The following is a 72089-nucleotide window of genomic DNA, read 5'->3' on the forward strand; positions in this document are numbered from 1 at the left end:
ACACATGCATGGTTAGAACATACCATACGAAATACAGTCACGCGTATTACGAAGAATGTTTAAAATTTTCGCCTATTTCTTTCGTTCTCTCTTTCTAAAAATCACAGTTTGTATCCTTATTTGATACTCGATGCGGAAACGATAAAATTACTTACCCGTACACGGGTAGAAGAATGTCAGGAATGTTAGTCATAAGTTAATGGGTTGTTGCATAATGATGTTCGCATTCTGCAAGAGGAGTGTGCCTGCCACTGTGGCCGAGCGGTTCTAGGCGCTTTAGTCTGGACTCGCACGACCGCTACGGCCGCAGTTTCGAATCCTGCCTCGGGCATGGAAGTGTGTGATGTCCTTATGTTAGTTATGTTTAAGTAGTTCTAAGTTCTAGGGAACTGATGACCTCAGAAGTTAAATCCCATAGCGCTCAGAGCCATTTGAACTATTTTTTGTTAAGTGCCATAGTACGTGGAGCCATTTTTGATCTGATGACCTCAGATATTGAATCCCATAGTGCTCAGAGCCATTTGAATCTGGAGAAATGTGCTGTAACGCAACGTTCTGGCAGGTAACTGTTTGGCGGATCAGTACTCGTCTCAGATCGTGAGACAAACCACTAGAGCTCAGATGACAAGAGAATTAGCATCCATGGCAAGGGTCTGTCTGCAAGTTTGTATGTATTAGAGTGTGTCTCGTACTTTCCTACTTATCTGGCCAATAACTTGCAGTTTTTCACGTCCGTTTGAATAAGTCGCACTACATTGTTCCACTGGCGTGGGTGTCCAAAGGTTAGGCGCAGGTAATTGGTGGAGGCGCCTGCTCGTGGCCAGTGTCAGATGGTGGCCAGATAAGGACGTCAGGGCTGTTGTGCTGCGCCCGCCCGGCCCTGAGCTCTGTGACACTGGACTCCAGCCAGAGGTCGCGCACGTGAGCCGATGAGCAGCAGGCGGCACGGTTCCGTGATGGCTGCTTTGCATCATCTTCCCTGGGGATTTTCAGTCGCATGAGTGATGCATCCGGCTTTGAGGTGTCTGCTCGTGCTTGGAAAACGCCCCTAGCTTACACGGTTTCCTCTGTGGCGGGTATGCACAGGCTGTAGCAGCGGGGGCCGGGGGGGGGGGGGGGGGGGCGGGGGCATATATGCTGCTTATGAAACTTCCTGGCATAGTAAACTTGTGTGCCATATCGAGACTCAAAACTGGGACCTTTGCCTTTTGGGGGTACGTGCTCTACCGACTGAACTGAAGCTGAAGTTAGGAGAAGCGGTACTGTCGAAAGTAAAATTGTGAGGGCGGTCAGTGAATCTTGCTGGGATAGCCCAAGAGCTGTCCACGAAAAGCAAAGGCCCCAGGTCCAAGTACCTGCTCGACGCGTGATTATAATATGGCAGGAAGTTTCAAACCGAGGCGCACTCCACCACAAAGTGAAAATTCATTCAGGAATATAAGATGCCTTTCAAGATACGGTTTACACGTAAAACAGATACTTCTACACTAGTTCTCTTGTAACGGTGCCAAATAATTGAGATCTGTGATAAAAACTTCGAACTTGTATTCATAAGAAGAAAAATTAGAAGTTAGGGTTCAACGAACCGTTGTCGATGTGGTCATTAGGGACGGACTGCTGGCTCGGATTGGGGATGGATGGAGAGGGAAATCGACCGTGTCATATCGTTCAGTCTTATGACCTGTTGGCAAATCACCAAACTGCAGCGTAACCGATGATTACCTCGTTCACTCTACGGTAAGCTGGCGAGTGAAAAATTATATAAGCGCCTAAGACGTTGTAGGCCTATTGGCATACAATCTAGTTGCTCGCTCGCTCATTCTAGGAAAGGTCCATACCAAAACACTGGAAAGCTGTACAGGACTCAAAAAAGTAAATAGGGCTAATCAGCTGAATAGCAGACTTATGTCGAAGGGAACGGTCTATTGACACATAGTCAGCACGGATTCAGAAACTACCGTTCTTGCGAAACACAGGTAGCTTCGTACGAAATAATGAGAAGTATCGTTAGGGGTTGTAAAGTGATCCTACATTTCTAGACTTCCAGAAAGCTTTTGAAACCGTTTCTCAGTAGAAATTTCTAATCAAATCAAGACTCAGCGGAGCAGTGCCTCTGAGGAAGTCCAGCGCAGTCCTGGACGAAACGTAAGGAGCAGAAAAGTTCTTGGACCACGGCCTCACATCCCTAAAAGTATATCAACACCCACTTAAGAGTGAATTGCAGAATAGTGACGTAAATGTAGATCTAGAAGGAGCTGAACTGATCGTTCGTTGACTGTATGAAATGCTCAGTTGTAAACTGGCCAAAATTTCCTAGAGCCCCATCGAGGCTCCAGAGCGCCAACTGGCATATCAGCCAGCTAATCGTTCACTCGTTGACAGGATGGTATGGTGATGCGTAAACTGGCCAAAATATACAGGGCGGTCAATTGAAACTGACTTGGCCAAATATCTCACGAAATAAGCATCAAACGAAAAAACTGCAAAGAACGAAACTCGTCTAACTTGAAGGGGGAAACCAGATGGGGCTATGGGTGGCCCGCTAGATGGCGCTGCCATAGGTCAAACGGATGTCAACTGCGTTCTTTTGGATAGGAACCTCCATTTTTATTACATATTCGTGTAGTACGTAAAGAAATATGAATGTTTTAGTTGGACCACTTCTTTCGTTTTGTGATAGATGGCGCTGTAATAGTCACAAACGTGTAAGTACGTGGTATCGCGTAACATTCCGCCAGTGCGGACGGTATTTGCTTCATGATACATTACCTGTGTTAAAATGGACCGTTTACCAATTGCGGGAAATGTCGATATCGTGTTGATGTATGGCTATTGTGATCAAAATGCCCAACGGGCGTGTGCTATGTATGCTGCTCGGTATCCTGGACGACATCATCCAAGTGTCCGGACCGTTCGCCGGATAGTTACGTTATTTAAGGAAACAGGAAGTGTTCAGCCACATGTGAAACGTCAACGACGACCTGCAACAAATGATGTTGCCGAAGCAGGTGTTTTAGCTGCTGTCGAGGCTAATGCGAACTTCAGTAGCAGACAAATTATGCGAGAATCGGGAATCTCAAAAATGTCTGTGTTGAGAGTGCTGCATCAACATCGATTGCACCCGTACCATATTTCTATGCACCAGGAATTGCATGGCGACGACTTTGAATGTCGTGTACAGTTCTGCCAATGGGCACAAGAAAAATTACGTGGCGATGACAGATTTTTTTGCAAGCGTTCTATTTAGCAACGAAGCGTCATTCTCCAACAGGGGTAACGTAAACCGGCATAGTAAGCACTATTGGGCAACGGAAAATCTACGATGGCTGCGACAAGTGGAACATCAGCGACCTTGGCGGGTTAATGTATGGCGCTGCATTATGGGAGGAAGGATAATTGGCCCCCATTTTATCGATGGCAATCGAAATAGTGTGATATATGTTGATTTCCTATGTAATGTTCTACCGATGTTACTACAAGATGTTTCACTGCATGACAGAATGGCGATGTACTTCCAACATGATGGATGTCCGGCACATAGCTCGCGAGCGGTTGAAGCGGTATTGAATAGCATATTTCATGACAGATGGATTGGTCGTCGAAGCACCATACGATGGCCTGCACGTTCACCGGATCTGACGTCCCCGGATTTCTTCCCGTGGGGAAAATTGAATGATAATTGCTATCGTGATCCACCGACAACGCCTGACAACATGCGTCAGTGCATTGTCAATGCATGTGCGAACATTACGGAAGGCGAACTACTTGCTGTTGAGAGGAATGTCGTTACACGTATTGCCAAATGCATTGAGGTTGTCGGATATCATTGTGAGCATTTATTGCATTAATGTGGATTTTACAGATAATCACGCTGTAACAGCGTGCGTTCTCAGAAATGATAAGTTCACAAAGGTACATGTATCACATTGGAACAACCGAAATAGAATGTTCAAACGTACCTACGTTCTGTATTTTAATTTAAAAACCTACCTGTTACCAACTGTTCGTCTAAAATTGTGAGCCATATGTTTGTGACTACTACAGGGCCATCTATCACAAAGCGGAAAAAGTGGTCCAACTAAGACATTCATAATTCTTTACGCACTAGGCGAATATGTAATAAAAATAGGGGTTACTATTTTTTTTAAAAAAAAAGCAGTTGATATCCGTTTGACCTATGCCAGCGCCATCTGGCGGGCCAACCATAGCGCCACTGGTTCCCCCCTTCAAGCTAGACGAGTTTCGTTTTCTGTAGTATTTTCGTTTGACGCTTATTTCGTGAGATATTTGGCCCGGTTACGATCAATGAACCACCCTGTATAGACATCTTATCTGAGGCGATAAATGCCAATTGGCTTACTATTAGCTGCAACCGAGTAGGTCGTTCACTTGTTCGCTGGATGGTATTCTGACGTGTCAAGGGACCAGAACGCATGGAAACACCTCCTACAGCCCGTCTCACTCGGAGCAAGATTCGCTGTAAGTTTCCTCGCTGGCTCGCGCGACGGCTACCTTGCGGGCTCCGTCGTCTGCTAGCGAGCTGCCTTGCTGGGAACCTTGTAAGATTTCCAGGATAGGTCCGGTGCTATTTTTCTTGTAAGGTTCCCTGCGTGCTACCTGCGTTGGGCAATCATGAGACGTTTCGTTTGTGACATCAGATGCGGAAAGCTTGGGCGGGAACCATTTGTTGATAGTCGCTTTTCTGCTGTTGTGAGGTAAGGTAGGAAGTTCTTATAATTATTAAATAATGGCACTGCAGTGGTCCAAGGAAGCGATTGAAGCATTGATATGTACTTACAGGGAAGAGCAGTGTCTGTACGTCATGAAAAGCGCAAACTATTATAATAAACACTTGAGTGCAGAAGCACTCGAAAGAGTTGCAAGTGCCGTGTGTCTGGTTCGACCATTCGTATAAAATTTTCAAAGTATGTACTGCCTTATATCCTATAAAATAGTCGTATACAACTGTCATTATTGGTATATTTATGAAGTGAAACAGTAATGAAATGGTGATACTTTTCAAACAATAGTAGGTGTTCGCATAAGAACCTCAATTCTTTATGAAGCATGGAGAGCACAGCTTTTCCAGCTTTCCTCCTCTTAATCCAGTTTTTCGTCCATTCATTCTTTCTTCTTCTCTCATTAGCATGCATTTCTGCGTCGTTTAGCACAAAAATAGCAAAATAATGCCAGTTTTCTCTGAACATCTGTACATGAAGCAGCCATCTTCATTCGATACAATATGCAGCCGATCACAACACAACTAGCTGCTGATCTTGCACCGTGGGAGAGCTTCGGCATGGAAGATAGCCGGCTCCTTTCCGTGCAAGCCGGCAGGCATGCACGCCATCTCGCAAACTTGCGGCGAACCTTGCTCCGCGTGAGACGGGCTTGAGAGTACGCTGGTATACCACTCAGCCGCGGCCAGACCGACCGTTCAGTTGACTATTCGTCGCGCAAACTGCCAGTGGGACGCGGCGCGGAGCCGCCCGCAGTGGCGGGTGACACTTGGCGATCCGGCCGCGAGGCGGCGCGCTCTCCCGGCCATGGCGTGGGCGGTGGCTCTCGCGAATTTCGCGTCCGGCCGCGGCGGCGCTCGGAGGACGGGGCCGGTGCAGGCCGCAGCGCGGTGCAGCGCGACGTCACGCGTGACTCAGGGGCTGGCGGCGGCGGCGGCGGCTGCAGCGCCAGCGGCAGCCACCAGTCTGTCGCCAGCGCCGCTCCGGTCTGCACGCAGCCGCCAGCCGCCAGCCACCAGCCAGCAGCAGCCGCAGCGCACCGCACGGCCATGGCGGCGCCACATGTCTCGCACGGTACGCCAGCGCAGCCGCCGCTGCACTGCCGGCTCTGTGCGCGACCTGCTCGTGACGGTAACCAAGTCGAGCTCCGTATCAGGTAGGGACGTCCGCGGACATCCTGTCAACTGTGCCAGTCGGCGCCTCAAGACGCCTCGTGTGTACAGCGAAATGTGTTCCCCTAACGTCGTCTTAAATCTTACGTTGAGTCCGTGAAATGACTGTATGCCAATAGGCAACTCCTGCGAACAGTACCGTGACAGACACGGCCTTTGCAAGGGCTTTTTATATCCACCTGTAGACCTTTTCTTTGTATACTTGCTTAACACAGAAGTAGTATCACAATGTATGTAATAACACATAATTATATCTCTACTAATGTGTCTCAATATTGGAGACAATACAGCAAACAATCAATTACTAAAACATTTAAGGTATTCCTTCGTTGAGCCATTGATATCGTCCAGGGCGTTCGTTCGTCTGCCGGGGAAGAGAATGACATCCTTAATAGATACGAGACATTAGATCCACAGTGAAATCGAGCGGCCAGCTCGGAACTCTTAATAGCGTCTTAAAATATACGTGACGTTGCAGTTATGAAAATTCTTCGAAGAGAAATACATTGATAAATTAACTTCGAAGACTGTGAGGATTTTTTTTTTTTTTTTTTTTTTTTTACGTGAGCAGCTTTTTCCTTTTGTAATGTTCTTGTGTTGCGCGTTTATTCAAAAGCACCGTATCCATGATTTACCATCCATTCAGGGTCATTTTTTATTGCATACAAATAATAAGGGGCCATTTTGTTTAATTAATGTCTGACATTGCGTACTTCACGTATGCCACGTCGAAAGGATACCCTCTTGTTTAGCGCAATTTTTCGTGGATCTACCCGAATATAACAGATTGGAATTTGAGAACTGGTATGGGGCACGAATGGTACACAATAGCATTTGAGAACCGGTGTGGGGCTACGCGAGCTTTCAATACTAAGCGAAAATTACACTCGTTCGGGGAATATTTCTGTAATTTGTAATTATGACAACTCCTTTTATTTTTAATCCTTTGTTCCCCAACAGCACAACCTTAATGCCTCTTACAGTATAAAAGTAATTTCACCTTCGTATGACTAATTATATCGTTGTAACGGAAAACGGTTTTCGAGGATTGCTGTTATGTCACAGCACAGTGATAGTATAGACAGAAGAATTGCCATATACATTCGAATAATAAGTTTCCTTCAAATAATACACGAATTGTGTTAAAAACTCAGCGCACCAAGTCTGGAGTTAGTATCATTTCAAATGGATTTATGACTTTCATTCCAGTCGTACTTTTTGTTTTCATGATTTTTCGACGTTTCATGAGAAAAAACATCTTCCCGTTTCAAAGTTGTCAGGTAGCTGGCGGCCAACTAGGTGAGACTCGTGGAGAAAGCTTCTACCTGAGATTCAAGTAACCAAACTAACACAAGATATGAAATAATACATAGACGTGGCCGACTCTAGATCGGCATCTTGTATTCTCTTGTCTCTGATTTAATGACGTCATCTCACAGAGATTCAAAAGCGACTATTCTCAAAGTATTAAATCTATTTTCAATTATCCTTACGGTACAAGTACTGAACTGGGCAAATATAGTGTTTCTGCACCATTAACGGTTCTGTCTTGGTGGTTACTTTACTTCATTGTTGTGTTTGCCGTCAAATATCTCTTCATTTCATTCATCCTCTGACTGCCCAGCAAATACCTGTTTGAGTATTCATACGTGACTTTATGAAAGTCTAATAAGGATGGGAGGTGGTCCAGTTGAATCCCGCTGCTCTCGACTACGAGGTAAGTGTCGAAATCGCTACGTCATATCGCTCAGTGCGATTCCCACTGTAGACGAGGAACAGCTCAGTTCTCGGCAGGTGATCTGCTCGACAGATCCTCCACTAAGTTCTTAGAAATAACATTGCGGAGACAAACCTAAGTAATGATTTGTGACTTGTGTTTGATAATAGCTCCTGCAGTGCTTAACTACCCAGCTATCACTCTCTCTGACACAACTGCATTTTGAGTCATTTGAAGAGTTGAGTTTTTCATAGTTACTTCGGTGCTTTAATAAACTTATTCGCAGTTGAAAATATGAACCACCTTGGGGTGTGTGTCAGAGTGACGGCAGTGAAAATTGGTGCAGGAGCGCGACTCGAACGCGTATTTCCCACTTTACGCGAGGGATCGCCCTAATCGCTTCGGCTACCCGTGCACGAATCACAGCCAGACCCAAAATTCCGTCATCCTTATGTCACAACCTCCACTCGCACGTTACGAATATTCCCATCCGAGAATGACATATCTATCGAAGAGTACAGCCCCAGGTATTAGCGAATAAATACGAAACAGCAGTGCTACTGTTAAAAAGTGAATACGTATTTGAAAATGGAAATTACGCTCTCACTTGGAAGTGATATTCACACGTCATGTTTCGTCTTCTGAACAACTTTTCTCTCTCCTACAGCAGAAGGAAGCAGGTTTGTTGCAAGTGGTTTAATATTCTCAAAGCCAAAGTGCTATGCTTTAGTTTCTCCTACAGGGATGGTATATCTCCATTTCTCTCCGAGTCCTTGAGCAGCACCCTCATTCATGAGCGTTAAAGGCACCGTCGGTGGTACGAAGAGGTAAGAGGCGTTCTCGATTTCTATTTGCACTACGAGAAGCGACAGGGTGAAAATGTGTCGAGTAAATTGCTCCTTCGGCTCCACAGCGATGGTTTTGCAGCGCGGCGCAAACCTGTCTTCATTCTAGACGCCATAGGTCCGCCTGTGGGCACTCGCGTTACGGTGCGGCCGAGGAAGACACACACTGTTGCGCTACCGGTCTTCGCCGGCTGCGCCGCGCCGCGCCGATGTCTGGGGGGCCCGTTATCGAGCAGGCTCGTGTGACCCCGCGTAGCAGTAAACACCGCAGCGTCTCCAGCCAGGTGTCTGCGTTGTCTCCTTTTATGTTGCGAAATACCGGGAAAGGGGAGTCATACAGCTGCGGGAAGCTGTGCAATAAACGCGGCGTGCCGATCTTCCCCAACCGCAGACGCAGACAGCAACGCTAGTGGAGAGCCGCTACGCATGCGTTGCGAAGTTTCATCGTTACTATCTGCTGTTCTACACGACGTTTTTTTTTTGCATTTCATTCCTCGGCCTTGCAGGTACTGTTGTACAAGCTATGAATGTTTTCCAGTCAGATGCCAACCAGCTGGGACGGTGCCAAGAGGAGTCCCATTCGACAATGTGTAAATGTGTAGGTGGGGCTTTCCATTTCCATTGTTCGGCTTTCAATCAAGAGAAACCTATTTCGAGGACTTGCAGACTACTGACGTACAAGTCTACTGTGTGTGCCTGTGAACCTTTTGGCGGGTATGAATGCAGTCAAATAGATAACTCTTTCGAACTTTACTTCAGTCTGCCAGATAACATCTTTTGTATCTCTCAAACAGAGAGTTCGAAACGAACTCGACTTATTACGAAATTCATATTTATGTCAAACCAAGACTTTTATAAATTTGAGCTGCATATCATACAGTTTTGTTCATCTCTAGACAATTAATTGTTACGTACCGTTATTGTTATAAGTCCTCTGCGTTACGGCAAGCCAAATAATAGGATCTTTTATTTTCCAAGCCGGCCGTGGTGGCCGAGCAGTTCTAGGCGCTTCAGTCTGGAACCGCGCGACCGCTACCAAAAAAATGGTTCAAATGGTTCTGAGCACTATGGGACTTAACATCTGTGGTCATCAGTCTCCTAGAACTTAGAACTACTTAAACCTAACTAACCTAACGACATCACACATCTGTGCCCGAGGCAGGATTCGAACCTGCGACCGTAGCGGTCACGCGATTCCAGACTGAAGCGCCTAGAACGGCACGGTCACACCGGCCGGCACGACCGCTACTGTCGCAGGTTCGAATCCTGCCTCGGGCATAGATGTGTGTGATGTCCTTAGGTTAGTTACGTTTAAGTAGTTCTAAGTTCTAGGGGACTGATGACCTCAGATGTTAAGTCCCATAGTGCTCAGAGCCATTTGAACCATTTTATTTTCCCCCTCTAAGTCTCCCAATACCCTCAGTTCTTCTGCATCAAGAGCGCTGACTTCTTTATTGTAAATCATACGCTAATTAGATTAATTGCTTCAATTCCTTTGCAGTAACTACATATGACAACATTTACTTCTTGAGATGAGCCATGTTACCATAGTCGCACCTATCTTCCTTCCCCGACCTTGCTGTGCATACCTTCATTAAAAACCTTATCCCTTCAGTTTAGTAATTTCATAATTTTCTACCCCCCGTCTTAGAACTCCGTCCGGTCACCCTGTTGCAGGTTTCTTCAAAGCCACGGCTACATCTGCTCCATATCCCTCTTCAGCTGAGCCCCTACGTCTCAAATTCATCGTGTCTAATTTCTATTTGTATTTTAAAACTCACTTAAGGTTTGTAACTAGTTTTAATTCAAACATAGGTATTCGAGCAATTCGAGTTCTTAAATTGAACTCTCTTCTTTTCATCCTTGAGTGAATGATTAGGCTGAGACATAAACTGTATTACCAGTTACAGGCTTAAAGGGCCAAGATAATCTGTTGTCCAGTGACGTAGCAAGCCTATACCGTTAGATTAGAGCGCAAAATTTCGGTTGCTACTTGCTTGATTCTGGGTAACAAGAAATGTTTCTCTTTCAGATTTCATTTAGCAGATGGCGCGCTCCAGTTTTCCAAAGGTACCCATAAAAAATGCAGCCTCCTTCAAATTCGGTTCCATTGCATAAAACCGCAGGTGTTCACCTCATCGGGGTGGTCGGTTAGGGTAGGCTGGAGGCAGGGTTGTAGGCACCCACCCCCCCTCCCCCCTGCCTTGCGAGGTTGACGTGTCTGGGACGAGACCCCCTCAGCATGATAAGACCGGCTAAGGAATTACTCGGCTCAAGAAGCAGCCTCACCATGACTCAACTTCTCGCCGTAAAGCTCGAAGTGACGTGGCCGATCACGTGACTCCCTTGAACGGGCCAATCGCGACAATTCACGGCTGTGATTCGTGGAATGAAGAACGTACCTCTTCCTCGATTCACTCCTGACTCCCGTGTGAAATTAACGGAGAGAGGTATTGTCTTCATCAGTATCAAGACTGCTGCCGGCGCCAATATGCCTTTGCTATGAGAGAACAGGTACGACTTTTGAGAACTGCTCTTTAATATGGATAATACTGTGTCAGGAGAGAAACAAGTTAACACTTATCCCTTCCATAAACTCGCTTTAGAGATTCAGCAATTTCCTCTGCCTCTCTCAGTACATTTGTGCATGTTGTATCGCAGTAACTGTCCATGAGCCTTAATTACGCTCGCATTCGGGAGGACGATGGTTGTGTCCCGCGTCCGGCTATCCTGATTTAGGTTTTCCGTGATTTCTCTAAATCACTCCAGGCAAATGATGGGATGGTTCCTTTGAAAGGGTACGGCCGACTTCCTTCCCCGTCCCCGTCCGAGACAGATGACCTCGCTGTCTGGTCTCCTCCCCCAAACCACCCCACCCCTTAATTACGATTTCTATCAACAGAGTAGTTCATAGGGTTCTAGTGTCTGCGACTGACTAATAACACGAATAAATAATACCAAAATGATGACACAGACATTTTTAATTATATTGTTCGGATTTTCGTTTTTTACTATATCTTCACAATATTTACACTTAATTGCAGGAGCTATGCTCTATTATGGACTGCTGAAGTCTGAATTAAATTAGAGACATGAATTTATAAGAATGAGAGCTTTGCCTGCACCGTATGTTGACCCAGTCAAACCTATAGACAGATTGTTGCAGAGTGGTTGAGGCACTGGTATTTAAGGAGAGCTGCTTGCTTTGAAAGGCGTTTAAACGGGGCAGCTGGCACGACGTCATTTCTAAAAGCGACAAGAGAGCTTCAGTAAAGTGTTACCGAAGTTTCACACCGACTTAGACTTTCTCACTAGTATAGACAACGGCAGAGCTGTGTCAACTGACTACACTTTTTATCGTCTTGAACTTGGTATTAGCAAAAGACAACTCCCATAGGACGATAATATAGCAGTTAAATACCTACTCTGTTAGCAGCTGAAGAACCTGCTTGACGTTAGTTTTACTTCCGTTGTCCAATGATTGAAGTTCTTTCTGATGCACAGCAGTTTTCTCAGATATCTGATTCCACCTCTCCCTCGGTCGCTCAAGCTGTTGTTTTACAAGCTCTTTTATTCTATCCATACAAGTTTCGGAAGTTGAAGACGTTACCAGAATCCAAATGTTCCTGTATGCATCCGCGCAAGTAGAGCGGAATTACATGCTCTCTAAGGCATGTAGCTGAAACGGTGCAATACAAGTGCAGACTGAAGCACAGAAGTATACTATGCATGCAGTCTGACATGTTCGTTCTAGTGTGCCGTCTGCATTCATATTAAAGCTTTTATAATATTTACGCTAACGGTTTGGTTATAATGCGCTTTATTCATCCAACCTCAGGCATTTGTTGTTGCACACAATAAAAAACAATGTAATATGCATTGCTTCCAGAATGCATATCTATTATGTACTATGTAATAAGCTTCCCTGCTGAAGCATTGCAGACAGCATTAAATACATACTTATTTTACTGGTTAGAATGTGCAAGATTTGTGTAGAGTAAAATGTTAATTACAGTGTGCAGGTCGTATACATATTGAAGTCATTTCTGTAACTTGTAATACGTGTACAAGTCGAAATGTTGATGACAGTATGCAACATGCGTTCAGGATGTGTTGTTCATGATGTTCTATATGGATGCAAGTCGAAGTGCTCACTGAAACTTACAATTTGGGTGCTTGAATGTATGTCCCGTGACAATATAAACCAGTAAAATATCCATAAGCTTTCGGACGAGAGCTTCTCGCTCTTTGTCACTACTTGACAAAGGTGGAGCTGTACATGTCCGAAAGCTTGTGGATATTTAACCGCTTGACAAGATTGGAAGTTTGAAAAATCTTATTGTTATATGGCCACACTGAAATATTTACACCAAGGCAAAACTTGAACCGCAGCCGACGACATCGTGTTCCCGCCTGACAGCCCCCCTCTGTCTTTTTGTTGCAGATGCCCAAACAGCGAACGCACGCGCTCTGATACACGGCCGCGGCAATGTTCGCCATAATGCCCATTGAGACGGACGAGCGGCGAGAGTTCCGACGCAAGATGCGCGCCAAGTGCGAATTCGTGTGCAAGTACTGCCAGCGCCGCTTCACCAAGCCGTACAACCTGATGATCCACGAGCGCACGCACAAGGACGACGTCACCTTCACCTGCGAGACCTGCGGCAAGACCTTCAAGCGGCAGGACAACCTCAAACAGCACAGGTGGGCCACCAGCCGATCAGCCGCGATACGGCGAGCAGGCGCGCTCCGCACGTGATGCTGCGATTTATGCGCTGGCAGTGCCTTAACGCGCCCACCGCTTTCTTCACCCAGCCTGTGAAACCTGTTCTCACATCGTAACACAGTCTATTTGCGCTGGAGTGTGCTCCGATCGCTGTCCCCGTGTGGTTGCAAGGCCGCAGCACCTTGGCGTTTGGGCCACTGAGCTCCTTACTACTGAAACTTCCCCTTAGCAAAATTCATGAATTACTATGCTGATAAACCTCTTACATTATTTGATTTTTAAACAGTTGAGCAGAACTGAACGTACTCACACATTTCGCTCTTCACCTATTCTGATCAACACTAAACTGACACACAATATTTTTAGCGCAACGCAATCTGACTTTCAATAATCCCTACAAAAAATGGCCATGACTAACAATAACATTTACCTTTTATGAATCACTTACCTCACAAAAATCTTCGTTACTCTAACTACTGCAATACAGCGAGCGCCACTGCTGCCACTTCAATAAATGATTCAAACTACTGAAGGCACTAACTACTGATAGGCATAGTTAGCAAATGAAAGATTTTGATAGACAACAAACAATGTATTTACCTTAATAGTGTTCAAAAGTCATCCAGTCTTACAAATTTACCGTCTATGATGGACACACGTCCAGATCATCCGCTCTCAAAACTCCCCCACCTCTCTCCCCACATCCACCACTGCTGGCGGCTCACTTCCAACTGCGCAACGCTACGCGCTGTTAACAGCCAACTGCCCAACACTACAATAGCAAACAACAATGAAAACCAGCCACAGACTGCACACAGCACCATCAGTGATTTTCATATAGAGCGCTACGTGGCGTTATCAATATAAAAACCTAAACAGCCTATTTACACCCTAAATCCCCCGTGTACGATGGTCACCGACTCGACACAAAATGGACAAAAATTTTCAGTACAAAACCGTGACCATCGGAAATATGCCTGTTAAATAAATATAGTTGGACGACACTTTTACGCGGCTCACACCGCCGGAGGTTCGAGTCCTGCCTCGGGCATGGGTGTCTGTATTGCCCTTAGCCTGAGTTATTTTAAGTTAGATTAAGTTGCATACAAGCCTAGGGACCGATGAACTCCGCAGTTTGGTCCCACAGGAACTTACTTCAAATTTCCAATGACAGTCTTACCGTTAAGTGCTTCACACTGATGTCGCAAATGTCGTGAGATACCTCGTAATAGTTTAATACGTAACTTAAAGTCAAAACCCCATTGATTGATTGACGATAGAAGACATCGAAATAAGGTAGTGCAAGGCGCAATCTTTTTACTTTGAGGTGACATCATGTCAGACCTCCTTTTGCCAGTTTAGTGCAGCAACTCAAATGACATGGGCTCAGCAAGTAGCTGCAAGTACCCTGTAGAAACACTGAGCTATGCTGACTTTTGCGAAAGTGTTGCCAATCCAGGATTTTCTACACGGACTGACTTGCCGATTATGTCCCGCAAATAATGGATGGGATTCATGTTGGGCTATCAGGGTGGGCAAATGGTCCTCTCGAATTGCCAAGAATGTTCTTTACATCAATCGCAGAAAATCGTGTCCCGGTGACTCGGCATAGTTAGTAACACCAAGTCCATTGGCTGCAAATCGTATCCTGTTAATTATCTGTATATTTGGACCAGAGGACCCAGTCCACTCCATGTAAACTTTGCCAACACCATTACGGAGCCACAACCAACTTGCACAGTGTCTTGTTGACAAACTGGATCCATGGTTTCGTGGGGCCTGCGCCACACTCGAACGTTACCATCAGCTCTTACCAACTGAAATCGGACTGGTCTGACCAGGCCATGTTTTCCAGTCGCCTGGGGTCCAATAGAGATGGTCAAGAGTCCAGAAGAGACTCTGCAGGCGATATAGTGCTGTTAGCAAAGGCACTCGTTTTGTCCGTGTGCTGACACAGACCACCAACGCCAAATTTCGCAGCACTAACGGATACGTTCGTTGTGCGTCTCTCATTGATTTTTCCGATTACTCAACCAGTATCCCATGCATCTAATTCCAAACACCATTTTGCGTTCAAAGTTTAGTAATTCCCGTTGTGCTTTCATAACCTTTTCACATGAATCATATGTGTACAAATGACGGCACCGTCAATGCACTGCCCTTTTATACTTCGTGTACGCGATACTTCCGCCATCTGTATATATGCAAATAGGTGTGCCTTGCCTTTTGTCACCGCAGAGTATTTGACTTATTACTACACAAAACTGTAGCCATTCGGTCATGAAAGAAACTAACTCAGAAATGTCATTTATCAAATTCACACTAATGTCGACATTAGTGTTGAAAATTACGTGTTTGTTTCTATGTTTGTCTTGGCAAAAGATCTGCCGTGAAAATTAACTGATTAGTTCCTGGTAAGGGTTTTGCAATGAAAAATTTAGCGCTTGTCACAGTGTAAAACAAGTTACACCCGATTGCCACCAATAAAACAAAACAAATAATTAGCTCTGATTATGGTCGTGTAGAAATGAAACGAAAAGTATTCAAATGTCCCGTTACACATTGCATTCATACATAGCTACACTCCACAAAATACTTTCAATACAGACGTCCTAAAACTTAAATACATATTCGGCGTAAACAAATTTCTCATCTTCAGAAGCGCTTTCTTGCCATTGCCACTCAACATTTTGTGTACTGTGTATTTCGGCTTTAATCAGTTATTTTACTGTTCAAATAGCAAAATTCATTTACTGCTATATGTGGTTTGTTTCCTAATCTAATTCCCTCCAATCACCTGACTTAATTATACTACATTCAATTATCCTTTTTTGCTTTTGTTCATGTTCATCTTATATCCGCCTTTCAACACACTGTCCATTCAACTCAACTGCTCTTCCAAGTCCTTTGCTATCACTGACAGAATTACAATTTCAAAGTTTTTATTCCTTCTCTATGAACTTTAATTCCTTCTCCAATTTGTTTGTTTGTTTTCTTTACTGCTTTATCAGTGCACAGACTGAATAACATCGGGGATAGACTACTGCTCTGTCTCACTCCCTTTTCAACCACTGCTTCCCTTTCATGCCCCTCGACTCATCATAACTGCTGTCCGGTTGCTGTACAAGTTGTAAATAGCTTTTCGCTCCCTGTATTTTACCCCTGACACCTTCAGCATTTGCCCGTCGGAGGTTCGAGTCCTCCCTCGGGCATGGGTCTGTGTGTTGTCCTTAGAGTAAGTTAGTTTACGTTTGATTAAGCAGTGTGTAAGCTTAGGGACCGATCACCCCAGTAGTTTGGTCCCATAAGACCTTACCACAAATTTGCTTTCCTTCAGAATTTCAAAGAGTGTATTTCCGTCAACATTGTCAGAATCTTTGCTTAAGTCCTCAAACCCTAGAAACATACGTTTGCCTTTCCTTAACCAGCTTTGTAAACAAGTCGCAGGATAAGTAATGCCTCGCGTGTTCCAACATTTCTGTGGAATGCAAACTGGTCTTCTCCCTTGCCGTTTTTTATCAGTTTTTCCATTCTTTTGTATAGAATTCGTGTTACTATTTTACGACTATAACTTACCAAACTGATAGCTTGGTAATATTCACACCCGTCAGCACCTTTCAGTGGATTTGAAGTCTGAGGGTATTTCGCCTATCTCATATGTCTTGCACACCAGGTGGAAGAGTATTGTCATAGCTGGCTCTCCCAAGGCTATCACTAGGTCTGACGGAACGTCGTATTGTTTCGACTCAGGTCTTTTAAGCGCTCAGTCAAATTCTTCTCCCAGTATCATGTCTCCCATTTCCTCTACATCAATATCCACTTCCATTTCTGTAATACTGCCTGCAAGTTCTCTCCCTTGTATAGACCCTCTCTATATTCCTTCCATCTTTGAGCTTTTCCTCCTTTGCTTGGAACTGGTTTCCCATCTGAACTCTTGATTTTCATACATCTGTTTCTCTAAAGCAGTCTTTAATTGTCCTGTAGGCAGTATCTATCTTCGCCGTAGTCATATACACTTCTAAATCCTTACATTTGTCCTCTAGCCGATCCTGCTTAGCCATTTACACCTCCTGCCAGTTTCATTTTTAGGTGTTTGTTGTCCCTTTCACCTACTTCATTTGCTGTATTTTTTAATTTTTTTATTTCATCAATTAAATTCAATATGTTCTGCATTATCCATGGATTTCTATTAAGCCTTGTCTTTTTTATCTTATTGATCCTCAGCAGCCTTCACTATTTCATCTCTCAAATCTACCCATACGTTTTCTATTGTAATCCCTTCCACTGCTCTAGTCAATCGTTATCTAATGCCCGCTCTGAAACACGCAACAACCTCTGGTCTTTTCAACTTTTACAGGTTCCATCTACCTAATTTCCTACCTTTTCGCAGTTTTTTTGGCTTTAATGTACTATTCATAACCAATAAATTTTGGCCAGAGTCTGCATGAGCCTCTGGTAATTTCTTACAAGTTAAAATCTGATTCGAAAATCTCTGTCTTACTATTATGTAATCAATCTGTAACATTCCACGTAGATAGGCTTCTTTCATGATTCTTAAATGAAGTGTTAGCGGTGATTAAAATACACTCTGAGCAAAATTCTACCATGCCGTTTCCTCTTTTACTTCTTTCCCCCAATCCCTGTTCACCTACAATTTTTCCTAACCTTCCTTTTTATACTATCGAATTTCAATCCCTCATAACAATTCAATTTTATTCTCCCTTATCTAGCTGAATAATTTCTTTTATCTCATCATACATATTTCTTCGATCTCTTTATCATCTGCAGAGGTAATTGGCGTAGAAACCTGTACTACCGTGGTAGGCGTGGGCTTCGTGCCTGCCTGTATTTTGGCCACGATAATGCCTTCACTATGCTGTTCGTTGTAGCTTGCACGCATTTCTGTTTCCTTATTCATTATTAAACCTACTCCTGCATTACCCCTATTTGATTTTGTATTTGTAATCCTGTATTCACCAGACCGAAAGTATGGTTCTGCTGCCATCGAACTTCACTAATTGACACTATATTTAACTCCAACCAATCCATTTCCCTTTTTAAACTGTCTAACCTACCTGCCCGATTAAGGGATCTAACATTCCACGCTCCGATCTGCAGAACAGCAATTTCGTGTCTCCTAATGACGATATCCTCTTGAGTAGCCCCCCGTCCAGAGATACGAATGGGGAACTATTTTACCTCCGGAACATTTTACCCAAGAGGATGCCATCATCATTTAACCATACAGCAGAGCTGTATGCTCTCGGAAAGAATTACGTCTGTAGTTTCCTCTTGCTTTCACCTGTTCGCCATACCAGCACAGCAAGGCCGTTTTGGTTGATGTTACAAGGCCAAATCAATCATCCGAACTGTTGCTCCTGCAACGCTGAAAAGGCTGCTGCTCCTCGTCAGGAACCATATGTTGTTCTGGCCTCTCAACAGACACCCCTCCGAAGTTGTTGTACCAACGGTGGGGCTGTCTGTATGGCTGAGGCACGCAAGCTACCCTAGCAACGGCGATGTCCATTCTTCACGTCAAATTAGCGGAAGGCAACAGAAAAGTCCCGCTCAAGCTATAGAGAAATGCATGTTACGGTTCGTTAGATTGGTAGTGGTACCGAAGTGTTGGACAGCATCTTTTGCTCGATGTCTGGTGGTGGAACGATACTTGAGTAGACGGTATGTAAACTGGAGGGAAAGCAGTGAACTTTCTTACGTGGCTAGGGTGGCGCCGGTAGGCAGTTCTTTTTGATGTGCAAACAGCAAGCGAAATTTCATGCTTAAATAATCACATGGAAATGCTGTGTAGACCGGTGGTGCTGTGCCAGCTGCAGTGGATTATCGCCGGAACTGACCACGATAACATTTTGGAAAACAGGTCCTTTCTGCGAAAACTGGGCGCATACGCACTATTGAGAACCAGTTCATCCCTTCCCCGGACTCAGTCCTTTCCTGTGAGAAGTCGAATAACTCCTAACCCCCCCCCCCCCCACCCCCCATCCGCTCCCACTGTTTGTCTCTGTTGTGAGGAAAATATGGGGAACATATACAATAAATAATATTAATGTCATTGATGTTAGTGAGTGTTTCCTAGATCAACTCACGAACTTACTTCCCGAAAGACACTAACAGCTGCAAAATGTGGTTCCTAGAGAAACTGGAAGAATGCTGAATACGATCTCTGCGAATGGGAAGATAATAGAAACAAACTGGAGACTGCAAAAAGCCACGAGGAAGTATATTATGATCCAGAAGACAAAACATCCCCAAAAATGCTGACAAATTTTTAACTGAACACCATCGCCAGAAAGGGTATACATATAAAAAAATGCAAATAAGTATCAGAAGCATCATTTTATAAACTCACAAGCAGCTGAATGGGCTGACAGGCATTCGCTTTTCAGGGATTTTTGAGTATTAATGGAAGAGAGATGCTGGAAATTACTATCAGTGGAAATTCAGATACATATAGTAAAAGTTGAGCATAGTGAATGCGTCATCAGCCACTCGATGAACCTGAAATATAGCAACTTACAACCTCATGCTGTTTCTGTTGTTAGGAGGTACCATTACAGGCTCATAAAACAGAGATTAGTGATGATTAGAGTCTTTAGTTGTAAGTAAAAATGGATTTTAAATGTACAGTTACCATGTGCATCCATGAAATAATTCATACAAGACCTCAGATTCAGGGTTTACATACTGTATCGCTTAAAGATATAAGGAAGTAATTCACAGAACACTCTGAATTCTAACTTCAGTTCTTAAAGGCTGGTTGAATGATGTCCAGAGGCTAAATAAAAATAGATAAGTAAATAAAAAGTGAACAAGTATTTTCTGTTTTATCTCGCTAGAGGGAGACTCGTATTTGGTGAGCAATATATTCAGATTCTGATCTATAGTAGTTGCATGCAGGGGTAGATACCAAGTCACAACCAGTTCATTCTAATCCTCATCCAAATCAAATAGTATTCCCTCAGTTATGAACCTAATGTCAACGAGACGTTAAAAGGTAGAAAAGTAAACTACGGTAGTTCAGTGTTAATCAGTTACGCTAGTCGTTTCTTCACAATTTTCTCTACTTATTCTTGTTTGTACTACATGTTATTTCGTTTGACAGATGATGACTTTAGTGGCTTAGGTTACCAAGTAAAGCTCCGCGCATTAATTAATTACAAACAGCATTTCACATGTCCATTTGCTTATAGCAGTCCGTCGGTTCCCTCTATGGAGATCACGTACTCACGGAATGTCGTACAAGGCTAACTGTGAGGTTCATTGAGTCCGCTGCTTGTATTTCCACTGTAACTCTTACCTATTCGTCACTTTACTCGTGGTGTAGAAGTAAAGCGAACACTCTCTTTTCTAAATGTTCGAGAACACTAATGATTTTTAGTGAGTTAATATTGATCATTGTATTATTTTAGTTTAGGTATTTGGCAATTTGTCACGGGAATTGCTCTGGCGGGATGTAAGCAGACAACGTTAGTGCGTACATTCGCGACTAAAGACGCAAAATAGAAGTAGCGTCGTAACACTGGGCTCGGGTTCTATGATATGGTAGAAATTTCAACTAATGTTAAGGGATGACACTCTGTGTTATACATTCCTCGTCATCACGCTGTACGTCAGTGTTCTCCATTATTCCATACAGTATTTCGCCGCAAGAACATGGAATATGGCTGATGGTAAACTTTCCGTAGTAAGAGCAGGCGACAGCTTATCGATTTTCGAGAACAGATGGCGTGTCATTCTGTCCTAATCCATACTCATCCTTTACGTGACGCAAGAAACGCTATTACCAGGAAACCAATCGTTAATTGTCAACCATAGGATACAGTTACAGACTTTAAGCATCATTCACTGCTAGGGAAAGAAAATCCGTAATTCAGGTGTAACTAAGATGTTACGATAAACCGTTAGTGTTATCGGGGCTTTCATTTCAGATAAGTATAATAATGATCAACTGTTATACGTATAACTTTTATAAAAGACAATTATGATCGTTTGCCATGGAGTCTATTTCAGAAACGATCAAGTGTTCAGTAGACACTTCATGCTTGTGGATAATACTTTAGGTCAAGTAGTGTGTAAGCTTAGGGACTTATGACCTTAGCAGTTAAGTCCCATTAGATATATATAAAAAACAGATAATACTTTTTGGAGCATTACGTTGGATATCAACACTATATGTCACCGAACTGAAGAATAATTGTAACACAGTGATATAGTCTTGGAAACAGCGAACAAGAATTCGCACTACAACAGTTGGAAAAACGATCTGTTTTTATAGATATCATCTGCACCCAAGAACGTATCATGTAGAGAAGGGGGCGGAGGATACAGACGTCGAAACGCTCTTGGAAGTATCACCAATCTTTAATTAGGTATTGTAATTTCACTGCTAGCTGCTGCATACCATAGCTCTGTCAGTACTTGCCACTACTGCTGATTTTTTATGTCGGAAAGAAATTGTCGTTACAATCGAATTTCGGTGTTCGAAGACGTCAGTGGCTAATTACTAGAATTAGAGTCTGAAGAGATTAACAAGCGTTGGACAGTCACTAACAACAATGGATCTATACTGCAGTCTAAGAGAAACGTATTATATGTTGTTTAATCGTCTTCACATATATGCCAATATAAAGTAAAGTTTTTGCTGTTTCAATTCCTGGTTGAATGAAGTTCGTCTGATTGTGAGTGCGTCACCTTAACGTTGTTCTAAACATTATTTCTCCGTTCAGAAAATAACCCGTTCTAATTTCTTACCCTCGTACTCGATTTGTACTCTTAGATTGTTCATGTGCTTCAGATGGGTGTCATGTAAAAATAAAAATACTAACGTCAGAGAAATTAATTTTCTACGGTACATTGCTGTGGCTTATGGAGTGCTGGATACGAACACCAATAAGTAAGTAAAGCGATAGTCCGTTTGTTACTGGTATAGGGTGTTTGAAACCTACCTTTGCTCTTCGATGCGGCGTCATGTGGAAGTACAGTTCCACGTAAGCCCGCCCGGCTAGTCGCGCGGTCTTAAGCGCTACTTCCCTTGCGGGAAGGCGTGCCATTCTCCGGCACGAATCCGCCCGGTGGATTAGTCTCGTGGTCCGGTGTGCCGGCCAGTCTGTGAATGGTTTTTAAGGCGGTTCCCCTTATTCCGCCTCAGTTACACTATGTCGACGATTGCTGCACAGTCTCCATGTACGCGTACACCATAATTACACTACCACGTAACAATTTAGGGCTACACTCGTCTGGTATGACACGTTCCGTGGGGAGGGGGGGGGGGGGAGGGGGAGGGTCCACTGGGGGCCGAACCGCGCGATAACCCTGGGTTCGGTTTGTTTGGGGCGGCGGTGGGGTGGGTGGACTGCTGTGGCCTGTTGTTGGGTTCTGAACCACTGAGGGATACAGCGAGACGAAGCCTCTCTGTCATTTCTAGGTCCCCGGCTTAATACACAATATATACACTGTTGCACAATATGGTGAAAGTGTTTGAGATGCAGCATAGACTCAGTACAGCACAAAGGTGCTATATAAATTGTCCGTTCGGTGTGTTTAGGAGGAATAAACGTAATGCATTTAAGTTGCTCGCCCACGAAAAAGAGTATCGACCATTGCACTCCCATGACCACTATCAGAAACACGACATCTTCAATCAAACATTCCTAGGGGAGTGATCACGCAAGTAGAGCAAGTTGCCATCATCATCATCATGACAGTGATAGAAAATTTAGTTTATAACCTACTAGGTAACCATGTCAACGAGATACGGGCAAAACCATATGCATAGTTCTATGATGACGAGAAGACGTCATCTCACCTGGTTGGACACAGGCCAGTGGTCACGTATCTGGAAACCTGTTTTAATGAAGATAACAACCAACCTCAGTGGAAGCCTGCTTTTGGTCAAAACCGACAACCTACATCACATAATCGCACATCAGAGAAAGCAAGAAAGGTGCTCAACGGCTACGAGTAAAGAAAACTCTTCTAATTCGGGTGACTGGACCCCTATGGGGTATTCCAGACGATAATTCGATAAATTTATATTGCTCATGTGCTACTATAAAGGTTACGCAAAATACTAAAGTGGCTCTTATGTGGCGAGAAAACATTTCCGACGAAAGATTCGGCGCTTTCTTTTGAAGAAATTCAGAAAATAGATATTTACATAATCCAGGTCGCTTTGAAGAAGGTGCAATCGAATCAAGCATGTATGGTAATAACTGCTCACATTTTCACGCTGAAATACACACATAAAAAAAAGATTTGAGTCACCTCGGTTCCGAGAGTTCCGGAACCTTTACAGATAATTGGAATAGAGATCAACATAAACATAATTTCCGCTCTTTTTATTGCCCATGAAAACCACACATTGCATGTTGTACCACCATACATCGAGACCTTCAGAGGTGGTTGTGCACACCGTCCTCTTGCATTGATGTGCCAACCAGGGTGGCCGTGCGGTTCTAGGCCCTGCAGTCTGGAGCCGCCCGACCGCTACGGTCGCAGATTCGAATGCTGCCTCGGGCATGGATGTGTGTGATGTCCCCTATGTTAGTTAGGTTTAAGTAGTTCTAAGTTCTAGGAGATTGATGAACTCGAAGTTAAGTCCCATAGTGCTCAGAGCCATTTTCTTGCATTGCATTCGGCGTAGATCACTCAGAGTGGTTTGTGGGTCACGTCGGCCATAAACAGCCCTTTTCCATCTATCCTTGGCATGTTCGACAGGGTTCATGTCTGGAGAACATGCTGGCCACTCTAGTCAGCAATGTCGCTATCCTGAAAGGAGTCATTCACAAGACGTGCACGATAGGGGTGCGAACTGTCGTCCATGAAGACGAATGCCTCACCAATGTGGTTGCACTATCGGTCGGAGTACGGCATTCACGTATCGTACAGCCGTTACGGCGCCTACCCACCAGCGGCGTACGTCGGCCCCACACAACGCCGCACCAAAACATCACACCTTGCTGCATTTGCTGGGCAGTGTGTCTAAGGTGTTCAACCTGATCGGGTTGCCACCAAACACGTCTATGACGATTGGCTGGTTGAAGGCATATGTGACACTCATCGGTGAAGAGATCGTAATGCAATTACGAGCGGTCCATTCGGCATGTTACTGGGCCTATCTGTACTGCGCTACTCTGTGTCGTCGCTGCAAAGATGGATCTAGCGATACACGTCGGGAGTGAAGTTGCGCATCATGCAGCCTATTGCTCACAGTTTGACTCATAACATGACGTACTGTGGCTGCACGAAAAGAATTATTCAACAGGGTGGCGTTGTTGTCCGAGTTCCTCCGAGCCATAATCCGTTGGTAGCAGTCATCCACTGCAGTAGTAGCCCTTGCGCGGCCTGAGCGAGTCATGTCATCGACAGCTCCTTTCTCCCGGCATCTCCTCCACGTCCGAACAACATCGCTTGGTTCACACCGAGACGAATGGACACTTCCCTTGTTGAGAGCACCTCCTGGCACAAAGTAACAATGTGGACGCTATCGAACCGCGGTATTGACCGTCTAGGCATGGTTGAACTATAGACAACACGAGTCGTGTACCTCCTTCCTGGTGGAATGACTGGAACTGATCGCCTGCCGGACCTCTCGCCTGTCGGACCTCTCCGTGGACGCTTCTCATGCATGGTGGTTTACATCTTTGCACGAGTTTAGTGACATTTCTGAACAGTCACAGGGACTGTGTCTGTGATGCAATATCCACAGTCAACGTCTATTTTCAGGAGTTCTGGGAACCGGGATAATGCTAAACTTTTTTGATGTATGTATTTTGTTACTTGTAGTAAGACTGCAGTCTTGTGTTCCTTCGTTACAACGATGACTGCTATGATAGTGATTATCAAATGTGTCTTTAGACAGTACATGTAAGGGAATGTTATGGCTACTTGGTTAAATTGTCTAACACTAGTTAAACGACGACATCTGTTGAAGATATTCACGGAGAGGAATCCACCCACCTACGTAGGAAGGTGTGCAGGAAGAGCTCCGTTCCACCGCACTCACTGTATCTGAATATTTACAACAGTGATTACGCTCCAGACACGACATAGTAAAGAGACTGTTGTCAGCAGTAGCGCCTCAGAGAAATCTCTTACCTCCTCGCAGTGAATACCGATTTGCTTCGGTGCAGTAGAGGTGAAAGTAAGTACAGGCGGAGGTATCGTTAGCGTAGAATGAGATATGCGCGCCAGTGAATCAGACGGCGGCTACCGGCCGTGACCTTGATGAGACAGCAGCGCCTGCTCTGACTCAGGAAGGAATGCAAAGAGAAGCCGAAGCGAGCCGGGGCTCGATCCCGCGACCAGCTGAGCGGCTCTCTGGGTCACTGGGTGCGCTTTAAAAGCTCCTCTCCTCACCTAGCTAACCTCCGCTCTCTCGCTGAGCAACACGCGCCGGCGGCGCCTTTAAAACAGGTAACGCGGTGCACGGAGGGGGATAACCGTGCAGCGTTGCGTGCAGCGGCAGGAACAGGTAGGAAAACACTATAAATACCTTCCCACTGCGAGCGGACAGGTTGCGATCAAGTAAACATTACTGCAACGATTCTGAAAATATCTGCTATGTACGACTCATCTCGCTCTTTCTTAGGTGACATCCTGAAACGCAAGGGATCGTGGCAGTCGGGTAGATGCACTATTTCTTGTCTTCCGAAAACAGTTTGATACAAAACCATATCAACACTTACTAACGAAATAAAGATCTGACTGGACTGGGGATTATCTTGTTTCCTGGTAGGCAGAAGTTGACTTCAGGCGTACCTCAGGGAACTGTGTTCGGACCGTTGTTATTCATGTTGTATGTCAATAACTTGGCACACAATATTAATAGTAGCTTCCGACTTTCCCCAAATTACGCATTTATTCATAATAATGTACTACCTGAAAAAGTTACGCAATTAAGCTAATCAGTCAGGTATTGATCAAATTTCAAAGTTCTGTAAATGTTCAGTAATATTAAATTTGGCGCGTACAAATGTCCTCGAATTGCACTTTGTACGGATATGGAATTGATCGACGCAGAAGCTCTGTTGTAGATAAAGTGCCTGGCAGACTTGCGTTCACTGGTAGCATATTGGAAAAATGGAATCAGTTTACTAAGATAACAAATACGACTAACAGGAAAACTAGATGTGTGTGGTATGTGTTATAACGCCCCCCCCCCCCCTCCCCGCGCCCCCTCGCTCGTACCCCTCTGCGCATTGCTTGGGGACACCAAGAAAAAATTAGATTCGTTGTTGCGGGGGCAGAAACGTTTATGCAATAATTCCTCTGGAGCACCATACGCGAGAGGAACGGGAGGTAGGCGCTTATGTCAGTGGATTTTCCCATTCACTGCTCGTTGTCGCTATAATCATTCCGCATCCGTCTGCTTGCTACATTTTCCTTAGAGCGTCATGAGCAAGGCCAGCAGACGGGATTCAGCCTCGCAAAGGACAGAGCTCATAATATTTCGTCTTACGATGAAATATTAGAAATATACAACGGTGTTTTCCATTGACTTTGACCATCTTCCGGAGACTGGCAGCAATAATACCGTCCAGTATGTTTTGTATTTGTTCAACCCATCACATATGACGCCGCGCCAGATTAGGAGTCAGAGGCTTTATATATACAGGGTATCCCAGAAAGGATGCTAGAAACTTCCAAGGGACGTAGGGCAGTTAATGACTGAGAATTACACAGGAATCTGTGAGCACAAACTCAACGGTGAGGGGTAGCAGAGCCCGAAAATTGGATAACTAGCTAGAGAGTGATTCATTCGAAACATTAATGAGACATAATTAGTACACATGGCTTCTGACATGAATACAGCTATAATGTTACAACAGATGCTCGAAGCTTGCATCATCGTACGCCACGCACGCCTGATACCGACGCAGTATAGACCGCCGGACACGGACACGCTCGAGTACACCGGGAATTTCTTTAATTGTAGCAGCTGCGCAGACGATTCTTGCGACGAGATCCATTTGAAACTTCGCGAGATCGCGATACATGAGATATTTCGTGGCTCCCACAGAAATAAATCAAGGCTCGATAAATCGGGTGAGCGTGGAAGCCAGGGGACGAGTCCACCAAGCCCAATCCATCGAAAAAAGAATGACCTGTTCAAATGCCTATGAACAGGCAGTCCAAAGTCAGGACATGCCCAGTCATGTTGAACTACAATCTGCTCCTCGCATTTGCTGCAACATCTTTAAGCAAGCCAGGAAACATCTGATAGAGTGCGGCGGTCAAGCGGGTTGGTAAGAGGTACAGCGCGACTAAGCAGTCGCTGACCAAACTCGCCCACACATTAACTTTGAAGTGATGCTGTGCCGCATGGTGCTGCAAGTCGTGGGGATTTTCTGCTGGCCACAAATGCTCGTTCTGGTGATTGAATGCACTATCCTTCGTGAATGTGGCCTCTTCAGTGAACAACACATAAGCTGGGAAATGCACATCTAGGCCACTTTGTTGCAAGCCACTGTGAGAAACGCACACGAGCAGGATCGGGGTTCAATAATTGCACCATTTGGAAACGACACTCGGCGTTGAAAAATCACTGGACACTGCTACGAGACATTATGAACTCCGAGGTAACGATATGTATGCTGGTGCCTGGATTAGTCTCCACGGCATCCAACACATTTTCTTTCCCAGCGACCGAAAGCGACGATCGCGGCTTGCCCTCACTAGACCTGCCAGTTCATAACGACCTGTACTCGTACAGGTTTTGGTACAGACGTGCTAGAAAACTGTGGTACCGTTGTTGTCTGTCTGGGAAGCGTTCTCGATAAATGTGTCCAGCAGCTCGTTCGTTGCAATCAGCTATTCCATGTATTAAGTGCATGCCTGAAACCTCGCCCCTCGTATGCGCCTCATATGCTGACCCGCACTCGCTTGAGCAAATCCTCACACTCCCTTCCAGTACTTCCGTGTACAGCTCCACCTAGTGGCGTTCCTCTCTAATTCTCTCGTGTAGTCTACAGCACCTCCTAGAGGCATACGACGACATTTGTGGCCATGGTTTCCTATGCAATTCTCACTCCTTACGATGTGCCTCACATCCCTTAGACGTTAGTCGCTGCATTTCTGGGACACTTTGCGTAGTGGAACTCTTTGCAGTCTCGAAACGGTTCTATGGAAAACAGTGTGCTTCAAGTGCTTTCGATGAGTGTGTCTCATAATATGTACCATAGATGGCAGTACCTTTTGCTTTCATTGTCTTAGAACCTCAATATTTTTACATCGCCAATGGACTGTAGACTTAGTTCAAATGTGTGTGAAATCTTATGGGACTTAACTGCTAAGGTCATCAGTCCCCAAGTTTACACACTACTTAACCTAAAGTATCCTAAGGACATAAACACACGCCCGAGGGAGGACTCGAGCCTCTTCCGAGACGAGCCGCACAGTCCATGACTGCAGCGCCCTTAGACCGCTCGGCTAATCCCACGCTGCTGTAGGCTTAATATTTGACATAAATTTCAATTTGATACCTCTACAAGTTCCTGAGATAAGGCACCTTAACTAAAGGAGAGGCACACGGACGGACAACACAGTAATCCAATAACGGTTCCATCATGACCAATTGAGGCATGGAACCCTAAAGAGAAATCATTCGTAAGTTTTCTCCTCACTGACCAACTCATAAAACCCGCCGGCGGTGGTGGTCTAGCGGTTAAGGCACTCAGTCCGTCACCGTGCGACTGCTACGGTCGCAGGTTCGAATCCTGCCTCGGGCATGGATGTGTGTTATGTCCTTAGGTTAGCTACGTTTAAGTAGTTCCAAGTTCTAGGGGACTGATGACCTCAGATGTTAAGTCCCATAGTGCTCAGAGCCATCATAAAACCCATAGCAGAGAAAATAGTATTAGTCACTGGATACCTCCCAATATTTCCCTCGAAGAACCAAGTAGCTTCACATGGCATGGACTCAAATGGTCGTTCGAAGTCCCATGCAGAAAAATTGAGCCTTGTTGCCTCTATAGCCGTCCATAATTGCGAATGTGTTGCCGGTGCAGGGTTTTGTGGGCGAACTGACCTATCGATTATGTATCATACATGTTCGACGGGATTCGTCACGGGCAATCTGGTGGCCAAACCATTCACTCAAACTGGCTAGAATGTTCTTCAAACAAATCGCGAGTAAGTGTGGCCCAACCGGCAGCTTAAGGAGGTACGCCTATACCAGTCTCTCCTGAACCCTGAGTACGCCCTCACGCGATAACGGCAGGTCGAAAGGAGGGATGACGTGAGTTCGACAGTCACCTTGTAGTTTGTGATCTCCAGCTCCAGAATGAAACTTTGTTTCAACTCGCCAGAACTTCACCAGGATTGACAGGTTTAGATGGGATTTGCCCCTCCGCTGACCTGTAAATTGACTCATACTGCCAGTTAATAGCAGAGTTTGCCCACGACTCAAGTTTTCCGCATTCAGCAACCATTGCCAGAGTGGAAGGCGACAATAGAACCCAGGCTTTTTCGTACTGTAATCTGATATTTATCCTCTGAGCCACGAAATTAAACACGTACCTAGTAGCCTTAGGCTATTGAGCACAGTTGACGTCGGCCTTCACTTGAGATGCGAGAGAGTGCACGCAGCCGGCTTGTCTCGCGTGCAGGCAGCGGCTGGTCTAATTAAGCACTCGACAGAGCCTCAGCGGCTGTAGAATGCCAAGCGAGCTGAGCTGGCCCGATCTGAGCGGAGGTGCAACGGGCTGGCGTGAGGCGCTGTGAAAGCTGACAGCCGCGTCGGCCGACCCCGAGGTCGCATCGGCCGCAGTGCCAGCAGCCGCGGTCACTCTCACACGGGACGCCGGGGGCAGGACAAGGGAGGGCCAGGCCAGGCCTCCTAATTGGGAGACGAGACGAGACGAGACTAGGCCAGACAAGATCGGCGTCGCCGCCTCCACGGAAAATTTCCAAATCACTGCGAGGACAGTGTTCCCATTCGCTCCTCGGACGTGCGTACATAACGTCAGCACTTACCTTACCGAAGTTCCACCTGTGAACGCTCCAACAGTAATCAATCCGAGTTGACATCCGAGTGTGCCTCTTTTCTCTTTGAGACGCCATAACCACTAGAGTCTAAGCTGTTACAGGGAGTGCAAAGAGTCACATGTGACTTAGTAAGAACATCGGCGCCACTCGCGGATACGAGGCTAATCTGGAAATTAAGGTTACGTCTATTGTAGTATAGGGCAACGGCCTTGCCACAGTGGGTACACCGGTTCCCATGAGATTACCGAATTTAAGCGCTGTCGGGCGTGGCCGGCACTTGGATGGGTGACCATCCAGCCGCCATGTGCTGATGCCATTTTTCGGGGTGCACTCAGCCTCGTGATGCCAATTGAGGAGCTACTCGACCGTATAGTAGTGGCTCCGGTAAAAGAAAACCATCATAGCGACCGGGAGAGCGGTGTGCTGACCACACGCCCCTCCTATCCGCATTCTCATATGAGAATGACACGGCGGTCGGATGGTCCCGATGGGCCACTTGTGGCCTGAAGACGGAGTGCTTTATTGTAGTATAGAGCTTGCATTATTTTTCTGCATAATTACCATTTACCTCGATAATTTTTTTCGCCCTTGGGACGAGTTTTTTGATTCCTGTTTCGTAGATGTCTTCCATTCCTTTTTCAGCTAGTTCTTCACTTTGAATTTCACCTCGTCGTCGTCGAAAAAGTGTTTCCCCCAATGTGTTTTTCTTCAATTTAGTGAGCAGATGCTACTCACTAGGTGCGCGATCGGGGCTGTGAGAGGGGTGGCTTAAAATAACCCAACCAAACGAAGTCAACAACTGTTGTGTTGCATGAGCGGTGCCAGGACGCAAATTATCATGAAGGAGACAGACTCCAGTTGTCTGCATCCCACTACGTTTGTTCTGCATAGCTCTGCGAAGGTTCTTCGTGACCTCACAATATCTTGCAACATTTATTATTTCACATCTTTCCGAAAAATCAGTGAGCAGAACCCCATTTGTCCGAAAACACTGACACCATGATTTTCCTCGTAGTTTACTGAGTTTTGAATTTTTTGGCTGAAGTAGCATGGGTATGGCTTCATTGATTGTCGTTTGCTCTCTAGAGTATGGTGATAAGCCCGAGATTCATCTCCTGTCGCAATTGAGAAAAGCCTCGCCTTCAGTCTGAAAACTGTCAACTGTCACTGACGCTGTTGATTTTTTGTGTTTCGGTAAGCATCTTGGGCACTATCGCGCATGCATATTGTGATAATTTAGTCAACCAGTTACGATTTCTAAATGAGATGTCGTACCTTACCGAGTACATCCGAGAAGGACCGAGCACCGGCCGGTGTGGCCGAGAGGTTCTAGACGCTACAGTCTGGAACCGCGCGATCGCTACGGTCGCAGGTTCGAATCCTGCCTCGGCCATGGATGTGTGTGATGTTCTTAGGCTAGTTAGGTTTACTTAGTTCTAAGTCTATGGGACTGATGACCTGAGATGTTAAGTCCCAGAGTTCTTAGAGTCATTTGAACCATTTTACTTCATGGATGATTTACATTTCCTTAAGAATGTCAGTATGGCATCTGCTTCTCCTACTATTTTTTCTATGTGACTATTCAACTTCAGGTCGCTCTGGATAGTTACTCCTAGATATTTTACGGTAGATACTGTGTCCTGCAGTTTGTCATCAATAGTGTAGTTGTATAGTAATCGATTACTTTTCCTATTTATGGGCAATACATTGCATTTATTTACGTTCAGAGTTAACTGCCAGAGCCTGCACTATCCATCAACCCTCTGAGGGTCATTCAGTAATTCGATACCCGCGAAGAGACTTACAGAGCTTCTGATGATCTCTACTAGATCATTTATATTACTTGTGAACAGTAACGGACCTTACACACTTTTTTGGGGTATTTCGGAACTTACCTTTACATCTGTCGATTTTGTTCCGTCACGAGCGATTTTCTGAATTCTGTCTGCAAGGAAGTTTGAATCCAGTAGCAAATGTAGCGAAATTCGAGTAGCCGGATAAATGGAGACGCACAATGAGGCTCCACTCAGCCTCTGCACATTCACACTGGTATGTTGCATCTCCGTATTCTTTGTACTGGTCACTTAACATCTTACGTAATTCTCGACCTCATGTACACCACCAGGCCTGGAAACAACACTAAATACGATCAACAATAATGCACCGTGTGTGCAGCTCTACTTGTCAGAGAATTGCAACTCTAACTATTTACATGCCCACCGATGGTGTGTAGGTGTAAGAAATTACATTGACATCCGACCATATCTTCTGGAGTTCCAAATATTTTATGAGGCAGTGTACCCTGGGCTTCATGGATTGGGCTCAGACAGTATCATCAGTTGAGGAGGAGAAGTTATGGAAATAAGGTAATTCAGTTTAGCTACCAAGGATCTCTGCCAGTCGTTGCCACAAGTAGACGTTATGTCAGATCTTTAGTTAGCTCCTTCTAGCGGAGTCTTCACAAGAGTGGCATTACGCTGTTGGAAAGGTCTGAGGTAATCTGACGTGGTTGGGCACGTCTTGTCGCTGGCGACACTGCAGGGATTTTCCGCCGCGGACAGTGGCTGAGCGACCGCAGAAACACGTTCTGCTGCCGGAGAAGCGCGAGGAGCGGTCGCCGGGCCGCTCATTTGAATAGAAATCCCGCGACGCTCCCGTGACGGTCGGCGCACTAATCCCCACACCTACAGCGACGCGGCTTCTGCAGGCTGCGTTCTCAGCCAGCGCTCCGCCGCGCGGACGCGCCCTCTGAGATCCGGCCAGCAGGTGGTTCACCCTCACTCTCTAATCGCTGGGAAACGTGCTTCGCCACCACAGTTACCCACATCATCCACAATAATGTCTCTATATTGGGAATCAATATGTCTAGACATTGGTAGCTTACTCTAGTATGACTCGTGTTTGACACGGGTAGATGTCAGGAGCTTACACATCTCCCCTGCTTGCAACCGCAGCTCAGAACGAGTTGCCACTACTTAAATTTTGATTTCTTCTTTCTTGTGACAATTAGTCTAATATGAGATTGTCGTATTACATATGCTCCTCTATTTCATTATGGGTTGATAAAAGATACACCAGATGAAATATCATCTTAATTAGTGTAATTGTCACATTATATTTCTATAACTGTTTGTACCTAGCATAAACCTTTCATCTGTATCTGTCTTGGTCGGAACAAGTTCATTATACCTTCGATACATGCATAATAATTAAAAACTATTCATACTGCCCTTATATTCTCTCATCCCCTTAATTACACAAGCTACTGCAATATTGCTATTTCAATATTTTTTCTACATACACTACCACAGTAACAAATGTATCTTACTGGTGTTCGAAACACCGAATGCATGTTCCTTTTGGTACATTTCATTCATTTAATCTTTCACCATTTCATTCCTATATCCTCTTTTGATAGTTTTAAGTCTGTTATATTATATACTCCATATTTTTTGTTTGATTTAGGAAAATAATAAGTAATACGTATTGGGATGAGGTATGTCAGCCATCTCAAAGGGACCTTTGTATGTATCAAAAAAAAAACTTAGAAATTACTGTAGTAGTTTGGTTTGATTTTTCGTGGATCCCCTTTCTCTACTTTAGTTAATTTCCTTTCTCATCATGTCTTTTCTTACGCTTCAACATCTTCTTTTCAATATGCTCTTTTACTAACTCTTTCTTTCCTACCAATGTTATATCCCTTCTGTAGTGTTAGCTTCTTTTTCTCCCATTATTATTGCATTGGTTTTAAATCCTGTGCTTTCGTGTCTCAGATTATCCAATATATTTCCTATGTCAGATATATATTTTGCCTAACTGCTACGCCTGTCATGACAAAATGTCCCACAAAGCCTCCCTATCTCCCTCACATAGAGCGCTGCTGGGTTGCCTGTGGTATGATATGCTGCTTTATACCTTAACTGCTTGTTCCTGCATATTGCATTTTCATTTCGTGGAAGTAAATTCAGACCCACTGTATGATAGTATGCCACCTGGTTTACCTACTTTTACAAAATAGTCTTCACCAATCTTGTCAAAGACTGCTTTCCCTGTGGCATTTCTCAGAGGGTATAACTTTATAAACTTAGAAAATATACCAACTGCTACTTGAATATAACAAAAACCTCCTGCCGTCATTGGTAGTGGACCATAGAAATCCAAAGCCACGATTTCTAACACTTCTTCGGGTGGCATAGATTGCAACAGACCCCTACACTTTTGATTACTTACTTTGATTTTCTCGCATAGGTCATACGTTTTCTCCTAGACATATTCTTGAGGTACACTGACGCCACAATGTCCATAACTGAAATAGATACAATCAGTTAACGTTACTACATCTTCCTCTGGCCATCATGCTCTCCAAATATCAAATATTTTCTCTTTCCTTCTAAGCAATAGTCCATTAAAAAAACAGCAATATTTATGTATCTTGACATTACTTTTTTCCTAAGTTCTGTCTCAACTAGTACCGAAAATGGGTCCTCATTTTGTTCTTTTCTTAAATTTTTACAAACGTGTTTCATTTCTTTACAGTGTTTAAACTTTTTTGTATAATAGATTCTCTTATAGCCCTCTTCTCCTAATACTCCATCCTCTGGTCTTATTTCTGAGGGTAACCTGAACAAAGCATCTGATAAAATGTTTTGTTCACCTTTCATATAGTTTATTTCAATGTCAACTTGCTATAAGTATAACAAATATCATGTCAGTCTAGTATGTACTAGCTAACATTTGTTAAAAATTGATAGTGCTTGAGGGTCTATATACACTATCACTTTGTGTCCCCACGAAAAGTTGTAAAATTTTTTAAATGTCCAAATGATTACTTGAGCTGCCTTTTCTGAAATGGTGTAGTTCCTTTATCACTTGTTCAAAGTTATGCTTGCAAATGCTACGGATTTTCTTTCTTCATGCCCGTCTTGATTAACTATTTGCAATAAGTGTACCCCTTATTCGTATGCACAGTGTTGGTCTCTAAGCAAAATGGAAATCTTGAGTCTTGATGGTTCAAAATCCGTCTTCACTGAGATTTTGTTTCAACTGTTAAAATCCTGTCACTCTTTTGTCCAAATAAAGCCTTTACTTTTCTTTTCTAATTAATTTAGTGCTGGACTATTAAAAGTCTGATATCACACAAATTTTTGATAGATTCTGCATAATCCTAGAAATGTCTTCTACATTTGGGAACCTGGAATTCTTTAACTGCTCTAATTTTCTCATGGTCTTCAGTGATTCATTGACTACTTATTAGATATCCTACAAACATAATTTCACTTTTCACGAATCCAGATTTCCTTAATTGTAAAGTCATTCCTGTTTTATGCAAGGCCTGAAACACTTATCTTAACAAATTAGTGTTCCTCCCAACTCTTCGTCGTTCTCAGTATATCATTCATGTATACAGTAATTTTGCTTCTCAGCTCATTGCCTAATACTTTATCGAAAGCCTGTAGAAATATGGATACTGATATGTTTTAGTCAAATGGCACTACACAATATTAGTACCATTTCGTTCCAAATAAAAAAGCTGCACATTCCCTATATTCTTTAGCCAAGTGCATCTACCAGTGTTCCACTATTAAATTGATGCTGCTCAGATACTTAATTACATAAAAATTTTGTATTATGTCATCTAAAATATCCAGTTTGTTGCACTCTCTTTCAGTTATTGAATTCACTTTTGTGGCATGTAGTACCACTCTGTTTCCACTATCCTTTTTTTGTACACACATTATGTGGTTATTATACTTGCTTTTACTTCTTTCTATAACTTCTAACTTTTCTTCTTTCTGCCATTCAGTTACTTCATGCACCTCTTGTTGAAATAATTTCTCTTTGTCTAGCCTGAGCCTATAATAATGTTTATGATTAAATTAACAACTACCAAAATCACATTTTCCATCGAACAGTTACCAGTTTTAAAAGACTTGTTTCCTCACAAGATTACATAATTTTCCTGTGTCACTCAAATTCTTAAGTCCAGATACAGACATTACTGGAATTTCATATTTACCAGTTACTGGTTTCCACACAGATTCAGAAATACATGCTGTTTCAATTCCAGTATCTATTTAATGCATATTCACTCACACCATATAACTGTACACTTATTAAAGATCAAGCTATTTGAGTATCCATCTTCCTCTTCGATCGTGTGGGCCAGGGTGGCAAGGGCTATAGCACGATTGTTTCCTTATTGATTTTTTCCCTTCCGACCCAACACTTTCATTATTCATTTTATCATTCTCGTACTGGTATTCACTTGAATCACACCCATTGGATTACTCCTCTTGCATTTCCTGTCTATTGTGTGCACTATCACCACACACTCTGTTCTATTACCGCCTCATCACTCTCGCCGCTACTAGTTTCATTATTATCACTTTGATCATAGGAATTACCTACTGATTCCTCCTCCTCACCAAAAGCTTGGAGAATATCCTCAATACTTTCCTCTAATTCATTATTACACCTTTCTTCAATTTTCTCATTTCTACTTAGCATGTATTCTCCTTTGCCCCCCCCCCCCCCCTATAGTCAGTTACACCTGTACACATTAGTTTCTTACCCACTGATCATATGCTTCCTTTTCACTAGTATTTTTATGGCAATTATTCTCTATAACCTCCTCTCCTACTACTTTTTCTGTGCTACTAATAGTTACTGTCCCTATTAATTTACAAGTCTCAGATTTCTGCTTTTTGGGGATTCCATCTTTATTATTGGTGACGTTACTTTGTTCCTTCCATTCATAAAATGGCAAGATATCATTTACATTCACGTTACATACACTTCTTAACTTATAATACCTCTTCAGCTCCTTTTATGTACAAAATTCCGGTAAACCTCATACCCACTTTAATTTAGAGTCCCTTTCTCTTTTTCTCCACTGATTTATATCTTTCTCGTACCAAACGTGGTATTCATTATTCCTACTTTTATTGTAATAATTTACTCTCTACTTACTGCATTACATATTATTATTAAAATTATTATTCTAGTGATAATGTTGGTTCTCCTATTGCTGCTTTTGGGGCCTACCCCTATGTTCCACTCCAGCTCAACTCTTTACTGTGGCGGACCCTCGTTTTCTGACTGGTGTTGGGCTCTGCAATTGTGACTACAACTATTTCCATAACCTCTTTAGCCCCTCCTGTCTCTGTTGGTTCTCTGATCACGCTCCATATTCTTGTTTGTTGCCATTTATACTGTTGTTGTTGTTGCTACTATTATAATTCTATCTATTCTGGTTATGGTTGTGGGGGTTGTGGGGCCTATTTTCATTGACCCTATTCCACACATGGAGTTCACCTACTGGCCTCAAGAAATCTTTCCTACGAGAATTTCCCAAACTAATGTAACCTTCACGGTTCAGTGACGCCAGAGGAAAAATTCGTAAACAATTCTGTAAATGGTGCGTTCTATACGTATTTAAGGCCTTTTAAGAAGTACCAAGGCAAACTCCGAAACTGTTCGTCACCCAGTCTCACCTGGTTGGTTGATCTTTTACGTGTCTCTAAAGACGATGCGAGATTTATTCAACTTACAAAGTACAGGGCAAGCTTATCCCTAAATAACATCCCATCGCTAACAAGTTTCCAGTATCGATACTGACGAACATCCTCAAGTCTTCTTCGACGGTACGTAGTGGCTACCCTGGCGGCGGGTACTACTGTGAAGTTATTTTTTCAACATGGGTGCCTGAAAATCTTTGCCGGCTATGTGTGGTAGAACTCGAGATGTATTTGCATGGCAACTTTACCGATTCATTGAATTATAACTCCAAGAACTTTTAACTCAAATTTCGAGGTTTGTCGAATACTGATGTGGTAGGTTGTAGGAACGTACGCCGAGTCACGCTGAATCGACATTAGGCGACTAAGCGTTTGACTTCCACGATACAACGTGAACAATGGAAGTGTGTCGGCTACGTGAAAGAGAGTAAATCGATCGTGTATAATGAGAAACACTCGTGTATATTGAGTATACTGCTTGCTTTGCTTTGGAACGTTTGCTTTGCAGCAGAAGATTGGCGGGTGATTGCCACTATTGGGGTACCACAGAAGACGACTCATATTTGTGCCAATGTTGACATAACGCCGTAGTCAGGGGACGTGCGGCTAACGTTTTGAACCTTAGTCAACGGGAGAGGATTTCCTGACTGCATGAATCATAGTTCCTTCTGCCTCAAATCAGAGGTTCCAGTAAGGTGGAGAGGAAGGAAGTGCTAGAGTTTAACATCCCGTATACAGCTTCATCAACATGTGCATTCCACAAACTACTGTACAGTGCATGGCTGAGGACAGGCCGTACCAATGTAATCGATTTCTTTCTATTTCATTCGATTTCTGAGAACGTCAGTCTGTAAGCTGTCGCCTTGTTTTCGTGACGGCTACCCGATATACACGATAGTGGCAGCAAAATAGTCACACAGTCTTCTCCAAGTGAAGTTTCCCTAAACTTATTCAACAGGGTTTGGTGAAAACTATGTCGTCTTTCCTGCAAGGATTCCCATTTAATTTTCTCAAGTATTTTTGTTAGACTTTCGTATGGATTACAGTGCTATACCGACCCATTAGGAGCCTAGCAGCGCATCACTGAATTCGTTCAATGTTATTTGCCATGGCTGCTTGATGATGACTCTAATCTTCAAACAGTATTGTAGAATTGGTCGCAGTAACGTCATATATGTCAGTTTCCTTCGCAGAAACCTTACATTTTCCCACAACTCTGATGAAAAATCAAAGTCTCTCTTTCATGTTCCGTAATACTGACTTGGCAAGATCGTTTCTTTAATATTGCTTGTCAGTGTTGCCCCTAGATACTTACACGATTTAAGATGCTTAAGATATCCACCACTAATCTTGTACCCAGTACAGGGTTCTTTCTCTGTTTTACGCATCATTCAATATTCGCCTACATTTGAAGGGAACCATTCAGTACGTAACTGTGAATTTCGTCGAAGCCTTTCTCCAATCCCTTAGGATCACATCGTCAACGAATTAGTGTGATGTATCGTATACGTACACTGAAAAGCGCTTCAGTCCGGAACCACGTGGCTGCTACGGTCGCATGTTCGAATCCTACCTCGGGCATGAATGTGTGTGATGTCCTTAGGTTTGCTAGGTTTAAGTAGTTCTAAGTCCAGGGGACTGATAACCTCAGATGTTAACTCCCATAGTGCTTAGAGCCATTCGAACCATTTTTTTACACTGAAAACATGAGATCTGCACTTATTCTTCCAGTGAAACATATTCCGTGCGGTATAAGACACTGAGTTCTATTAGTCAAATATTCCTCTAGCCAATCCTACACTCTCTGTGAGAATATATTGATTAGTAACCGATTATGTGATGTACTCTATCTGATCAGGGGATCCATACCGAAACCAGAGAAGGTAGTAATGTTGGACGCTGTGGTCTCGAGCAGAGCCGACTATCTAAGTCATCGCAAAAGTGTTCCATTGGGTCCAGATCGATTCTCTGGGCAGGCCAGTCCACCTGACTTTTTGTCCATCCTCATGGATGCTTTTCTATGGCAGGGTGCATTGTCAGACCCTTGCAACCAGTTATCGTCTCCGAACCCTTCCTCTGCTATGCAAAACATACAGTGCTGTAAAGTGTATATACATCCTTCCGCATTTGGCGTCTTCTTCAGCACATTGGGGGACCACTTCCTAAACACGAAGAATACCCCCATACTGTAACACGGCCTCCTTCGTACTACATGGTTGGCACTACTCGCGATGGCAGGTGAGGTTCTCCAGGCATTCGCCAAAACCAAACCTTTCCTTCAGATTGCCACAGGGTATATCATGATTCATCGCACCAAGTTACTCGTTACCAGTCATACACTGTCCAGCATCATCACCCTTTACTCCATCACAAGCATCGCTTAGCACTAACAACTGAAATGTATTTCTTCCGAAGACCTGCTTGGTCTTTGTGCCCCATTGTTTCTAACTCCTTAGCTATGCTGCTGCTAGCACTTCTGAATGCACGACTGATTCCATCCGCTGATTTCATACGACTTTTTACAACCACTGTCAGCAATTTTCAGTGGTCGCCGTCGGACAGTACATCAGGCAAACTTGGTTTAGCTGTGGTTCTTCCTTCCCGTTTATGCTTCACAATCCCACCAATAGTCGACTTGGGCTGCTTTAAGATGGTTGAAATGTCTGTGCTTGATTTGTTTATCAGGGGACATCCAAAGACCAGTCTACGCTCGATGTCACTGAGTTATCCTGCTGTTACTGTTTCAATACTGACAACAGAATGTTGTTCGATAGAGTTCCGCACTGTCGCCTGATAAACAAAGTAAGAGCCTACGGAATATCAGACCAGCTGTGTGGCTGGATTGAAGAGTTTTTAGCAAACAGAACACAGCATGTTGTTCTCAATGGAGAGACCTCTACAGACGTTAAAGTAACCTCTGGCGTGCCACAGGGGAGTGTTATGAGACCATTGCTTTTCACAATATATATAAATGACCTAGTATTGTCGGAAGTTCCATGCGGCTTTTCGCGGATGATGCTGTAGTATACAGAGAAATTGCAGTATTATAAAATTGTAGCGAATTGCAGGAAGATCTGCAGCGGATAGGCACTTGGTGCAGGGAGTGGCAACTGACCCTTAACATTGACAAATGTAATGTACTGCGAATACATAGAAAGAAGGATCCTTTATTGTATGATTATATGATAGCGGAACAAACACTGGTAGCAGTTACTTCTGTAAAATATCTGGGAGTATGCGTACGGAACGATTTGAAGTGGATTGATAATATAAAATTAATTGTTGGTAAGGCGCGTGCCAGGTTGAGATTCATTGGGAGAGTCCTTAGAAAATGTAGTCCATTAACAAAGGAGGTGGCTTACAAAACACTCGTTCGACCTATACTTGAGTATTGCTCGTTAGTGTCGGATCCGTACCAGGTCGGGTGGACGGAGGAGATAGAGAAGATGGAAAGAAGAGCGGTGCGTTTCGTCACAGGGTTATTTGGTAACAGCGTTACGGAGATGTTTAGCAAACTCAAGTGGCAGACTCTGCAAGAGAGGCGGTCTGCATCGCTGGGTAGCTTACTGGCCAGGTTTCGAGAGGGTGCGTTTCTGGATGAGGTGTCAAATATATTGCTTCCCCCTACTTATACCTCCCGAAGAGATCACAAATGCAAAATTAGAGAGATTCGAGCGCCACAGAGGCTTTCCGGCAGTCATTCTTCCAGAGAACCATACGCGACTGGAACAGGGAAGGGAGGTAATGACAGTGGCACGTAAAGTGCCCTCCGCCACACACCGGTGGGTGGCTTGCGGAGTATAAATGTAGAGGTAGATGTAGATGTAGAATGCTCGCGGCCTGCCTTGATACTGGCGGGCCCCCTCTCATGACATCTAGTGGTCAGTTCTGCATTACACGCGAGTGCCTACATACTTTTGATCAGATACTGTACACGTCCACGTAGAAAGGAATGGGGAAGGAAAGGGACCTTGCCTATTGACACGAACCATCCCGGAATTTGCCAAAACATAAATAAAGGCAAAGAAACGAAACTCTGAACCAGAAGGACTGTCGAAAGTTTGCAGTTCATAACTGCCAGTCGCTTCACAGACTCTCTCGGTGGGTTAGAAGCCACGGAGCCTGTGAGGAGAATGTAGCAGTGGGAACGTGTGTGGAAGTAGCAGCGCGAATCGCGGAGAAAACGGCGGCCGCATACTGGCTGACCTGGAGGCGGGCGGAGGCGGCGGCCCGGGGTCGTGGCATTCCGGGATGACACCGCAGCCGCAGCCGCAGCCGCGGAGAAAGCCGCTGCCGCTGGAGGCCCGCGAGGCGTGACCCCGCCGCGCACAGTGGCTCTTCGCCGCTTCGCGGGTCACCGGGCCAAGCGGCCGCTCCCAGCACGGCACCCACGCGCCAACTCCGCGACCCGCCCCGCCGGAGCCACGGGTGCGGGCCGCGGCTCGCCCCTGCTAATCCCTGCAGTCACCAGCTGTCCCGCCGCTTTCTACGGCTCTTGCTACGCACGCCGGACAATTCTTATTATCTGCCTTATGTGCTCGTCACACGCGTCTCGTCACATTCAACGTACAATGAAGCGCCAAAGAAAGTGGTATAGGCATGCGTGTTCAAATACAGTGATATACAGGGAGTCCGAAAAGTCTTTCCCTGATTACATAAATTGATAACTCAGGCTAGAAGTAGGTGTCTAATTGGTTACAAACTATCAAAGTTTTCACACATCAGTAAACTTCCACATGAGCACATCTAGCCGATATTCAGTTTCCGTCCACACAGTAGCCAACATCACTGGAGGGATCGATTCAACGACTGTGGTTATCCACTAACGCAGAGTTTCAAGATCTGGTACACGTGTTCGGTAGACCTCGTCCTTGACATAACCCCATAAAAGATGTCAAATGGGGTTATGTCAGGAGAGGGTGGAGGCCAAACCGTTGGCCCATCAGGACCAATACATCACCCAGGAAAGGCCATATCGAGATAGGCACGGACGTCCAAACCCCAATGAGGCGGTGCACCGTCTTGCTGAAGCAAGACATTGGGATGATACTGAAGCAGCTGAGGAACAGCATACAATTGCAACATGTCCAGATACACTCCAGATGTGATGGTAGCCTCAGCGAAGAAAAATGGCCCGATATATCGATCGTGCAATAGCGAGCACCAAACATTCACCTTTGGACTGCCTCTGGTGCACTCCATGACCTCGCCAGAGGGTTGTGAACCCCAAATGCGCACATTATGGCGATTCACTACTCCACTGACAAAAAAGGTCGCTTTGTCGGAAAAGGCAATTCGTATGAGATAACCATCATCGTTCTCAATACGTGATAGCATTTCGACCGCAAAATCATATCGACGTGTACTGTCATTGGGCAACAAGGCCTGAACGATTTGCACTTTGTATGTAGGAAACAATAAACGTTTGTGTAAAATGTCATGGAGAGAGCTTTTTGGCATCTGTAATTCACGTGAGGCCATGCGCTCCGATTTCTTCGGACTTCGCAAAAAAGACTGCCTTACACTTTACACTCTGTCTGCTGAGGTTCTTGGTCGACCAGACCTCGGAAGGTCAGCAACCGATCCTGTGTTCTTGAACTTCTCATACCAGGCTTTAATACATTAGGTGGATTCCTTCCAAATGTTGTCTGGAAGTGTGTCTGCGCTGTGGTTGGTGATCGTGTCTCATGGTACCACAGGACACACTGTGCCTTCTCCTTATTGGTTAACATGGCTTCTTGGGCACTGCAGCTCATTAACTAATTACGTACTGCGAACCTAAAACATAAAAAACTTTGATAGTTGTAAACAATTCAACACAAGTTTCATATATGTATCTTACTTCTAGCCTGAGTTATTATTTTATATAATCAGGGAAAGACTTTTGGGACACCCTGTATAAACAGGCAGAATACGTCACTGCGCTCGGCAACGCCTAAATAAGACAACAAGTGACTGTCGCAGTTGTTAGATCGGTTACTGCTGTTGCAATTGGAGGTTATCAAGATTTAAGTAAGTTTTAACGTCGTGCTATAGTCGGTGCACGAGCAATGGGACACAGCATCTCCGAGGTAGCGATGAACTGAAGATCTTCCCATTTCACCATTTCACTAGTGTGCCATCAATATCAGGAATCAGGTAAAGCATCAAATCTCCGACAGCGCTGCCACCGGAAAAAGTTCCTGCAAGGATGGGACCAACTACAACCGAAAAGAATCCTTCATTGTGACGGAACTGCAGCCCTTTCGTAACTGCTGCAGATTACAATGCTGGGCGATCAACAACTGTCAGCGTCCGAACCACTCAGCGAAACATCAATGATATCGTTTTCGGAGTCGAAGGAACACTCGTGTACCCTTGATAACAGCACGACACAAAGTTTGACGCCTCGCTTGGGCCCGTCAGCATCGATATTGGACTGTCGATGACTGGAAACATGTTACCTGGTCGTACGACTCTCGTCTCAAATTGTAGCGAGCGGATGGACGTGTACAGGTATGGAGACAACCTCATGAATCTATGAACCCTGCATGTCAGCAGGGGACTGTTAAAGCTGGTGGTGGTTTTGTAATGGTGTGGGGTCTGTGCACTTGGAGTATATGGGACCCCCAATATGTCTAGATACGACTCTGACAGATAACACATACGCAAGCATCCTGTCTGACCAGCTGCATCCGCTCATCTTCATTGTGCATTCCGATGGACTAGGTCATTTCCAGCAGGACAATGTGACACCCCACACTTCCAGAATTGCTTCAGAATAGCTCCAGGAACACTCTTCTGAGTTTAAATATTTCTGCTGCACACGGAACTCCCCAGACCTGAACATTAATGACCATATCTGCGATGCCTTGCAACGTGCTGTTCAGAAGAGATCTTCATCCTCTCATACTCTTTCGAATTTATGGATAGCCCTGCAGATCTCACGGTGTCGATTGCTTCCATCACTCCATCAGACATTAGTTGAGTCCATTCCAGGTCGCGGTGAGGCACTTCTAGCTCGCGGGGCTCTACACGATAATAGGCAGGTGTACCACTTCCTTTTGCTCTTCAGTGTAGGAGACTTCCGAAGATGTTAGTCAGTGTTAAATTTGCTAATTAGTTCCGTAAGGTTTAAACCCTTTAACAAAACACAAGGGTTATTTTTTTTCCAAGATCCAATAATCACCAAATGGTAACAACAGCGAAAATAAAAAAAATGTCTCATTTGCAAAATTAAACTACACCTTCTAGCTACTTCTGTACATAGTTGTCACTCCAATTAAGACAGGTGTTGTAGCGTTGTGCCAACTTTCCAATACTCTCGTCACAAAAGGAGACACTTGTGCTTCCCGCCAGTTCTCTACACCGATCCGAAACTCGCTGTCTGTTTCAAAATGCAAATCTCATAGCCAGCGGTTCTTATGAGCAGAGAGCTGAAAGTAGAGGGAGCCGGGTCCGGGCTGTATAGTGGATGATTACATTTCCCACCAGTAACGCTGCAGGAAGTCTTCGTTGCAATTGCCGTGTGCGGTCGAGGATTCTCATGAAGAATGGCAGTGCCTGATGACAACATTCCTCTTCATTTGTTCTGAACTGCCCTTCGTAGCCGATTTTCTCGAATCGCATGATCCGCAGGACTGGACAAGACCATCGGTTGACTCTCACTTCTTTCTCCCGTCGCCGGCATTATAAACGTTTGTACGCACTGCTCCAAATTCCCCGCACCACTGCGGCACCTTGTTGTCATGCATGACAGTTACGTTAAGTGGGCTGCAGGAAATCAGGCAGAACCATCCAATACGAAGAAATCGACTGGCAGAACGCACCACACACTTGACAGGAGACTCTGTTGTTCTAGAAATCTTTACTTGGTCACTGTGTACCCAGAAATGAAAAGCGCGATGTGACGCCATGGTGTACTGAAGACACTACTACAAAATTATTAGATTTTCAGTGTGATTTTAATTTTGCCACCGATCGGACGCTAAAGGAAAGATAGCCCTCGTAAATATGCTGATGGTAATATAAAATATTAGAGAGACTGCCGTATTACCTGGCCGGAAAAGTAAAAGGATCGCTTGCCCACAATGATTGAACAGAACAGCAATTGTCCTACTTGACATTTAGTACGCTGTACGTATGACAACCTATGCAAGGTTACTGCAAAGTACAGGAGTTACTCAAAAGCACCAGGGAGTGCTGAAAATTAATATCTCCGATTTCTTTACCTGAAAATTCTTAAAGCTTCTTACATAAATTTAACGTTATTAACATTCTCCACCTTTATTCTTCATGTTTCAGTAATTATTTCTCAACATAGTCTTCCCAGCGACGGACACATTTCTCCCATGTAGAGACCAGTTTGTTAATGCCGTCACTGTAGAATATTTGTCTTAGGTGACGGAGCCACAACCTTATCTCTACTTTCACAGCTTCATCACCATCGAAGTGAAGTCCTCGAAGATGTTCTTTAATGTTTCGAAATAGATGAAAGTTGGATGGGCCAGGTCGGGACTGTATGGAGGAAAGGTCGAAGACAGTCAGCCTAAGGCGTCGGATTGTTGTAGCAGTCGGGTGTGTTCTTTCAATGTCATGCTGAAGTGCAGAATGCTTTGAAAGTGGATTACAACACGCTATTTCTCATGCACCGACGTATATTCACATAAAATAATCGGAGGCATTATTTTTCGGCACGCCGTCATAGCTCCGCCGATTAAAAAGACGACTGAGCGAGAATTACCAGATGTGTACAAACATGTCTCATGTCAGTGGATGCAGTATCTTTCCAAGTTTTGATACATAATACGCATCAAGGCGTAGTTGCACAGCGCATTAGGGGGTGGCAGCCGTGTCAGAAAATGCAGATAAACCAGCTTCTCTGTATTATCACATCGAGCTAGCTCGCACTCAGAAGGTAGGCCACCTCTGGAAGTTTTCCAACTCAGGCAGATATCTCTACGGCTTCCCACGCAGTAGCAGCAACTTCAGTGAATTGCATACGTGTACTGGAATTTGCTGGGTCATCAGTGGCGCTCTTATTGAACACCCGCAGTGTGAATCATAGACTAGGATGTTCTGTCCATGATAAGTGTGTATCTTCTGTATGTTTAGTAGTATTAGTCCAGTCATATCCTGAAACGCAGGAGGAAATATGTATAAAATACACAAATTTCACAGTTATTTGTTCATCCTTCGCCAGAAAAGAACGAATTCAGTCGAAGAGCAGGACAGCGCAAATAATTGTGCGGACATATTTTGGATAAAATTGCTACATACAAAACTGTTCCACTAGTATAAGTTTTCATGTTCCGTATACCATTTGAAAATACTACATTGCTAACACACTTTTTGCTTTCCACCTGAGATCACATTCTTCAGGGGCCGAAATTATCATTGATCAATGTTTTTATTCTATGAAATCTTAAGAAATTATACCTCATTGAATCATACCTACGTACTTCTTACATTGCGAACCCAGAAATAATTTCCTTAAGATAGTTACTCGTGAGCGGATTTATAAAGTCAGACCAGTTCCGTAATTTACTTTAACTAAATTAAATAGTTTCAGCTTCGCCTAAAATTCACTTGTGTAACGCCTGCAGGGCTTCCACGCAATTTTGACGCTCCGTGAAATATAATCTTGGGATTGCAGGTACAGAGCCTACCCCATATTTATGTATGTGATGTGCAAAAAGAAATTTGCCTTATAAAAGGGAACACAAAGTAATATATCGCAATTGTTGACATAGCGCGACTGCTCCAGTCGCAGGTTCGAATCCTGCCTCGGGCATGGATGTGTGTGATGTCCTTAGTTTAGTTAGGTTTAAGTATTTCTAAGTTCTAGTTGACTGATGACCACAGATCTTAAGTCCCATAGTGCTCAGAGCCATTTGCACCAATTGTTGGCGTAGGGACGACACTAAGGGAATAGTGGTTATCAACCCTTGAACAAATGAAGGAATACTGCTAGACCGATACTCCAGTATTTCCATGCCTACAGGGTATGTCGATTTAAATTTAATCCTTTCTTAACAAATCACATAATAAAATAAGGGAGCTGACGAAGTTTTCATTTTAGTTAGAATATCATCGAGTGGAGAAAGGTAAGAAAGTATTCAACACTGTAGTACTTGCAGATGGTGCGTGGAGTATGAGAAATAAGACGAGTAGCGTTACTCCCTGCAAGCCCCACCCCCAAGTCTTTATGCAAATCGAAATCCCACGTATAAAATTATATATATGTAGTACAATGATATAATTGTATAAGCACATTCAGCGGCATATCTGGATACTGTGTGCTAAATGTGGTACGAATAAGGTTAATAATAAAAATAAATGAATTGGAAGGTCATGCCCGATGCCAAATTTATACTGCATGAAGAGCTGTGTAGTAATGTAGTAAGCTATAAACATTTTCCTTTTAATCCTTTAGGTGTTTGAGCGAGAAAAAAGTAATGACGATCTTCTAAATGATGTGCAAAATTTGAAGTCGCGAAATACTCCCATTCTCAAATCCTGAATGAATGTAATGTGAGTAATTTCCGCGCCATGTTTTACGCTGTCTTAAGACATGTACACAGTTTCTAATTTTAATGCTTGACTTCTTGAACATTTAACGGAAGATCATACCTCCGAATAAGTAAAATTATGACAGCACATTAAATTTTTAAATTCGATCAATAGCTGTTTGAAATATTGAAATTAAATTTTTTGTTGACCCTATAATCCATTAGATAGGCTGCCCGTAACTGCAACCGTGCACCGGTTTAGCCATTTAATAATAAAGGTCTAGCATTGCTGTCTGGAATGTCTCTATATATTTATTTTCCCTGTTAGAATTTAGGTAACTTTCTTTTCAATACTTTTGTCACTCGTTATTCTAGCGAGGGATGAACTAATCCGTCCGGAACTGGACGATAATATATTTCGCTGTAAGCTTTTACGAGCTGTCGTATGTGAGGACTAGAGAAAGGTACCTTGGACAATTCCTGATACTACTGAGTTCTTTACGAGTCTTCGCGGGTACATTATTCTTCCAATCGTCCGTTAAGGAAATATGAACGTCTCCGTGACTGATTAATGTTATTTGGGTTGGTATACACGTCTGATCCGCTGTACGCGAGTGAATGGAAAACTGTGCTCTTGTGATATTGGGAGTAAATGAATGTCTTGGCCTCTGAGTGTGTGACTGCTTCTCTGTTTGTCGGTGGCGCCGAGCGCTCTGCAGCACTGACCCATGTCTCGCTTTCTGCTTACAGATGCGGCTGGCGGTGATGAGTCTCGGACCCGCGGGCTCATGGTGAGTACTGCCGGGTTGCTGGCCGCCTGTCGCCGCGCTGCAGCATCAGCCGTCCCTCTCAGCAATGAACATACGGTGCTTGTCGAGCGAAACTCTTTTAGATACTTGAAATAATTATGACCATACAAAGAAATCATCCCTTGTAACGGATGGATGAATTTCAGTCCGGTACTCATAGCCTTCATCATCTTGCAAAGTGTCGTTGCAACTGTGCTTGTGTTAGGGTGTGCCTATTTTTCCAGTGATCACTTGGCAAGGACTCTTGATGTTCTGCGTGTTAAATGGATGACAGTATCAGAGAAGGGGGATATCAAACGCTTGTATTTAGAAGTTTTCATCTAATCTTGATTGTAAATTGATGCCGTAATGTTTGTCTCATAACACAGCGTTTACATTGGCGCGACGGGGCAGAAAGCGTAGTTGCCGCTGATGTCCAGTCACTGGCAATCAGACCAGAGAGCTTTATTCTCTCTGTTGTTTTGAGAAGATGCGAAAGCTCCATTGTCTCCGTTGATTTGAGAAGCTGCCCATTCCACCACTAATAGTGTTGAATTACATGTTCAATTTGCTATGAACTGAAACCGGAAATTTGAGTACTATTGTGTGATTAAGGCCTTCAGTATCCTTTGTTCCAGGAACTGTCGTATGAGAACTGCTACGAATTTAGGATGATAGGAGGCAAGGTACTGGCAAAAGGGCGTTTTGTAAGTGGTGCCTAGACAGTTCGGTCGCTAAGAGCGTTGCCCCAAAAGGTAAGGCTCCTGGTTCGAGTGCCGGTTTGGCACGCAGTTTTAACCTGCCAACTAGTTTTATAATAAAAAATTCGTAATACTCCGAGCCCGCTGGAGCATTTGGCAGAAAAGAACCTCTCTTGCCTGTGAGGTTTCCATAGCTGTCACTATGTCCCACAAATATATTGCGATAGGTTTCTATCTTCCCAAATTTCCTCGTATTCTTCTCTTCTTCTCGTGGCCTCCTTTACCTCATCCAACCTGTCAACTTTCGTTCCTCCTTGAGGAAGGTACATCAACATCTTTCGCCGTCTATCATTCGGATTGTATGTCCGTACCGGGCGAGCTGCCGTTCTTCAGTTCTATCTGCGATGCTTTCTTGAGTTCCCGTTACATGCCTAATCTTTGTATTCTACGCGATCTTCTGAGACAGTCCGTTTCTAGAACAATAAATTTGTCTTTTATTTTTTACAGGAATCTCTCAACAGTCGCATCCACCGCTCGTTATATGCTCTGCAATACCTCTACAGAGCATTCTCTGTACCCATTTCCAGCAAGCTGCATCTTCTTAACTTTCAAACTTATCTTAGAAGACTACAACAGGCAATTTGGCCTGTGGATTTCTATTTTCCCATGGGGTTCATTCACAATAACTTTTTCCATCTTCCGATAGGAGACTACACAAGTATGTAACATTTGTACAAATCTTGGTACGTTGGGCCTCTACTATCGAGTTTCCTACGTTTTCTTCACTCCATAATTATTCTGAAAATTTTCATTCCATCTCCACTTTTCATATCCTTATAATAATTATCAGAGCAGAAAGCAGGTACCATCCTATCCACTGGTCACTACGAACAAGGTGTACAAACATTCATCCTTTGTTATCTGAATACCTTTTCCTGTACATTTACTACTTCACAAGTCCAAGTGTGTGCATATTTTAAACAATGTGGGAGATAAGCAGCACCCCTGTCTCAATCTTTTTGTAGTTGTGAAAGGCTGTGACGAAATTTTATTCCCCACAATTTTTACACACTCTACGTATGCCTATAACATATGTCTTTTGAAGACCACTTCCTCTCAGGACTTGAAACAATTTTGTTAGCGGCACTCTGTCATCTGTCTTTTCGAAAACTTTGAACAATAAATGACTACGCACATTCATTTCCTCTTTGCGACTCTTTAACCCCATGGGGCAGCTATCTACTGCAGTGGATGTGGGGTCCTGCCGTCTCGTATAGGGTGCCTACAGGATGCTCCGTTCTAGGAACGCTATGCAATAATTCAAGCGAATCACATTAATAGTTATTATTACAAATAAAGATGCTGGACGATACTTAACTTTGAATTTACAACGGTGTCGCAAGCGATGGGTGACATGCAAACAAGTAATGTTCTTCGCTATAGACAATGTCCATGGATCACACGTCACTGCTGTCATAGTGCTCCTTGCTAGTACTGCCCTGATACTGTCCTATACTGTCCCCGAGGCTGGTAGGAGCGGCGCTTACATACACTTCGGCCAGAGAGCGCTCCTCCAGTGATGCGGTCCTTGTCAGCGGGCTATTGGCTGACGTCGCCTCACCGCCTTCTTTCCTCTTTGATCTTCGTCTTGGTGCCGGCGGTTGTCCCTGTGCGGCAACAGTGGACAACCGTTAATGTCGCTTCTTTGTCGTTCTTAATCAGTCCCGAGACTGCAATCGCACGCACGGCACAGCACTAATAGGAAGCGGACTTTTTGCATTCTCAGGTTCAGGACTCATTAACAACGCCCTAGAAGGGACATTAAAAGCTCTCCAGTGCAGTGGACACCTGCGCTACAGGGTTAATGGCCCCATCGCAAACAGCCTGTTATATTACGTGGAACAGTGGATGAACAAAAGCACGTAAGTTCGTGGCTTTCGGGTGTCTAATGTACAAGTAAGAGGAATGTCAGAAGTTGTCGTGTACCTGTAAATATGAAGTCCCCGATTCCAGATGCTGATTGTTTGTATTCGATGACAGCTAGCCTCTGTTATCGAGTATTTCAGTTCGAGCTTCCCAATTATCTTGTTACGTCTCATTTCCGGACCGCGCCCTATTACTCGTTTCTTCGGCATCTGATTACGCCAGCGTAAGAGATTTTATCCTGTCGGCAAGTAATGATCCGGTCTCTTCCTGGTCCCCAGAAATGGGCAGTGGTCTGGGCGTAAGGACGAACTCAGTGTCCTCATGACGGCCATTGCAGAGGAACTTCTAAGGCAACTGGCAGCAGGCAGCGCCTTATAGAAGCAGAAAGCAGGAAAATGTGAATGAAAATGCCAGAATTCAGCTCTTGCTTCTCATTAGCTGGAAGGCCCAAATGAAAACATGTCCGTGGAGCGGTCTGGAGCTCACGAAATCGATGAGTCTGCACACAGCACTGGCGGGGTTGAGGTGGCTAATGATGGGACCCTCTGAGGTGGAGTTTGCGTTTCGAAGTGGTGCGTCATGGAGCACGGGCGTGGAATTCTGCTTAGGCAGTTTCCAGGTTTTCTCAAAACACTTGGTCCACAGGTAGACGACTTGGAAAGGGTTAATTGAAAGATATAAATTTTGTTTCTTTCCATCCAAACTTGAGTGGTATTTGTGTGTAACTTTTTTCCTTATTGACTCTGAGCTGTATTTTTATTTTGGGCTGCGATGATTTTAAATGGGAGATGGTAATACCCAGTAGCTACAGGTGCACTGAACTGTTAGGGTGAACATATTCCAGTCAAGTCACCGGATATTTCCTGAGAGTAGATAGTTACAGGGATTTAACGGTTGACTAGAGAGTTCTGAGAAGTTAAATGCCGTATGAAGAGTCAGAGTGGTTAGTAACTCTTATTTGAACTGATTTTATATTATAGCAGAGAGGAGAATTAGTGTGGGCCCGCCATTAAACGTTTACGATTAGATCCTCGAGAAATCGGCGCGTAATTTGTCTCCGGCGCTGCATGTTGCCAACTGTGCGCGGACTGTGCCCACGGCCACAACGGAAACTCCGCGACGCTGACGAAAGGAAATTTCAAGTCTATCCAATACTCTCACAACATGCCGCTGATGTTCAAACTGTCAAAACAGCAGTAGACTTCCAACACAAAAACGAGAAAAAATATGTAGAGTATCTAAGCCCCACCTCAGCCTATACAGGGTGTCCCAAAATTACTGCGACAAACTTCGAGGAATCATGAGGAGCAAATCGAGGATAGGAGCACGTGTCGAGAAACCTCATCCAACGACACTACAGAGCGTCAAAGTTATAGCCACGGGTACCTCCCAGGAGGCAGCAAACGTGACTTTTTAAGCTGAGAGACCACAGGCGGAAAGTCTAGCAATGTAGTTTCTTATTCATTGATCACGACTGATTTCCACTATCGCTAGTGGAGAAGACAGAGCTAGCTGCTGCGTCGAAAGGCCTTATCTCCTATGAATGCCATGCTCTGTTGCTTAGATGTATGATTGTTTCATACAGAGGTTTCTATTCGCAGTTTATTTTTCTTCTGAGACGTTCTATAATCTCCAATGAATTTTGGAACGCTCTAAAATCTCCAGTGATTTTCAGTGTACAGGTAAAAATAAACTGCGAATGGAAACCTATGTCTGAAGGCGTCGTCCACCGAGGCAACAGAGCATCGTATTCATAGGAGACACTGGCTTTCTACTGAGCAGCTAGCTCTATCTTCTCCATTGGCTATCGTAGCTGTCACGATCGCTGAATAACAAACAACACTGAGCGACATTCTGCCAGCAGTCCGTCAGCATATATACCTCTCCGTACCGGTATGACATAAGCGTTTTTTTGTGAAAAGTAAACATTAATTTTGAATTGAAAAGTAAAAACTTTTTATTCAAAGTACTGACCATTACTTTCTACACCCTTTGGCCACCTTTATGGCAATTTGTGGACATCACGCCAATAGAAATGAAGAAAACAAATCAGACACCCAATTTTCGACTTCTTCGTAGGAATCGAAATGTTCCTCAGCCAATGCGTGTCCCATTGATGAAAACAAATGGCAGACGGAAGGGGCCAAGTCTGATGAATACGGCGGATGGGGTAATAGCTCCCAGCCAAGTGTTTTGATTGTATCCTGAACCAGTTTTGCTTTGTGTGCAGGTGCATTGTCGTGTAAAAAAATTACTCTGCCATGTCTTCTGGTCCATTCTGGTCTTTTTTCGATCAACGCATTGTTCAAATTGATCATTTGTAGCGATTAGTGTTCACAGTTTCACTGGGCTTTAGAAGCTCATGATACACCACACCTTTCTGACCCCACCAAACACAGAGCATTGTCCTCTTGCCGAATCGATCTGGTTTTCCAGTCGATGTTGATGGTTGTCCCGGATTAACCCCTGATTTTTCCCGTTTATGATTCTTAAAATAAATCCATTTTTCATCACCAGTAACCATTAGATGCAAAATTGATTTTCTTTCATGTCTCTGAAGCAAAATTTGACAAATGTTTTTTTCGGTTTTCCATCTGTCTTTCATTCAATTCATGTGGCACCCATTTTCCACACATTTGAATCTTTCCCATAGCTTTCAAACGGTCAAAAATTGTTTGTTGTGCAACATTTAGCATTGCTGCCATTTGCTTCTGACTCAAAGTATCACCTTCATCCAATATTGCTTGCAATTCGGCGTCATCGAACTTTTTTGGTGGTGTTCCACATTCTTCATTTCTTACATCAAAATCATTATTTCTGAACCGTTGAAACCCTCTTTTGGATGTTGCTTCTGATAGAGCATGATGACCATATGCCTCGACAAGCATTCGATGCGACTCTGCAGCACTTTTTTTTTTCAAGTGAAAACAAATAAATTAATACTTTTCGCAAATCATCACTTTCTCGTACAAAACTCGACATTGTTAACACGATGAAAGCGTATGATGTTGTTTGTTCTATGACTTGATGTATACTAAATTTCTTTGACAGATGTCATATCAACCAAACAAAAAAAATTAAGGCTCGTTCACGACAAATGTTCCCTATCGACACATTTGTATCTTAACGCTCATTTCATACTGGTACACCTGGTAGTCACGTTTGCTGCTGGTGGCCTCGTGGGAAGCGCCTGCACCTACAACTTCGACGCTTTGAGGAGTAGATGGAAGACGTTTCCTGACACAGGTTTCTGTTTTCGATCTGTTTCTCAAAATATTCAAGACACTGTCTAAACTCTCGAAGCTGTCGCAACATTTATGGGGTACCCTATACACGTGTGTTACTAACCTAGCAAGTGCTTGTTCTATCATTAAAGGATTCAAAGGCATTTGTTATTTATGGTAAACAGGCACACGCCCACCCAAAAAATGCGTATAAGACAGTGACTTAGTGAGCCACCTTCACAATGGGAACGGAGACGCCTGCCATAAGCCGCGCCGGAAACTAAGACCACTCAGCAGCAGGGTGCATTACCTGCGAGGCGCGCGCTGTGACTCGCTGACGAAGCGGATGCTGAAACGCGGTGCCGATTATAGAAAACAAAAAGGTGCAGCCGGCGGCCACCATAAATCACGTAAAGATCCGGGGAGCGGCCGGATCGGCAGCACGGGCGGCCAGAAAAGGGCTCTCTGTGTCTGCCGTCACGAAGCGCCGGCTGATGGCGAGATAACGCCGCCAGAGGTGCCGCGGTATATCACGACAGTGACGTCACGAGACAAGGGGTCGGGGGGGGGGGGGGGGGGGCGATCGTGATCCGTGGCTACTGCCACCGCTTAATCCGCGCCGTTTCCTTCATCTATGCTGTCCTCAGGAACGGCAATTAGCGTCTCCCCCCGCTGAGCTCATCACATACGCTATTTATACTGATTACCGGCTCGGGACGAGTCGCCGCGAGATTGGCGACGTGGGCCATGCCTGCCGCGCCGCGAAACTCACTTGCCGACTTTCCTCTTTGTCCGCAGTTCCACCATTAAGGCCATAATTACACTTTTCCGAGGATTTTTATTATTTTTATTACCTACGTGTTTCGGCCATATCGCTTGTCATCAGCAGTGAATCTGCAGAATATATGAGGATTATTAAAAAAATTAACTACATTTCGTCATACATGCGCATGTAGAGACAATATTATAAAAACGGACTGCGCTTTCATTACTTCTTTAACACTGAAGCATAAATCGTATCTCACCGGAAGTGGTTTCCATCATATGAAGCGCTTCTTCAGCTAATTAATTCATATTGTGACAACACTCCTTGCGCCTCAGCTTGCCACAGAGAGAATAGTAGTGATCGAAGCAACTACATTTGTTACCAGTAGTTTCGAACAACACGCAAGTATTACGGAGATGTTTCAGGAACTCAAATGTGAGTCACTGGAGCATAGTCGACGTTGCCGGCCGTTGTGACCGAGCGGTTCTAGGCGCTTCAGTCTGGAACCGCGCGACCGCTACGGTCACAGGTTCGAATCCTGCCTCGAGCATGGCTGTGTGTGATGTCCTTAGGTTAGTTAGGTTTAAGTAGTTCTAAGTTCTAGGGGACTGATGACCTCAGATGTTAAATCCCATTGTGCTCAGAGACATTGAGCTCAGAGCCAAATCGACGTTCTGTTCGAGAGGCACTATAGAGAACATTTAGAGAACCGGCATTTGAGGATGGCTGCAAATCGATTCTATTGCCGCCGCCGTACATTTCACGTAAGAACCATGAAGATAAGATTAAAGAGATTAGGGCTCGTATGACGACACGTAGATAGCCGTTTTTCCCCTCGCTCTGTTTAAGCGTGGAACATAAAAGGAATTGACTAGTAGTTGTACAGGATAGCTTCCGCCACGCACCATACGGTAGCTTGCGGAATATGTATACAGGTGTAATTTTAAGCACTCGATTCCCTAACCAAAAGTTCGCAGTGCGAATATATTTACTGCCGACCAGATTCAGTTTTCTTCTGATTTTTCTAAATTACTTTGTGCAAGAATGGATTTTACGTACTTTATTTTTGTCATTTCTCTAATAGCGTAGTTGTCGGTGGAACGTAAAACACTAAAACACTAATATTCCTAGTTTTTTATTTTGTCCGTCATAAGTATCTGGCGAATATCTGCGACTGAAATCATTACAGTTTTACTTTCTACAAAACAAACGTTGCAGCTTCTAGTCGTGATTTTCCTTCATTTTTGGCACGACACGTCCCGGGAAAATAATTCCCTTTATCAAGTGTTCTTCGTATCACCTCCTGCATTATTTCGTGCCTTCAGACATTCATGTTGTCCTCTCACGTAGACACGCATATTATGCATCATTTACGCAGCTGACATTTCACACTGCAGTTTAAAAACAGGAACGTACAACTCTACCATAGTCACTTTTACTGAAGAATGGCGAGTCCGGTGGAGGAATACATTAGACATAAGGAATACAAGTAATTGGTAGTTGAAAGATTTCTATTGCAAAAAGAATAAGCTCTCCACACAACCACACCGCCATCATCGTTTTGGGGTGCATCCAGCTGTGCACGTATTACGAATTTACTCTGCTGGAAGACAGCTCATTTAATACAATAATCTACGTGACGCAAGAGAGAACAATAGTTCAATAGATAAACTTAAGAATCTATGAGTCACTCATTAATGTCCTGACTACGCGCCTACGTGTCAGTACTACAATCATTGTACCTAATGATGGTTGCAAATCTAAAATCGATCACGAATTTCAATGAAATATTACGTCTTCAACCTTTTTTGAGTTTTCAGTCTTCTGACTGGTTTGATGCTGCCCACCAAATATTTCTCTCTTGTATTAACCTCTTCATCTCAGAGCACTATTTTCAACTTTTGCAATGATTTATTCGCTGGATATATTTCAGTTCCTGTCTTACTCTACAGTTTTCAACATCTACCGTCTAGTACCACGGAAGTAATTCCACGTTTTCTTAACATATTTCCTATAACCCTGTCCCTTCTTCCTGTCAGTGTTTTCATATGCAATTCTGCGCAGAAACCTCTCATTCCAAATTCTGTCAGCTCATCTAATCTTCAACTTCTTTTTACAGCACTACATCTCAAACGTTTCGATTCTCTTCTTACCGGTAGTCCCGCAGTAGATGACTCCTTACCATAAATTGCTACGTTCCAAGCGTAGATTCCCAGAAATTTATTCTTCAAATTAACACATATGTTTGATACTAGTACTCGCTTGTCTGCTTTTAATGTCCTCCTTCCTTCGTCCGTCATACTTTATTTTGCTTCGGAGACAGCAGAATTCCTTCGTCTAACTCGTAGTCACCATTGATAATTTTTATAGCTAATCTTCTTTCTGTTGCTCCTGATTACTTCCTTCTTCCTGTGGTTTACTCTCAAACATATAGAGACTGCTTGTGCCATACAACACGTCCTGTAATCCATTCTCGCGTTCACAGATGACAGCAATGTCACTGATATTCTTTCACACCGACTTTTAATCTCACTCTTCAAGTTTCCTTTTATTACCCTTATTAATACTTCGATGTATAAATTGAACATCAGGGGCGATATACTACAAGCTACGAATCCTTCTTGTTGTCCCCTCTTGGTTATTGTGCATATTTATATTACCAATATTTCCTTGCAGCGTGATCCTCTTTTTCTCAGGTACACAACATCTTGCACCATTTCACATTACCGAACGTTTTTTCTAAGTCGACAAATCCTTCGCCTTGACTGCACTACACTTGTTTCCATTATGAAACATAAGGTCAGAACTTCCTCTCTTGTACCTTCACCTTTCCTGAAGCGAAACTGATTTTCATCTAGCAGACCTTTAATTTTATTTTCCATTCTTCTGTGTCTTATTCTTGTCAGCAACTTCAATGCATGAACTAGTGACCTTATTATGCCATAGTTATCACACTTATACGTCCTGTGGAACTGTGCAGATGATATTTACTGATGGTAAATCTCCAGCTTCATAGCTTCTACGTGCTAACATGAATAGTTGTTTGGTTGGCATGTCCGCTTTAATTTTAGAAATTTCGAAAGAAATTTATTTATCCTTTCTGCGTTATTTGACTGCAAGTCATCCGAAGTTCGAACGTTTCACTAATACTGCATCCCCTATGCCTTCCAAATCGACTCCTATTTCTTGTAATAGCAAGAGATCAGTGAAGTCCTCCCGTTTCATAGAGGCCTTCACTATACTCTATCCACGTTTCTGCTCTCTCCGCACCGTTTAACAATGCAAGCCCCGTTTTGTTGTTAACGTTACCGCTCTTACTCTTAATTTGCCTGCAGGTTGACTTGTATCCGTGTTTGTTTGCCCAACATTTGTGACTGCCCTTTCAAGAGCTGTCCATTTCTCTTCAACTGAACTGCCTACTGCAGTATTCACAACCGCACTATGTACAGCCTTAGAGAACTTAAGACATATCTAATCATTCGGCAGTGCTTCAGCGTCCGACTCCTCTTCGGACTGATTCTTTCGGATGATTCTGTTAACCATCAGTCTGCTCTTCATCACCACTATATTGTGGTCTGTGTCTGCTCCTGGGTACACTTAAAAACCAATACCTGATTTCGGAATCTCTGTCTGACCATGATGTAAAGCATTTGCAATATTCTCGTACCTCCAGGCCTTTTCCAAGTATACAATGCCCTCTAGTAATTTTCGAGCAGTATACTTGGTATTACCAACTGAACTTTATTTCTTTTTTTTTCGTCTTTCTGCTGTCTCATTCCTACTAATAAGTCAACGTTCTCCAATAACTTGGTCTTCTCTTCCTTCTCCTGCAATCGCTTTCCAGTTCCCCATGTTTATTAGCTGTTCATGGCCCGTAACGTAGTGAATTACTCGTTGCTTATCTTCATATACTTTCTTCAACTGCTCATCTTCTATTTGTGACTATCATCATACTTTTTAATTAGAGGTCTTGTCCTGTAGATATATATTTTAAGTCTCTTATGCAGTACTTTCCATTGCTGTCTACATCCCATGCCGTTGACAACTGCTAGTTTTCCCACCTGTTGGGGACAGTTTAGCACCCCCAAGAAGAGAGGGTGCCCTGAAACTCTGTCCGTTCCTCCGCCGTCTGTGACGAGGCCGTTGGCAGAACGAGGACGACTCCTCATACAAGGAGGCTTCGGGTGCCATAGATGATGATTTTTATTCAGTATTTAAGCAGTGGTTGCGTTCGAATTGGGGACCCAAAGGGTTTCGATGACTATTCAAAGCCAAATACATAGGCATCTATAACTTCCTCGTTAGAAACCAAATGGTGGTCTTGGTCAGTAACTTTTCTTATTCTTTGATCATAGACCGACGTATTTCCTTGCATTTGTTTTATTCACTGTATTGTCTATTTGACCTAATGTTAGAGCAGCTAGGTTTTCCGTTATACCAGACCGGCTTAAATAATTTGCACGGTAGTTGTGTTCTCGCTGATCGTTATAACATAGCCCCTATCATAGAACAAAATTCTGGACTTTCGCCAAAACACTTGTTACTGTGTCGCAATAAAGTCTATGCATGCTGAGCAGTGTCTGATTCATAAACAGGCTTTTGCTCATCCACAAGTAAATGTTGAAGATATTTTTGCCTTCCAGGCCTAAAAAAATCTTAAAGGTGACAGTTACCAAATAATTGCTGCCAAAAGTGTGATGGAAAAGCATCCCCAATAGCAATCAAATTAAATGCTTAAAATTTTTAGGAACTCAAGCATATATTAGAAAGTTTGTAAGTTTAGATTCAAGGAGAGCTGGTAGTGAAAGAATGAAGTTCACTATGAAATAAAAACTACACAAGGAGCAAAATAATGGCTGTTAGGTGCCAAGTGAACATCGTTGAACATCTATTCAATCACTGTTCAATTAAAATCAGCTGCTGGATAACATTCATTATCGTGTACATCTCTCCCCCACCTCCCCTCCACACTCTCTTGTGAAATACACTCCTGGAAATTGAAATAAGAACACCGTGAATTCATTGTCCCAGGAAGGGGAAACTTTATTGACACATTCCTGGGGTCACATACATCACATGATCATACTGACAGAACCACAGGCACATAGACACAGGCAACAGAGCATGCACAATGTCGGCGCTAGTACAGTGTATATCCACCTTTCGCAGCAATGCAGGCTGCTATTCTCCCATGGAGACGATCGTAGAGATGCTGGATATAGTCCTGTGGAACGGCTTGCCATGCCATTTCCACCTGGCGCCTCAGTTGGACCAGCGTTCGTGCTGGACGTGCAGACCGCGTGAGACGACGCTTCATCCAGTCCCAAACATGCTCAATGGGTGACAGATCCGGAGATCTTGCTGACCAGGGTAGTTGACTTACACCTTCTAGAGCACGTTGGGTGGCACGCGATACATGCGGACGTGCATTGTCCTGTTGGAACAGCAAGTTCCCTTGTCGGTCTAGGAATGGTAGAACGATGGGTTCGATGACGGTTTGGATGTACCGTGCACTATTCAGTGTCCCCTCGACGATCACCAGAGGTGTACGGCCAGTGTAGGAGATCGTTCCCCACACCATGATGCCGGGTGTTGGCCCTGTGTGCCTCAGTCGTATGCAGTCCTGATTGTGGCGCTCACCTGCACGGCGCCAAACACGCATACGACCATCATTGGCACCAAGGCATAAGCGACTCTCATCGCTGAAGACGACACGTCTCCATTCGTCCCTCCATTCACGCCTGTCGCGACACCACTGGAGGCGGGCTGCACGATGTTGGGGCGTGAGCGGAAGACGGCCTAACGGTGTGCGGGACCGTAGCCCAGCTACATGGAGACGGTTGCGAATGGTCCTCGCCGATACTCCAAGAGCAACAGTGTCCCTAATTTGCTGGGAAGTGGCGGTGCGGTCCCCTACGGCACTGCGTAGGATCCTACGGTCTTGGCGTGCATCCGTGCGTCGCTGCGGTCCGGTCCCAGGTCGACGGGCACGTACACCTTCCGCCGACCACTGGCGACAACATCGATGTACTGTGGAGACCTCACGCCCCACGTGTTGAGCAATTCGGCGGTACGTCCACCCGGCCTCCCGCATGCCCACTATACGCCCTCGCTCAAAGTCCGTCAACTGCACATACGGTTCACGTCCACGCTGTCGCGGCATGCTACCAGTGTTAAAGATTGCGATGGAGCTCCGTATGCCACGGCAAACTGGCTGACACTGACGGCGGCGGTGCCCAAATGCTGCGCAGCTAGCGCCATTCGACGGCCAACACTGCGGTTCCTGGTGTATCCGCTGTGCCGTGCGTGTGATCATTGCTTGTACAGCCCTCTCGCAGTGTCCGGAGCAAGTATGGTGGGTCTGACACACCGGTGTCAATGTGTTCCTTTTTCCATTTCCAGGAGTGTACTTGGATCGTCCTTCTAATGAAATCCATAGAAGTAAGGAACACCAATAGGAGTGCTTTTGTTATAAAGAATATTAATTACGCGCCGAGTTTCGACACTAAATTAGCATCATCGGCAGATCTCTGTGCAAACTGAATGGTGATATCCAACCGTCGATGCTATAGGACAAGTAACATGTATATTCACTGGTGTCATGGAATTCTATTTAGACAATCTGTGCACTCCAGCCATCTAACAGCTGACGAGTTGTTACCAATGCACATTGTACCTGTCGTAGTTCACCGAGGATTGGATATCACCATTCACTTTGCACAGGGGCCTGAAATTGAAGTTAATGTAGCGTCGAAACTGGTCATGTAATTAATATATTTTATAAGAAATATGGATGTTGTATTCCTTATTTCTAAAAGTTTGTGACCGGCCGCAGTTGCACGGCCATTTCAATGACGGATCGTGTAAAACTTTCCATGTAGTGGTGTAGACGTAGCGGCTGAAGCAGCTGACGGCAGCCCTCCAGAGCTCACGCAGTGAATGAGGAAAGTTCCTGCAACGATGTACAGCACATTTCAACTTGTCCCATGCATTCGTAAGTGGTTTCATGTCAGCAGATATGAGGGCCACTACCATTCGACTGATTCCTGCCTCTTCGATGACGGTGTTCACGAGGAGGATGTTGTGTGACCGTGCATTATCACCTTGGAAGGCGCACTGTCGAAAATGTTTCCGAATAAGTTGCCGAATCCTGTCCCGATAAAGCAATGCCTTCAAATTTCCCTCGATAACGACGAAAGACGTCAAAATACTTTTCAAGATACCGACCCAGAACATGACTGATCCAACTCTCTGCTTAACCAGTGAGACGAGCATTAGCACGCGGCCTCTTTCACACTTTTCTACGACGTTCTTCAGGTGTCAAATAGTCCTGCACTTGGCAGTTACTGGAACTCGACAGCATTGGTCCGGCATCCATTCCAGATGTTCACTTACTTGCTTTTGTGCGGTTGAGGAATGTTTGCAGTTGACAACTAGATGCCCAGCTGATTGTTGGAAGCGAAATGCGTGGACTGACACAGACGTCAGCCACCGATTTCCGATGTTTCGAATCTGACAATAGCGACTGAAAGTTCAAATGGTGCTACTGTACACTAACTGAGCAGCCAGCTTTCCATGCTCCCAACACTTCTTGCCGTAAAGGTACGGAGAGTGCAAAGTATGAGCTTCAAATAACTTTTCGGGGCATGCTGAAAGACTGACAGACTGAATAGGGCTCACAAGACTAATTGTCCCATTCACCGATTGGACACTCAAGGTGTTTTGCTGAACTCGAATGAAAGCGCTGGTTTTATTTTACCAAGATGATTGATTACAGTATGTGTTATATTCTGACCACATCAGACCTAGCTATGCCCATTTAGAGTAGGTGCGGTGGGATACGATATGTAATTATCAGACGCTGTGATGTCTTCATTGATTCCTTTGTACTGGGGTCTTCAGTAAATTTCCTTATACATCACATACTGGGGTTGGATGAAAATATGGAAGCAGTGCAATGTATGCTTTCTTGAATATAAATGTAAATGCTAGCCGAGCCTGCAGGTAGCGCTGATGTTTTGGCCATTAACGACACCTGCGAAATATCCGTAGTACGTTGTAAGGGTGAGTCGTAGTCAGAACGATGTTCTTTGTAGTTGTGAGCGCATCATGTCAGAGCTAAGTGAATTCGAACGTGGTCAGATTATTAGTGATCGTATGGTCGATGTTTCCATAACAAAGGTAGCCGATAGTGTTCCAAAAGGCATCGTATCGAAACGTTATACCACATAGGGGAAAGCGGAAAAACATTATCCGCTAAGTTACAAGTTTGACGAAAGTGTGTTGAGTGATCGCGACGGGTTGTCATTAAAGATGTTTGTGACGAAAAGTAACAGGAGGACACCTGCAAAAGTCACTGCAGAACTGAATCTCGCACTCACGAACTGTGTCAGCACCAAAGCAACAGGGAGCGAGCTCCTTAAATGTGAATTGTAGGGCGACTTGGACTTCCAAAACCATAAGTCAGTGATGCAAACGCTCGTAACAGGAAATCGTGGTGGTAAAGCTGTAAAACATGCGCTGTGTAGCAAAGGAAGAAAGTCATTTGATCGACTGAGTGCTGTTTTACACTATTTCCAAATTTTGCCCGATTTCAAGTCCCAATTGTGAAACATTTGGCGATGATTTGGGAATCTATTGCGTGGTATTCCATGGGCCTCTTGGTTACTCAACAAGATTGCATTAGTGACAAACTTTATGTAACCATTTTGACTGATCAGGTCCGTCCTTGGGTACAGTGTTCGCTCCCCAATGGTGAGGCTGTGTTCCAAGACGGCAGGTTCCCTGTTCACAGAGCTCCAATCGTACAGAACTAGTTTTTTGAGCATGCGGGTAAATTGTCCCGTTTCCCCTGGCCACCACAGTCATCAGATTTTAATATTACTTAGTTTTTGTGAACTATTTTGGAGTAAAGGTTGCGTGATCTGTGTCTACTTCCATCATTGTTAGCTGAATATGCCACTACTTTGCAGGAGGAATGGTATAAGATTTCTTTGATAACCTTAAAAGTCTTGTACTTATACATTCTGGTAGAACAGGAAGCTGTTTTGATTGTCAGCGAATACCCTAAACGTATTAGGCGTGCTAATGAGTTGTGTTTTTGGTGTCTCCCAATTTTTGTCCACCCACTGTAGATATCATCACTATACAGATGAAGATCGGATACGTCCAGATTCTGGGCTGTACCTTTCTATAACGCTTAACGTCCTGGTGCTGTCTCGGGGCATGAAGTTACTGTCGAACCAACCATTGATACAGTCTGTGTGGAGCCATGCGTCTTGTATCCGCGTTTGGCGGGTGCACTTTCACTTGGGACATATCTGAGTGACGTAATGCGGAAGTACAACATAACCCGTGTGGGGCGCGCCCTCTATGGCGTCTGACCGTAACTTCGTTGCGCCTCTCTGGTGGCTGTCCTTGCCGAGTGGCGTCCTTTCTTCTCCTGGCTGTCCGGAGGACGCAGTAAAACACATAAATAACTTGTACAGGAGGCTGCGTGTAGCGGTTTGCTTTGATCGAGAGGTATTGAGAAAGAGGTTTCCGATCACGAAACACTAACTACGCTAGTTATCATAGTGGCGCAAAACATTTCTAGAGCGATTTATTTTTCTGAAATTTTATTTTTGGTGCTGCGCTCTTCAGTTCTGAGACTGGTTTCGTGCAGCTGTGGACGCTGCTCTGTCCTGTCCACACCTCTCCATCTCAGAATACTAGTGCATAATACACTGGGCCTGCTCGCAGGCCTCGTCTCTTCGATTCCCGCTTCATGTTGTGCCCTCACACTTCCCTACAGTGCTAAAATGACGATTCCTTGACATCTCCGAAAGTGTCCAGTCAACAGATCCCTTCTCTCCCCATTTCTGTTTAGCACCTCTTTATCAATTTTGAGACCAACCCTTCCCATCTCCAGCACTCTTCTGTAGCACAACATTTTAAAAGCTTCTATTCTCTTTTTATGTGAACTGCTTATAGACCGCGTTTCACTTCCGTACAAAAATGCTCTCCAAGCAAATACCTTCAGAAAAGACTTCATAACACCGATTACTATACTCTAGGTTAACAAATTCTCTTCTCCAGAAAAGCTTCTCTTGCCTTCGCCAGTCTACATTTTGTATGCTCTCTACTTCGGCCGTCATCAGTTATTCTACTGAACAAATAACAAAACTTCCCTACTACTTTTAGCGTCTGTTTTCGTAATCTAGAAGGGAGAGCTGAAAAGTTATGTGTGAGAATTTTTCATGTGAAAACTCTTAAGACATTTAAATGAGACGAACGTTATTAACATTCTATATCTTTGGATCTTGTTAACTCCGCGGCCGTTAATGATACAGGGTATTTGGCGAATGACGCCACCAGACGCATATACTTTTTACATTTTTTATTTTGGTTCCATAACCGGTTTCGACCTACCACACGCATCTTCAGATGGCTAATGATGTTGACCAGCAGTTTTGTGTAACTTGAACATTATCCATCTGAAGTTGGGCATGATAGCCTGAAACCAGTAATGGCACTGAAATAAAACATTTTAGAAAGTATTTGTGGATGGTTGCGTCATTCACCAATTATTCTACACATTCATTCATAATGACTAAGACATTTATAGCTCTCTGCCGCTAGAGCACTCCTACTTATACCGTGTAACACGGCGGTGTGAAAGCTGACTATGTTGATGCGGAAAGAAACATAGTGCTATAATCGAGTTCCGAATTCGTCCACACATGAAGCACTCTTCCTTTCAGCATGACAATCCCAGAGCACGCACGAGCTCTCCAACGTGTGCAGCAATCCCATGCTTTGGCTTCACAGCCATCCGTCATCTTCCATACGGCTGTGATTTGGCCCCTATCCGCTTTTCCAGAACTTAAAAAATTCCTTCCAGGACCTTAATCTTAGAAGGTGGTCGGAAACACATTTACTTACGCAGGAAGCATTTCCAACAGGATTGGCCGTATTTTGCGGAAATATGATGTGAAATGTGTTTTTCGACCACCTTCTAAGATTAAGGCCCTGTTGGCGTCCGTAAAGATGATGTTGGTTTGCGTAAGGCTGCGGTCTATCGTATTCCTTGCAGTTGTGGCTTGTCATATATTGGTCAGACAATCAGGACAGTGGAAGACCGGTGTATTGAACATAAGCGTCACACACGCTTACAACAGCCGAGCAAATCCGCTATTGCAGAACATTGCCTTGACACCGGTCATCCTATGGAATACAACAACACGGAGATTTTGGCTTGCACGTCCAGCTATTGGCATAGCGTTATTATGGAAGCTGTTGAAATCAGTCTATCAAGCTACGTTATTAACAGATATGGTGGATTTTGTTTAATTGCTGCTTGGAATTCGGCTCTGTCTCTCATCAAAAAACAGAGGGACAGAATTAGTGCTACCTCACCTGTTGATTAATAGTAACTATCGATATTTCTGGTGTTGGTTATCTTTGGTCGTGTTGACACTTGTTGTGTGTGTGGTGTCTTCCTTGTTTCTCCTCTGTGAGCCGAGGTATTAAATTTGCTTGCACATTTTTTCTTCCTTGCATTTGTGCCTTGAGAATGGCAGGGTGTGCTCCTGTCGAAATATCGGCGGTGTTCGACGACGTCACGCGGCAGCAAACCCGTAAGTTATTTGAACTAACTTGAGTGTTGGTTTGAAGGAAGTTAGGAAACGAAATGGTGGACATATTGAGCATGTGCTGAGTTAGAACAAATCTCCATGGACGGCTCTTCATTTTAGTATATGTTCCTTTCAGATTGTATTGACAATAAAGTATATATTCGAAAACCAAATGGTAACACATTTCGTGCGCCACCCTGTAGATTTAGCGTTAAACATGTTTTAACATGACGAATTACTGGGAGTCAGTAGTGACGGAGGTGGTGCCCTGTTGCAGGTCCGGCCACCACTGCGGCGGGCCCTGAGCGGGTTCGCTCGCCGGCCATCGGGCCCGCAGCCGCTCCACGACGGCGCCACACAGACCACCCCCGCGCAGCCGACCGCCAGCCAGCCGCCGCCGTCCAAGGTCTGCGACCCCTCGGACCCATCCTCACCGGCAAGCGCGTCACGCAACGCGCTGCAGTCTGCGAGCAGCTCCTGTTCCTGAACCGCTCTCCTCACACGCAATGAACTCCTACAGACTCAGCCACAAAAGGCAAAGGACCCATAAACGTGCACTATTATTTGCCAGTGTGAATCAGTGGACAGTGTAGTGTGTTCCTCCAGTTTTTCCCTACGACTCACGAGTAACCAGATACCGTCTTAAGACGGCGAAACATTCTCTACATCTCTCGCAGACTTCTCACGATACCTGTGATAAAAAAAAAGTCAACGAACAGTTCGCTGATAAACTGATCTGTATCTCCTATAAACTGTGACCAGACGCTATAGTGAAATAGTTCCGTTTTCAGTGAAACAGTCAAGTCCTCGTGACCTCTGTTACGGTGTTCTCCAGTGAACAATGCAAGTCTCTCGGGACCATCCTGACTCTCGTAATATTGATTACAGCTGTGTCTCCCAGTCAACTCTGTTGATAGGTAATTTAATCCTTTATCCTTAATAGTCACTAGATGAAGAACAGTGAAATATCAACCGCACACATCCTAGCACAATCGCCTCGCGACAGTCCTACCACCTACCACTCTGGATCTCCAGTCGAGGGGACTCGAAGGTTGGACGAGCTAAACAGTGATCTAGCACGCCTGCCAAGAGAACTCGCTGCTCTGCTCTGCAGAAATCGGGGCAGCGGACTTCACCAGATCTGTTGTCGATCACACCGTTCCTAGAAACCAACGCCCACCACACGGCGACTCAGACTGCTTCTCCTCACTTAGTTGTAGGCACCTTGTAAGCTGTCCCGTGAAACCCCATGCCTGTTTCCAGTTCCGTTACAAGCTGAACCGGACTCTAGACACCACTTCCGCCGTCAGTGCAAGAGCGCGTATTCAGCAAAGCGACCTTTACCGTCAGTAAACTACTTTTTTTTTTACCAGTTACTGACATGTTTCATTTTGTAAATAAGATGTCTACATAAAGAGTTTTCCCTATTATTATTATTGTGAAATACTTATAGTATGTGTATACGAGATAAATTATATTTCTATTTAGCAAGAAAAGATTTATTGTCCTATTATCAGACATAAGACAAATGTAATTTTTTTCGAGAGTTACTTTTGTGATATAATTTGTGTTCTAAATAAGATTTTACTAAGCTGTTACTTGTAACAGCTCGGGAACAGTCTGTTACTATAGTGAGAAAAGCACTTCGGTTCATATATAGCCCCTGTATATGAATTCAAAAGTGTAACTATTCCTTTAGAATTTTTGTTGTTGTAAAATTACTAACATGCACTCATTGTAACTTATGGTATTGTTGAGTAACATATACATACATATATATAAATATATATATCACTAACAGATGGTTTGGTTAGTTATCACAAGTGCCTTGTAGCAGCAGTACACCAATTATGTATAACCATCACTTCAGGAGACGGCATAAATGGGAAGATCGCAATAGCTGCTGCTGTTCCAAAGTGCGTTCCAGAAGAAAGTTGATCTCTACAGATGTCAGCAGGAGGATGTAGCACTGGTGACGTTCAGTGCGCCCCCGGGAGTGGGGCCTTAGGTGCCTTCACACTCAGGTGGCGGAAAGCACGCGGCCTTTCCCGGGCACCGCCCTCCAGCGTCGCAGCTGCCATGACCCTGTCATTCCTCGGAAGCAGCAGTCTCGCTAGCCTTGGCGAAACAGCACACTTGCCACTGTATCTCATAACGTGTACTGAAGACTAACAGCCAATAAAATACTGAGATGACATTGGAAACTTTTGTCTATGTGTCTTAACCAATACTTTCAAGCAAATTAAAATAGTACCTACGGCTGTCGCATTTCTACTTGTAAGGATGTGGATGTCGACTGCATGTCAAACCTTTCTCCCTTCCTTTTCCACTCTAGTGTAACGTAAGCGGTGAACAATGCAGAATGTGACATCCTTTAGACTAATTCTACTCGACTACGATATTGTTGCACTTGGCCTCCCGTGGCTGTTATCAGAAACGCGAAGTGACGTTACGGTAAATAAGTACTGTGGTGAGTATGGAAAATCCGTAGCACTTCGAATGATTTGAGGACAGCTCTGCATATTACTGTCAAGTGTTTCACCGTGTCCTCGCGCAGTATCACGATAAAAATTGACAGTAAGCCTGAAACGGCCCTTAAAAAAATTGTACATGACTGTGCTTAAACTGACACACAGTACTTTTAGCGCCACGCACTCTGACTTTTAATAATCCCTACAAAACAATGGTTCTGACTAACAATAACCTATACCTTTCATGAATCACATAGCTCACAAAAATCTTCGCTACTCAAACTACTGCAATACAGCGAGCTCCACTACTGCCAGCTAAATAATAGATTCAAATTAGTGAAGGCACTGACTACTGATAGGCATAGTTAGCAAATGAAAGATTTTGATAGAGAACAAACAATGTACTTACCTTAATAGTGTTCAAAAGTCATAATACATATATCAGTCCATGATATCCAATATTACAAATTTACTCTTTCTGATGGACACACGTCCAGATCGTCCGCTCTCAAAACTCCGCCATCTCTCTCCCCACATCCACCACTGCTGGCGGCTCACCTCCAACTGCGCAACGCTACGCGCTGTTAGCATCCCAGCACTGCAATAGCGACTATTCGAACAATGCCACCCAGCCACAGACTGCACACAGCACAGTCAGTGACATTCATACAGAGCGCTATGTGGCGTTACCAACATAAAAACCTAAACTGCCTACTTACAAGCCGATCGACGCGCCCTCACTCTCAGCTGCAAGAATAGTGCGGTTGTCTAATAGTTATGTTAGTGTGTGTTGTAATAATAGATAAATAAGAGGGTAGAACCTGCTAAGGCGAATTACTCATCACAAAATATTGCCGTATGATATTTATTACTTCCTTCTCTCAAACAAACTGATACTTTATGGGTGCTAGCAGTGTTCTCTTAAATAAGTTACTATTACATGACTTTCTGTCTCCGACTTCCTCAGCCGACATTAGAAAGATTTGGATAATATCAAGAGGTCATTTGAGAAATTACATCAATAATTACGTTATGAAAAAGGAAGGTATTACATTCGAAAACTTCAGTATGACTTTATTTTAGTAAGCTACTACCTTAATAATCGCCTGGTCAGCATAATTGAGCCATGAATCATTGAACATAATTAGCAACAGCACATATACCTGTACGACCGGGAAATGTTGTGAAACTCCACACTAAACAAGTGACAATTACTAGCCATAATTAGCCGGTAATATTCGGTAGCCTGAGTTGCTGATGATAATGTAATCGAAATTAGTCCTTGAAAAAAGCAGTAACACTATGATTAGCTGGCCGCGGTGGTCTCGCGGTTCTAGGCTCGCAGTCCGGAACCGTGCGACTGCTACGGTCGCAGGTTCGAATCCTGCCTCGGGCATGGATGTGTGTCATGTCGTTAGGTTGGTTAGGTTTAAGTAGTTCTAAGTTCTAGGGGACTGATGACCACAGCAGTTGAGTCCCATAGTCCTCAGAGCCATTTAAACCACTATGATTACCCGCCGAACGTGTCGTCCTTTTTCAAACAGATACAAGCTCCACAAGATTTAACAAATAGTTATTTCAGTTTTTTAACCAGTGTTTCGCCCTCGTATTTTTCCACTGAATTTACTTTGTTAATGGACCAAATACAACCGGGGTGGACGAGCGGTTCTAGGCGCTACAGTCTCGAACCGCGCGACCGCTACGCGCTACGGTCGCAGGTTCGAATGCTGCCTCGAATGCTGCCTCGGGCATGGATGTGTGTGATGTCCTTGGGTTAGTTAGGTTTAAGTAGTTCTAAGGTCCAGGCGACTGATGACCTTAGAAGTTAAGTCCCATAGTGCTCAGAGCCATTTGAACTATTTGAACCAAATACATTTCACCTGTTATAAACATCAGTGGGCTTGGAAACAAACAATTATATTACACCTATCGTAATGGACATATCCCGTAGTGTATGACGTTATCTGCATAATTCGTTAAAAACCACAGAGAAAACCAGATCTCTTCATGAAGTGGCAACACATGTATGACAGTTATTTACCTTCTATTATTAAATCAATTAGAGGAAACATCCTTTAAATGCTAAACAAGGCAGAAGATCTGCAGAAAGTGTTGTGTTTGCCTTGCTTGCTTCGCAGCTTCCCTGTGCAAATTATCACTATTTCTAGTACTTGAAGAAACAAAGCAACCAACCACATTTCGTGCAGATTTAATTACCCCAAGCCTCACTTCGCTCTTCCAGCCACCTTGAAGTGGTGTATCTTCGTCAGTACACTGTTTTTATTGAATGCATTTTGAAAGCTGCTGCTGCCTTATTTTCTGCAATTTTTTACTCCTTTTGTGCCCTTATATGTGCAGCACAAACGATATAGGTTCACTGACGAGCTA

General features: G+C 44.1%; 1 protein-coding gene across 1 annotated transcript; it reads left to right on the forward strand.

The window, feature by feature from the left end:
• Nucleotides 1-12974: 12974 nt before the first annotated feature.
• LOC126335957 (protein drumstick) lies at nucleotides 12975-42037 on the forward strand. The gene is made up of 2 exons (XM_049999433.1): nucleotides 12975-13177; nucleotides 41884-42037. Exons 1-2 carry the CDS (start codon nucleotides 12975-12977, stop codon nucleotides 42035-42037), a joined length of 357 nt encoding a protein of 118 aa, XP_049855390.1.
• The last annotated feature ends 30052 nt before the right edge of the window (nucleotides 42038-72089 follow it).

The sequence above is a fragment of the Schistocerca gregaria genome, chromosome 2 (assembly GCF_023897955.1).
Source record: "Schistocerca gregaria isolate iqSchGreg1 chromosome 2, iqSchGreg1.2, whole genome shotgun sequence".
Taxonomy (NCBI): domain Eukaryota; kingdom Metazoa; phylum Arthropoda; class Insecta; order Orthoptera; family Acrididae; genus Schistocerca; species Schistocerca gregaria.

Coding starts and splice junctions, on each gene's coding strand:
- LOC126335957 (XM_049999433.1), top strand. CDS start 12,975: ATGCCCATTGAGACGGACGAGCGGCGAGAGTTCCGACGCAAGATGCGC. Junction 13,178..41,883: donor GACAACCTCAAACAGCACAG/GTGGGCCACCAG, acceptor GTGTGGAAGTAG/CAGCGCGAATCGCGGAGAAA.